At 36.6% G+C, this 68,347-nt stretch overlaps 2 protein-coding genes across 2 annotated transcripts; both read right to left on the reverse strand.

The window, feature by feature from the left end:
* Positions 1-18,755: 18,755 nt before the first annotated feature.
* LOC131691361 (uncharacterized) lies at positions 18,756-45,161 on the reverse strand. Its single transcript, XM_058977684.1, has 7 exons — positions 44,265-45,161; positions 44,048-44,204; positions 43,816-43,981; positions 35,418-35,551; positions 19,379-19,900; positions 19,140-19,315; positions 18,756-19,080 (listed from the first exon to the last, which is right to left on the reverse strand). The coding sequence occupies exons 1-7, from the start codon at positions 44,471-44,473 to the stop codon at positions 18,855-18,857; spliced, it is 1,590 nt and encodes a 529-aa protein (XP_058833667.1). The 5' UTR covers positions 44,474-45,161; the 3' UTR covers positions 18,756-18,854.
* LOC131691362 (probable small nuclear ribonucleoprotein E) lies at positions 35,624-36,212 on the reverse strand. Its single transcript, XM_058977685.1, has 2 exons — positions 36,012-36,212; positions 35,624-35,932 (listed from the first exon to the last, which is right to left on the reverse strand). Exons 1-2 carry the CDS (start codon positions 36,145-36,147, stop codon positions 35,793-35,795), a joined length of 276 nt encoding a protein of 91 aa, XP_058833668.1. The 5' UTR covers positions 36,148-36,212; the 3' UTR covers positions 35,624-35,792.
* Positions 45,162-68,347: the final 23,186 nt, after the last annotated feature.

Consider the following 68,347-nt stretch of genomic DNA (forward strand, 5'->3'; position numbering starts at 1 on the left):
AATGTAAAGAAATGCAATTCAATAACCTTCAGCAGAAAAATTTCAAATGTTCCCATAGACATACACTTAGGCAACCAACTTGTAGAAAAATGCAAAATTGTGCGAGATTTAGGCGTAATCTTAGACTCCAAGCTCACATTTGTTGAACATTATAATACAATAATAAATAAAGCAAATAGTATGCTGGGCTTTATTAAACGTTTCACCTACAATTTTGAAGACCCTTACACAATAAAATCATTATACAATACATATGTCAGGCCAATTTTGGAATATTGCAGCATAGTATGGAACCCATACACTGTCCTGTACGAAGAACGCATCGAATCAATCCAAAAACAATTTATTTTGTACGCGCTTCGTAAACTAAACTGGACATTTCCTCTTCCATCGTATAAAGCACGTTGCATGCTCATTAATATACAAACACTCAAAGAACGCCGTGAATTTGCCATGCTTTACTTTATCAACGACATTATTTCTCAACGTGTACAATCCGCATCATTACTTTCGCAAATAAAATTTTATGTACCTAGCCGTCAACTAAGAACTCGTAATTTATTCCAAGAACAATCTTTTAGGACAAACTATGCTAAAAATAGCCCCATCAATAGAATGATGCGTCATTATAATGAAAATTGTGTAATAATTGACCTTTCCATGTCTAGAAAACAAATCAAATCTGAACTAAACCGTAGAAATAATGTATAGTATATAAGTAAATATTGTAAAACCATTCTATGTAGTCTACTTATGCTTGACGAAAATAAATAAATAAATAAATAAATAAATAAATAAATAAATAAATAAAATTACAATTTTGTATGTCAATTAGTATGAAATTTAAAAACATGTACGAAGTTATTGTTAGAAAAACTTTTTTACCGATTTTTTCTCTTTAGGTTTTTGGTAACAAAATATAAAAAAATTGAAAAAATGGGTTTTTTCGCAATTTAAATTTTTATCATAAATTTTTGTTTTTTTGAAAAATGACACATTTTTTTCAGTGTATATTTTTTCGTACAGAAGTATTCATTCCCTGTAACTTGTTCTCAGATAGTTTTGCTGTATAAAATACAGTAATCGAACAAAAAAATTTTGAAATTCATACACGTAGAAACGTTTACGCCCTTTTGAAAAATTACTCTTGTATCAAAATATTCCAATTGCCAGAGAATATCATGGAGATTCATACAGCGAACACACCTGCAAAGTTTCGTTCGAATCGACGATGGTCATATTTTGCGGTCGGCCGGTTTCTCATGGAATATTTTGTGCACTTATATCCCTATATCTATGAACAACATCATGAGTCAACCTTTGGTTTATTAATAATGTTCATGAAGTTGTGAACTAGTTCACCTACAGAAAATCGATTTAGTAATGACATTTGTATTTGTATTTGTATTTGTATTTGTATGTATTTACACCAACAGGCTCACTGGCCCCAATGGTGGTTTCCTTATGCACTAGTTACATCAAACGATTTATTTACATTCAACAGAGGTTTACAGTTACAACAAACAGAAACAATCTATACATGGTAAAACAGACGAATGGAAAATGTAGATTACAATATGGATATTTTATACAATTAACAAAATTCACATTCTAAACGAACATACGAAATTCAACTACATTATGAGGTCTAACGTTCAGGTCTCCATGTTGTGTTATACTTTTTTAAAAATTCACGATATCGGATGTTATGTGGCCAAGTCGTTGTTTGCAGCGCAAGTGATTTCCATTTTTTATTAAGGCAAACTCGGAACGAAGCATATTCAATGGATTCGCATGACTTCCAAGCAGGCACAAGTTTCCTCACTTCAATTGCGTCACTCGTGCTAAGCCCAAGGCCCTGCGATACTAAAGTGTTAAAATCTGATTCATTGACATGTGGCTCAATATTAGACAGATATAGAGAGAACTCGACATCTGTCTCCAAATAACGGCTCCGGGGTGTAAAACTTGGAGTAATTCGGCTAGCCTCACTCGCTGTGATTTGATTTTTGATAGAAGAAACTGGCGTTGAATGACGATCGCATATTGCCGTCTGAGGAATTAGTTGAAATATACTGTTCTGAATTTTTTCGATTTTGGTTTTCATTGGCGCTATATCCTTTTCCATGCAGGATGATGGACATTCCAACTCCGGTGGATCCAGAGTGAAGAAGTTGTAGTTTTGTAGAAAGCAAAGCCATATCACATTTTTTGTAAAAAAAACCAATGCTTGATTTGTACTTTGGTATAACAAAGATTTAGGTTTAGGCAGTAACTATATCTCGTCACTTTATTTCCGCGGAATAAGCGCACTTTTTGTATATAATTCAACGACAAAGGAGAGCAGAAATAAACAACAACTACCACGGGCGAGTGTTCAACAAGACATGGCGGAAACCAAGGCTGCACTTCACAGAACAAAATCAATTATTTTCACTAATAAAAGCGTTGTGAGTGCGTTACTGAAGGGATATGGAACATAATTACAAAGCACATGATTTTTTATTAATGGTCCTGTTTTCTTACCATAAGTACGTGATTGTTCCAGAATTCATGGCACTTTATTCACGATTTTGGGAACATTTTTTTTCCGTGTAGGTACTCAGGTTCGATCCACTACGGAAAATAATTTCGGGTCAAGTAATGATCGGTCAGGACCCAAGCAGCACTTGCAACATGTAATGGCCGCAGTTTGTTGCATAACCATATGAAACAATGGTTGTGTCTTATACAACTCCTCGCCACACCGTGAGAATTAAAGTCTCCTCAGTATCGGGATGAGTTCTGCAATAACACAAAGTGGCAGGTGACCGACCTAAGCCCATCCAGTGCTGCGCTAAGTTGAATCTCTGGTTGAAATGTTGAGCTACTTGAGATTTTTGGTGTTCCTGGAAGGGCTTAGAACTCTTCGTTTGCTCTCGAATTTCTAGAATCATAGGCATTTTACTTAGGCTTTGGTAACAGGACGTCGGTGTCTTCCATGACGAATCTTGTTCGACATCCATTTTACCAACACCTGGGTTTTTTCAAACGAGTTTATTTATCCACGGCAAAAATGTAGTCACATATCTTTTCTCGATGTATGGTTGGAAGTAGAAACTTCTAACAGCAGCAGATCATTAAGGCACCGTTGTTTTACTCACTTGTGTGTGAAAAACATATCGCTCCAACAATCCTGGCTGAGACCCTTTCAAGGACACCAGAAGATCACGATAGAGCACTGACCAAATACTATAAAAAAATGGATGTTCCATTAAAACTGCATTTTCACTTAAGTTAGGTGGCCCGTTTAATTAGTTTCTACTCTATTAACAAATATCTATTTTGAAAAAAGGAAAATAGAGCGGCGTTGACTCGATAACTCGAGAATGGTCGCAAAGTGACAATTGCGAACCTTTCGATAACATCTTTCTCAAGTCCACACTTTACTGAGAACTATTCTACCTGTCGTATAGCTAAACTTCTAATTTCAGTTCAAAACTCCAACAAGACGATCGTGCATCGTACCATGCAATATAAAACCAAAAGATCCTCCAAAGATGGCAACTGGTTCAGAGCAGCACGCATTACGAGATAGCAGCGATTGCATTCGAATAAATATTTATGAAGATGATGAGCTCCTCGCACATCGAGGTGTTTATAAATATGGGCACGAAAGTTCGAGGTCATTTTAATAGTGACCTTTATGTAGACCTTCCCATCCTCGTTGGCCTCAGTGCTCAATGCAGATTTAAAGCTACGTTTCTTCGCAAGCCGTTTGCATCCAAGTCTCATACATTATTAGCTAGGTTCTCGTTTGCACTTGCCCATGTGAAATTGGTGTGGTCTTCGAAGCCTCGATTCCTATTTTTTACGTACCCTATAGTCACATATCCGGAGCGAATGTGCACTATGGGAGCGCCTACGTGGCACAATTTTGCATTCCACTGTGAAAACGATAATCGTCAGCGATCTGATCGTCTCGCCGGTCTATAAGTAGTTCTTGCTTCGTGGTTATATGGCAGTTGATAAAAAATATTCAAATTGCATCTGCGATTTCAGTCAATGCGGCAAAGAATGAGATTGACTCAGCTGGTAAAGGTATTGAAAACGATCTGCACCTCGTAATGGTCAAGCTGTTGTGAATTATTTATGACCGTTCCCAGGTTAGAATTTTCTCACAGCGATTATTCAGGTTATGTGCATGCTCGATTCAAATTTGTTGGTGACCATTTTGGGAGAAATTAACCTTTTAAGAAACAATTTGTAATTCGATGAATAGAGTATCGTTCCAGACTATATTTGCTTCATTTATGTGAATTGGCAAAGATACGCAACCATATACAATTGCGTCGTACTACTGAGTGGTTTGTGATAATGCAACCACAAGAGACCATATGAATTCGATGTCAAAAAATCTCAAAAAACCAGTATCGTGAATTCCATTAAGCCAACCGTTCGTTCGATGAAAACTAAATAGGCTTTTCTTTCCCAACAGCGACCATTTATCTAATTTCAGGTGAAGCATTTTCTCTTTCTAGGCAGCCTCCGGCAAGGTGCATGCAATGGCCAATCCATTTTGTGCAGACAATGGGTCGCGACTGGCCGGAGGAATGGCTCTCATATCTGGTTAAATCGATATGTATAAGGAAAACATTTCTATTTCGACCCCCGAGAGATAAAGCGGTTCGCGATGGCTCAATGCACTGCACTGGCTGCCTGCATCGTCGTATATCGTATATCCAAGTGAGTCGGATGATATCCGCGATTATCGCCTCGGGGTGCTCATCTTGTGAAAAAGACGAATGCTGCCCCGGTCGGCACGGGCATGGGAGGGTCGAGTTCGGCTGCTACTAAAACGTTTGGAACAAAAGCTTGCCCTTCGTGAGAAAATAGAATCAACCGTAGCGAGACGTTGATAGGATCTTGGGCTAGTGGATTGCGAGCAGTAATTGTGTTAGGAGTGTCAATAAATGGGAATTTCTTTCCAATTTATCCTGTTATGTGAAATTTCATTCAACAAAGTTACCTTGTAGTTGTTTTGATCATTTTGTAATTGTGGCCGTTCTATCAGGCCTGTTAGAGTCATTCATTAACTTTACTGCAATGATTTTTCTAAGGAAATTAGGTGGAAGGAAAATGATGGAAAAAGTGTTTTGAAAAGTACCGTTGCGGTGAACGTGATATCGCAAAAACTGTTCATCCGTTTTTTTATAATTTTTTTGTTTGAATTATTTGTATTCACATTTTCGTGTACTTGAATGGTTCCTTTTTTATCCAAAAACTTCTGATTGATTGTTTAAAATTGTGAACACCACAAAACTCAATTTTTTGGTTACCACGTTTTTTCGCAGGAATTTTTTTTATTGGGAAACCGATCCATTCAAGTACACCACAATACATTTTTCTTCAATAATCTTTTTACTTTTTTGATTTCAGTTGAGCGGTTCGGTTTGGAGAGCGTTCACCGCAATCTTCTGCCAAAAAACTCGCTACTGGGGATGTGCCAAAACTCCGCCAACCTTCAATATTTTTTTAATTCAATTTGTTTTTTCGAACTTCGATAGCACTGCCAACGAGCTGTCTTTTGCTTTTTCAAATAAAATTGAATAGAACGCTTCAAAAAACACGAACTTAGCTCACTTTATCGCCATAACTTTGTATATAACCCCTTAAATTATTACCGATATTTTAGTTACGCGTTTCTCAATCGGCTGATGTATAAATGATTAAAATCCATCTAGTAATAGCGGAGTTATAAGCGTGCAAACCTTACATAGTTCCGTCGTTATATAGGGAAATTTCAGATTTTAGAATGACATCTAGCCCCAGATGGTGGAGTAAGACATTTTCAGTGTCAAAACTATGTTTTCTCCACCAAGGAGAAAACTGCTTTATACCACATTTGCACGTAAATGGCACAAAAACCTATTACTAAATTAGTTATTGGAGAGGTATTTCGAGTTTCTCTCATCAGAATCCGACGCTAACTTAGTGGTAGGACTAAACTACGCACAAATGTGGTTAAAAAAAATTCTCCTAAATTTTGTCCACTTCGGAGAAATTTAGCATAGTGCATACTAATTTGGCTTGCTAAAACCAAACTTCAGTTCACTAATTCTCATCGGCTTAAAACAGAACTTATTTTCTTGCGGAACATCATGCAGGACTAGGGGTGTGTTCAGAAATGTATATTGTTTGCATTTTTTGGAGCTAGCGTTAATCCGGCGCTAGCCTAGTTCTGCCATTAAGTTACACGCAGAAAAAATTAGCATATTTAAACCAAAAATATGTGTTATTGAATCCAATCATTTATTGTTTATCACTTTAACAAACAAACTTATTGGTTTGAAAATATTGTTTTATTAGAACAACAACAAATTTTTGCTTTCAAATAAATACATTTTTAGTATCAATAATTTTCTTTTAATTTCAATAAAATAATTATTGAAAAACGGAACGATAATTTTGTTTTATTGAAACAATAAATAAATTTTATTGAATTCAATAAATAATTTTATTGTCTCCCGACCAATAATTTAATTTATTGAATTTAATGCATAATTTTATTGAACCTACAAATCTTTTTTCTGCGTGTAGTGTTGGATTCTGTTGAGAGGAACTCGAAACGCCTCTCCAATAACTAATTCATTTGCGATTGTTCTGCTTAAAGTGTGAGTCATACTTAATTTGGAAAATGGCCTTCCTGGTCAACTTCGGAACCAGCCGAGGAACGTTTTGGATACGTTTAAGAAATAGTTTGCGGATATCTTTGAAAGGTGTGATCTCCATGTAAAGGACATTCTTCGTGAACAGATTTGAATAACTTTGACTATCGAAAAAGAATGCCACCGAATTGAAATCAACAATGAACGCTGGATTCTCGGCGACTATGCCTAATGTAACGGCCGTTTGCACATTGGTCGATTGTTGATCCATAAAAACCACTGGAACCAACCTTGCTGCTATTATGTGTTTAACAGATTCGATAACTATGTTTTCATTTTATTGAATGGCAGCTGCTGCCAAGCGTCGAATCCACACAGGAATAACCAAATACCTGAAATATTATTAAAATGAACAATTCTTTTAATAATGGGCTCTTTTAAATGCCCGCCTGTTTGTATTTAGAGCAAAGTCGTTTTCTTCGTACCTTGGTTTTGCTTCAACCATCTGGTAGATCATGAAAATGAACGGATTTGGCGTGGTAATCGATATTAGGTTTAATAGCCACGAGGATAGAAACTATTTTATCATTCGTGTTCATGGATCTGGAAGTGACAGCAATTCGTCTTAGAATTTCTTTGATGAATCCCGGAGTAAGCTCAATGTTCTGCTGTCACTTTGAGACCGTTCGTGGGGGTGGCAAATGGTTTAATGTGGCGATAGCTGGCGTATTTAATCTTCGGTGAATTTGCTATTGATTCTAATAGAACAGGATTTTGTTTTACCGAACTCAATATTTTCCAATCATTTGCAATAAATTTACGTTTCAACTCCAACTTTTTCACAATCTCTTTGATTTTGTGATTTTTTGTTGCAGGTGTTTTCTTGCGCCTGCTACACAGCCTTGGCGGCTTCTACGTTGCTTTCTCTCAGTTTCTAATGCAGACTGTAGTCAGAAAACTATTTTTTCTCGTAAAAAGAACGATATTGTGAGATATCAACCATAGAACTATTTAGCGGATTATTGTCTGTAAAAGTTAATTGTTTGATAAAGTTAATGTCGTCTTGAGGCATTAGCAAGTCTTTCCAAACTCTTCACAGAGAATGTTATACTTAGGGTACATACGTCGCGGTGTGGATGCGGGTGGTAAATAGATGTACGGCACCGCAACCCAAAAAAAAATTTAGTCGCATTGTATTTACCGCACCCGCGCTGTATTTACCGCGCAGTAATGCGGGTAAATTAAAATATGACCTATCTGAATGGTAGGAACAGTTTTGGTAATACTTTAATTTATAAGTGAAATTAATACGTTTTGAATTTGGATAAAAATATTTTTTAAATGCTTGATTAACCGCGTATAAAGAAATTCAGATTCTAAAAGACAAAACTTGTTATTAAAAAAATCCATTAGTGAAAAATTGAAAATCTGTTCTCAACTAAGTGCATAAACATATATAACTCACATGTGTAAGTATAAATATTGTGTGGTATGCGCATTATAATTTCATATAACATATTTCATATTTAAATTAGTCACGTTTAGTCTTTTTCTGCCTTTCGTCTATTCGAATACGATCAGGGAATTCTGACAGGTTTTTGGTCGATAAGCTGTTCGAATAAATTCAATTTATAATATCCTGTCTCGCCTTAGTTCTGTTCATATTTCTTACCTAATCGTAGTAAGGAGCGAATACAGAATTCTGCTAGTGAGCTGGCTTTTATGTTAACCTAATTTTAAGAGTAGTGTAATTAGTAATTTTAAAGTAATCTTAGATTAAATTCTTACCGTTTTATGTGTAGAAATAAGGTAGATATTTAGGCACTTTTAAGCACTAGCTTAAATTAGTTTTAAATCTAATTAATTTAATATAATTAATTTAGAATAATATATTTTTAGCAATTGGTTTCATACACTGTTACCTGTCACCTTCAGGCACAGAGAACAGACATATAAGCTAGAACAAACTTTCCCGAAAAACCTGTGTAAACATTTAAATGAAAATACGTTGAAAATCACCAACGCGTACAGGTTCGCATGCGTGAGTCACCATTGTATCCAAGTTTGCATACAAGTCCCGTATAGCGATAGCCGGCCGATCGAAGCGCCGATCAGTGGCAAGTTGCTACCTGGTGTTGTCATTTCAAAGCGACAGTTTAATTTCTTACACAAGTTGAAAACTTTACTTGTATGCCAGTTCTCAGTGCTCCAGGTGAGATCCGTCGTTGACTGAGTGAGTATGCGAGCACAAATCTTGAGCGTTTTTTCAAAACGTCATATCTGCAATGAGTTACTCTCTTTGTTTACTTTCTCTTCTGTTAATAATTCGGTCTCTTTAACATTTATCCCTCAACTCATTGCATAATATGCTAGTTACAAGCACCGCCTTTCGATATGTACTGTAAAATAAGTGAAAAGTGTTATAGTGACACCGTAAAAATCGAAAGAGAAAGTATAAACAGAGAGTAACTCATTGCAGATATGACGTTTTGAAAAAACGCTCAAGAAATGTGTTGGAATATCAAGGTGCGCGCTAGCCGAAAAGAGTCGGGTAACAGCTACGTTATGTTTCTCGTCCTCTTTGAAAACCAACAAATAATTCAGCTAAACGCCAACATTGAACGCGTTATTCACAGAATTTCATCATATGTAACACTATTATTCTAGTATACTTAGCGGCCGGCCGGCCACTTGATTGCCAATAATTAAGCTTTCATCTTCCTCATTTACATCGTCATCGATGTATTCAATATCTTCATATTATTTAGCTTTCCAAGGCTTTGCGTCTATAGTTACTACATTCATAGTTAGGCGGAGACTCTGAGCGCAGCCAATTGAACATTTCAAATGCTGGAACAAAAGAGATTATAACTACTGGAGAGAGCAAAGCGCTACTGTCTCCATGTATTCACGGACTGAAACATGGGGTCCCGCCTAGGGGCAGATCACTTGTGATGCATTTTTAAAAATCAGCGAAATTTAATGCATTTCTTTCCATTAAAATAGAAATTCATAATGTATTTTGTGTTGCGTGTAATGTATTTTACGTTGCGTTTATGACGTCAAAACCCTACAAAAACTTGCCCTACATTCAGCAAAGCGTCGAACAAAGTGGATCAGCGTAGGACGTTTGTTAAACAAACTTTTCTGTGAGGGTGTGCAAAGTTGATGCAAAAATGGAAATTAAATGCATTTTTTTTTTTAATTTGATGCAAATTTGTTTTACATTCTTAGAGTAATCTGGCCCTAGGGTCTCGCTCTAGCATGTTGTATCCCATTACTTTGAAATGGGTGTACCCGGGGCAATAGATGTCAAACTAATGGGCCTAGCATTTGTGAGAGCGAGATGATAAATTTTCAGTGTTAGCAGCGACATGCGACCTCTAGTAGTTATAGGCTCTTTTGCTGGAGCCAATCGAGCATGACGTCACATAATATGTTCTCGTTGGGTGTATTCTGGTTGCAGTTGAAAATCGAAATATTGAACTTGCGCCTTTTGCTTTTTTCTCTATTTGCAGAGTGGGCCACTAATGCGCATCTTGTGTACATGCACTGAGAACTGACATACAAGTAAAGTTTTCAACTTGTGTAAGAAATAAAACTGTCACTTTGAAATGACAGCAGCAAGTAGCAACTTGCCACTTGGCGGCGCTTCGATCGGCCAGCAATCGCTATACGGAACTTGTGTGCAAACTTGGATACAATGGTGACTCATGCATGCGAACCTGTATGCGATGGTGATTTTCAACGTATTTTCATTTAAATGTTTACACAGGTTTTTCGGGAAAGTTTGTTCCAGCTTATATGTCTGTTCTCTGTGGTACATGTTAGAGAATCAACTTGCGCATCATCTACACCAGTTGCGCTTTAGTTGCACAAGGAGAAAAACCGAAAGACGCAAGTTCACTATTTCGATTATCAACTGCAACCAGAATATATGGAAAAGGTATTGTGATTATGGTGATAATCATTTTACTCTTTCCTTGTGTTATCGAGCGTAGAGAAACGAAAATGCACAACACTCTTGTCTGATATATTTGCACAAGTATGAAACCACGTCATATCTTCGAATTCGTTTTGCTATTCGTACATGTAAAATTCTTACTCACAATGTCAACAATGAAACTATTCAGCTACACGCTCATTCAGAACTACTCAAAATTTGAGTTCGGAGCACTCAATTTCAAAAGTCATAGCAATATGTCAAAAAATGGGTATTAATTTGAGTAGAACTAACTCATCTCTTGAGTAATCATTAAATTTTCAAAGTTCTGAGTGAAAAAACTTGTTCTCAAAAAAGTGCAGAGTCATGCGTCGACTTAAACTTAAACAAGAGCTGATCGTTCATAAAACTAGAAGGTAGGTTTCATTGAATTCTCTTGTTTCCAAATCTAACTTCCAGTTGTGTTTTTGCAGTTTCTGCAATTTCTTCAAGATGCCGATCGGCATGAAGTAGATGTAGAGAAAGACCCTCGGATTATATTCATTGTCATCGTAAACGCATGGACAACGGCCTGGAGGATCAGGTAAATGACATTTGAAATAACAATGAATATATTTATAGTTTTATTAAAATGCGGAATGATTATTTTTCGTTTTTGCCTTTTGAGTAAAATGTACTCAAGTTTGACATTTTTATCCCAAACTCAAAACTGAGTAAAAGAGAAAAACTCAATTTTTGACCACGTGCACTTTTAATGAAATTGGGTGGCTGGTAACTCAAATTTGAGTTTTTATGAATGAGCGTGTAGTGCTTGAACATTTGCTCGGGGTGCCAGTGTTTTCTTCCAGAAAGAAGAGCTGCCAGTTTTCCGGCTTTTGTGTCCGCCTAACTATGAATATAGTAACTGTATTTGCATCCTGTTTCTATCAGGAAAAGGAAGCATATGAAATTTACAAAAAAATTGTGATTTTTTTGTAATTTGTCGTTGTATACGCTTTTGATGGATTTGACGAGTGTTTAAAGCACGACGCATAGTGGAACGGAATCAAAAAAACGGACTTTGATATTTGCGACGAAACTATTGGCTATGGCACTTTGATGTCTTCGGAAAATTTCTTTATTTTTAAGTAGTTTAAGATTATGTTGGAAAATTTTGATTTAAGGGGGTATATACGCAGATAACAAAAAAAAAACTTTGCAAGTTGTTGCCAAAATTGATAGTCACGTACAGAAAGTTTGTAGACGAAATGATTTTATGAAACTTTGTTGAAGTAGCGAAATGGCTATCTGTTAAGCGAAAAAAGTTATTGGGTGAAATTAAAGTACACGTTTGAATAGCCCCTTAAAAAGTGTTTTTTATTGTAACATTTTTATTTGATTTTTTTTACAGTTTTTCGATGTTCTATAAAGTTGTAGATGATTTCAAAACACATCTTTTTGCCTTTCTCAATAGAAAGGTATTGCAATTGCTCTGAAAAACGACTTCTCAACGGAGGCCCGGAGGGCCGAGTGACATATACCATTCGATTCAGTTCGTCGAGTTCGGCAAATGTCTGTGTGTGTATGTATGTGTGTGTATGTGCGTATGTGTGTGTATGTGGCCAAAAATGTCACTCATTTTTCTCAGAGATGGCTGAACCGATTTTGACAAACTTAGTCTCAAATGAAAGGTGCTACGTTCCCATAGGCTGCTATTGAATTTCTAATGGATCCGACTTCTGGTTCCGGAATTACAGGGTGATGAGTACTAACTCGCAGAAAATGTCGATTTTAATAAATTCTGCAATGAATGTATAAAGGTGAAAATTTTTCCAAAATATGACCACAACTGCTTAGATTTGTAGTATTAGGTCACTAACATCCATTCAAAGACTATTTGGCCACATTGGTAACCATCAACGGTTCCGGAAGCCCCGGCGGAAGTATCTAAATTCAGATTAACAGTAACATCGGTTTCTCGGAGATAACTAGACCGATTCAACTAAACTTGCTCTCAAATGAAAGGTATTGCGTCCCCGTAAATGGCTATTTAATTTCATCCCGATCCGACTTCCGGTTCCGGAGTTACAGGTTGTGGTGTGCGATCACATAGCAAATTGTGATTCAAACCGATACTCCGATGAAAGCAAAAAAGGTAAAAATTTCGCTAAAATGTCTCTCAAGCAACTTCAATTTGCTATTCTAGGTCACCGGCGGCCAACCAAACTTTCGTTGACTACATTGACCACCATAGACGGTTCCGGAAGTGCCCGGGAAAAGCGGCCATCTTTCAAAATTGACGAACTCACATCAGTTTCCCGGAAATGGCTGGGCCGATTTTCACAAACTGATAGCTATAATATCCCCACAGATGTCTATAAAATTTCGTACGGATCGCTTATATGGTTCCGAAAATATATAGTATAAACCGTCCGGTCACATATGAAATTCCCATAAAAGGTCAAAAAAATTTCAAATGGAGGACCCAATGAAATTTCTGAAATCGAATTCGTATTTTTGATGCCTTTAAAATGCATGAAACGTCGAGATTTTATGTTATCACGAAAAAAAACTTTTTTTATAAAAATATTTTTAGGACTGCCGATTTCGCACCTTTTTTTCAATTTAATATTAATGTGGCTGTTTTTTCTTTTACAAAGTTTTAGAACTCGAATAATGATTTCTATTCTTGTATATAGTTGTCATGTAGTGTATAATAAAAATGTAATATATACATTTGGAAGCTTATAATGAATATAAACAACGCAAAAATTCTCGTGTTCATGTTTGAGAAAGGCACAATTGCACCGCTAGGTGGATTAAAACAGGTTTTTTCGAAATAGACCTACTCGCTATCTCCTCGTTTTTAGGATGTATGCCTGTTTTTTTAAGCTAACTTTAAGGGGCTATGTTTTGTAGAGTAGCAGGTTAGTAGCAGCTAAAGTTATTTTTTTGTTGTTCAGCAAGAAATACCATATTGATACATATCTAAATCATAGGGAGATCTAATGGGATCCTTGGAATAATGTGGGGTAAAATAGACTAGCGTTTCAATAAATTATTTGTAATATGAAGCATAAAAAATAAACTATTACATATTTCGTTGCTTAGAATACTCGGTTATATTAATACCTTTCATCCAATGACGAAGAAGATTTGGCAGGACACTGATGACTTATGAGCATGTTAATAACAAAAAAATTAACTTTGAATGTCGAATTATATGGAATGAACTATAATATTTCAAATGTTTATTCATTTCGCATAATAGTTTTTTTGACCTGATAACCAAGAAGGTTTGGTTCAATTAGGGTTACCAAATGGACTGAGAGTAAATTAAGGACATCCCTGCCACATGTTATGCCAGTTATATCACTTGAGCCAGAATTCTGAAAAAACAGTCGAAATTCTGACTCAATTTCCAGCGGTTGAACTGGGATGTTGTATCTGAATCGAGACAAATTAGAATGATGTAGTGCCAATATCAAACGAAGATACCACTTTGACCAAACCTCATATTGAGCTATCCAACAAATTTTGGTTACTACTGAGTAAAACAAATTTTGGTTGCCATGAGTCGCAGAGAGTATGCATTAACAAAAAAAATCGCTGGAAGGAATTGAAATTCTCTTGGAAAAAAGTTGATCTGAATAATTTAATACAGGGTGCTTCGTGATTGGAGCTTCCATCCCGGGAATTTATTTCCCGGGAATCCCGGGATTTTTGGATTTTCCGGGATTCCCGATTCCCGGGAAATTTTGTTTTCTCATTCCCGGGATTCGGGAATCCCGGGAAAAAAGATTTTTAATTTATTCCATAAGACTTAGATTCTCCAAATGAAATTCTGTAGGAAATATCTTTACCGGCAAACATTTGGAGTGAGTAGTGAATGCAAATTGTGCTTTTCCAACTAATTTACAGATCAATGGACTATAAATCTTTAGGCTCACTGATATGTTTTCGTGATTTTTTTAGGTATATAGTCCACGCCAGACTCAAAACACTGCTAAAGAATGTTGCATTCATTCAAATTTTCATTCAAAAATGGATTAATTTGCCGGCCTTTATACCGAACCATTTCCTTACAGTAGCGTTAGTGATGCGCACGATATATCTGCCACCGATGAACCGATTGATCAAATTTTTAACAATTCTTTTAATAATTTATTTTAATAGTTAGATCTTGAATTAAAGGGCTTGCAATCAAATTAGTAATGGAAATTGCGTTACTTTCTTAAAAAATCGTTGTGTGTTTGTTTCAAAACTTGGGATGGTTTGTAGTGATATCATGCTTAACGCAAACGCTATTTAAAATAAGGAATGTTTCTAGAACGTCTGCAGAAATATCTGTAATTTTTTGGATGTATGAAAAGAAATACATAACGTTGTATCTGTCCAATATCATGCGCATCCAAACTCTTTGAATGCTTTCAAGGATGCAGGCAGGATTTTTGAAGGGATACTATCAAGCAATCCAGATACTTGCCCATAACAGGAAATCGATAATAGGCTTCATCCATCGCTGCACAGTTCGTCCATTATCTGCTTGATTTTGATTCACACTTAATTCGAAATGATGCTGATCCTACTGTGACGGAAGTGGATACCATGTATAAACTTTCCTCTTTTGATCGGAAGTAACTGCACACTACCCTGAAGCAGCTCAATCTTTTCATTCAAAATTACCAAAGAAGGTGCTTTGCATTAAATTGATCACATTCCATCGTATCAGAACAACGAATTCCAATTTTGGACAGTAACTCCAGCAGCTGCGTTTAGTATATCGTCCCAATCGTAATCATAATTACCAAAATTTAGGCTATACATATAGCCAAGTAAAAGTTTTACGTAAACTTATTGACGAGTTATCAAATGATTGAATGATGTGAAGGCCACCAAATCGCCATCTTCTGGCAACTGCTTTAGGGCAGATATACATGCAATCAAACGGGTTTGAAAACTTTTTGAACTTCAATTTATTCTTTTGTTTTCAAGAGAAACATTCACCTTTTTATTTTTCTTCTGTATTCCCGGGATCCCGGGAAATTTATTATTTATTTCCCGAATCCCGGAAAGCCGAAAACCGTCGGGAAATGGAAGCTCTATTCGTGATGACGTTTTTTTTTATCTGGCAAAAAAAAAATTGAAAAATGGAGTAAATCGCGAATTGTTTATTTGTCAATCGAAAGAAGATTTTTTGCCATTTATTGTTTGAAAACAATTTCTTTTAAATGTTGACCATGTTGGCGCTTCAGGTAGTCCATTCGAGTGGTCCAATTTTTGATCACGGATTCGAGTATTTCAAGTGGTATCTGGCTAATTACTCGAGTAATGTTGGTTTCCAATGCTTGGGGATATCACCGCCGCTATGTTTTCTTCACTGCGTGCTGGATGTGGTCGATTTATACGATAACAAGAACTACAACGCTTACTTTTTGGTTGTATGGCGAATAGTTGAGTCAGTTGGCCGATTATGTCGACCATATTATGGTTGGAGTTCACTAAACACATTTCCCACAGATCGCTGATTTTCGAAATATAGTATACAGATGGTGAGGCAGTGTAAGTCTTTCCATTATGAAATGGCAAACAATACTAAACTACAATAGCATGACAGTTTGCAGTTCAGGAGCGGATCCAGAAAAAAATTTCGGAGGGAGTCCAAAATTTCGACTTTGAAATGTTTATTGTACAATACGTAATATGTAATGTCCTCATTCAATTAAAATCGTTCTGGTTATCGAATCTGGTTTGGAATGATTTTGAACTTAGAATGAATTTAAAATAGAAACTATTTTAAAATTTCTCAAGAAGTTAAAAACTTTCGGGGGGGGGGGGTCCGGACCCCCAAGACCCTCCCCCTGGATCCGCCACTGTTGCAGTTAGTACCCGTTAGCTAGAAAATGCCCTGTTAAAAAACGTCATGTTGGACCACCCTATATATGCCAAGGTTTGAAACTAAAACTAAGGATATTTGAAGTAAAATAAGGACGCTTCCCAAAAACCTCGAAAATAAGGACATGCTCTTTAAAATAAGGACGGTTGGTAACCCTAGTTCAATATGTAATATTCGGTGTTGATTGGTTGTGATTAAACCATACGTAAGAAATATATTTGATTTATTATTATTATAAATGTACAAAGAAAATAAATATTTTACATTAAGTAGTGTATTCCCCATGGGTTTTCGGGTAACTCTCTCGAAGATAGTGGCTAAGGTGGACCTTTCCGAGACAACAGAATGCAGGTTTCACAAGACTTTACGAAGGCTTCTGCCTCTTTCGCCATCCCTGGCGACCAGAAAAATTCTCTTAGAATTCGTTTCATATTCACCACGCCTACGTGTCCTCCGTGTGATGACGACATAGCTTTACGCCTTAGATCGGAAGGTAATACGAATCTGTCGTTTTTGAAAATTATGCTTCCGAGGGTGTATAAATGTTTACGTTGGCCCTCTAATCTTCGTAAGGTTCCTGGCCATACATCCGACTTCATCGCTTGGCGTATTTCCTTCATCTCGCTGTCGTTTCGGAGCATGATTCGATATCATCTCAGGTTATTTCTAACACTCAAGCCTCAAGTGCGAACAGCACTACATTTAATTTCCCTGCAACCCGTTCAATCTCAAAGTCAAAAGGTTGTAGGCGTAGCGCCCATGTTTCGGCTCGAGATACCGCTCGTTTTCCCAATCGATGGTGAGTATTAAAAATAAATTCGATTGCCTCTCCCTAGTAACAATTAAGGTTTTATGGTAGTTTTATATCCACTGATAAAACTTAGATTGCACTTGTAGCATGCTATAAAACTTCAATTGTTACTTGGGCTGCAGCGGATCTGATAACAAACGTTCGCCCCAACTAATAAAAGGAAAAGCGTTCTGCCCCCCAAACGACAGCCTACGCTCTTTTTCTCATTTTGGGTTTGGGGATACTTTCGCTTTGTTGTTGTTAAAGCTTTCGATGCAAACGCAATAACGCGGGGTTTCCCGGAGTTGTTCCACTGTATAAGGACAGCACCTAGACCCACGGGTGACGCATTAACATATAGTTCAATCTTATCTGTCAAACCGTAGTAAACAAGGGTTTTGATTTCTTTCAGAGCCGAATTCCTCAAAAAGTCGAATTCCTGTTGCTCTGCCTCCGTACAATAGAACTGATCCGCCGTGGCCAATGCACGTAACCGTACGGCTTTTTCTGCCCGATTCACAATGAATCGATCAGTAAAAGTGACTAGTCCCAGAAAACTCTTCACATCAGAGAAGTTTTGTGAGGGCCTAAAATTCTTAAGAGCTTGCACTTTGTCATCTTCTACCTGCCATCCACCTGATGTCAGCTTAAATCCGACAAATCTTACGACCTGGGAGCCAAAGACACATTTCTCTTGGTTGAGTTTCACATTGTGTTTTTTAAGACGAGCTAAAAGTTTATCCAAGTTAGCATCGTTCTCTTTTTTGTTTCTGCTGAAAACCAGTATGTCGCCCAAATAGTTTACGACGCCGTCACAACCATCGATAATTTTCCGTTGAACAATCTCTTGGAAAATATCCGGAACGTTACACAAGCCCAATGGTAGGTTCCGAAAAACCTTGGAAAAAAGGTAAAAACAAGACTCACGTCAAAACAAAGAATATATTTAGAGGGTGTTTCCATCAAAAATATTTAAAAAAATATGTTCCACTGCAGGACATTACGTCGATGATGAATTTCCGGCTGTCATTACGCAATGTGCTTGCGAAACCTTTGTTGCACACCCTCTCATCCAGCTTACCCAGGGTTTCCAACAGGCTGTAACATCAGCCTGTTACCATCATCATTGGCCTGTCTTCACCTTTTTGTACTCTCGGCATAAGAAGCTTCCCGTTTTCTGCACAGATCATATCTGTGATCAAAGTTTCTTGCCTGATGACCGAAACCTCTCCGTTTGTTTGGAGGTTCTAGGGATCAATCGCAACAAACACACCGACCATCCAGCTTTGATCTTACCGGTCAACATAAGCTGGTTGGCTGCGGCTGGCGATAAACGTATCGCTGTTGTCTGTGTACCTATACATCTTCCTCAAATACTAAATACATTTCGTTTGTATTTTAATACCAAAGATGGATGTGATCAATGTAATGAAAACGACACTATATTATATTAGTAATTATATTGTACAAACAATATGTAATTACTAGTTTTTGGCGAAACATGCTATTCTCCGTATTTCAGTCTTATCAAACTAATAATGCTCCATCGAATAATGCACCCACTGCCTAACCTAACCAAACATATTGCTAGTTGTGATCTCACGGATAACGATCATGCTTCATTTTGATACCGGGTGGGGCAGCTGTCGGGGCTAAAGTAAACACCTCGTAGTCAGCTATCGAGAAGTTGTAATCACCGAAAAGATTTCCAAAGGAAGCATTCGGTCCGTCGTATGAGTGTGGAAAATTGGAGTATGATTCCAGGCTTACGTTGCAATTATTAGAAATCAGTAAATCAGCACCTGCACCGAAGATGGGACCGCAGCTGAAAGTAGATGGGGTTCTGTGAACTTCTTGGTGGTTGAGATGTTTTTAAATACTTACTCTGGATGATAACAAATAGCGTAGGGTTTCTTGATAATGTCGTATTTTGCAGGTGGTTCATTGTTGTGGTTCAGCGCAAAGAGGAAAGCCTTTTCCGAATGTATGTATCCGCCTTTACGATTGGTTTTAGCGAATGCCACGTCTGTGAACCCACCACTAATGGCACCTTGTGTTCCCTTAAAAGCGTATATAAAAAGAAATCAATAGCAATACATACGATCAAAATTGCGTCAACCAACCAAAGCTATTATGAACAGAGGAGCGATTCCGTCGCAATGTCTATGGAATGAGGAAGCAGTGAATCCATTCGTCGAGGCTCGATAAACTAAGCGCCAGGTTTGCTTGTGGACTCCATACCAGCCGTTTAGAGTACCTTGCATATGTATTTTGTCGTTCTTCAAAATGGACGATCCGTGGAACAGGTTGAGCATAAGTCGTGGCTGGAGTCTTTTGTCATGTTCGCCTAGAGGACCCGCGGGAATTGGCACCGCAGCCGCTGGCAGCTTATTCGAGTGAAGTGCTGCCCTGCGGTAACGTTCCAGCGACAGTTCTATCGGCACAGCGCCCGTAGGCTCGACTTCCTCTGCGAACACTTGGCTATCGATCAAAAAAAGCCGCACGTGGGAAATCACAGGTGCCAATTGTTGACAAACTCGCTGTCTCTCTTCCTCGGTCCAGTGAGCGGTGGGCTGTGTGACCCCGGCTTGATTTTTAGCCCAAGCCAGCACGCAGCGCCATACGTCCTCTTCTTCTAGGCCCAGCTAACAGGATTAAATTAGGGGTAAAACGATTAATGCTTATTTGTTAGAAGTTGCAAAACGAAATAGTACAATAAATTAAATATTGATTTAGCCGAATTCAATTGTATTCAGTTAACAAGCTGGCAGGCTGAAACATATTTTGAGTAGTAAACGGGACAGAGAAGGGAAATGTGCGTGCGTGTGTTTCCAAATTATCTGTATGGTGTACAGTCGTGATTCGCTGGTTGGACACTTTATAACTGGACCGCTTTTTAGTTGGACCTCCGCTAGTTGGACCATTGTCCAACTAAAAAGCAGCTGAACGTCAAAATTTCATGTCAAATTGCCTTTGACAATCAATCTAACAATCTTTTGTACTACTAATGTCTTCTTTGGAGAGTTTTTGACACTTGTCAGTCGGCCCAACTAGCGAATTAAATTACTGCTAACTTTGTTTACTAATACTAAAATATAGAGACTGATGTTTTAGGTGGGATTTTTGTGTGACGTGATTAACATTAACAGTAGGTACTACAGCGTAGTAAATACCAGAAATTTTGTATCTTTCCTCAGCTTATTGCCACTTGGTCAACTCTACCCATAAAATCTTGGTCAAGTCTCCCTAACATTGGTTCTTACGGTCAATGTTGTGCAAATTTTAGTAATAACTATTCCAATGTTCCGATTAATGCAAAATCGTTCCACTACTTCATAAGGAATAAGATGTGATATAAGTACTTTCAAAGTAATTATTAGTCTAGTAGGTATGTCCATACAAAGTTTGATAAAAAATTACATCATTTAAGACAAATTTATTATTTACGGAACATTTTCTATAAGGAAAGGATTTTTCATTCCAAACTTTTTAAATTACCTTAAGGGATCGAAACAAGCATAAAAATATTTTTGAAATTTTTTAAGAACCTAATAGAATACGTCATAGCCAAAAATATAATTCTGCGCTTGGTCAAGTCTCCCCATGTTCCCCTACTCAAAAAACAAAGATTTTGAATATTCAGTACAGTCGGGATTCGTTGGTTGGGCCACAGCATTTGTCCAACTAACGAATTTAATTCGCTAGTTGGACCGACTAACAAATATCAAAACTCTCCAAAGAAGACATTAGTAGTGTAAAAGATTGTTAGATTGATTGTCAAAGTCAATTTGACATGAGATTTTGACGTTCAGCTGCTTTTTAGTTGGACAATGGTCCAACTAAAAAGCGGTCCAGTTAAAAAGTGTCCAACCAGCGAATCACGACTGTAGTAGGTCAATCTTCCGTTCGTAGCGCTAGCATCTTCATTATATGACGTTTACTATTCCACAATTTTGGGTGCACTGCACATTTCAACGCTTAGTACACAAAATGCAAAAGTTCGTGATTTGTTTCTACTAAAACAAAAGTTTTGTGAAAAGAAGACTAATCGAGTACATTAAATATGATGCAATCAAAGAGCTTGTGTGCGAACATTATTTTAAGAAATTTATCGATAAAATTTTCAGCATATTGATACAATGTTTTCCAAATACTTTGAGGACACGAACTGCCTTCAGAGGAAAAAGGAATTACAAAGCGTTTCGTATAAACCAGTGGTTTTCAACCTTTTTCGTTCCATACACCCCTTTACGAATATTGGTTCCCATGATATACCCCTTCCTGAAAAATGCTTACCACGCACAGAAAAAAAGTAAGAGTATTCCGTTCTTAGCAAAAAACAACTAACACTTGCTGTTAGATTGAAAGTAAAATTTTTAAACTAATCAAAAATAAATCTAGTATCGAAATAAAACTTCTACATTTAAATAATTGAAAAATAATGTGTGCATAATTACTCTGCCAGAAAAAAATGATCTTCAATTGGATGTAAACCTGTGAAATTCTAGATAAACATGTGAAAAGCGCCTTAGTGCAAATGAGATTCTCGGTTTGTTTGCAGTTTACTATTTTAATTAAACACGTTAAAATACTGGATCTGAGAATTCTGTGCAAATATCTTTTTTTCGGAAATCGGTGACCAAAAAGACATCTTTGCATTCCAAAACAAATTGAACTTTCCAGGTTCCTGATAACTAATTAAGGTCCACCAATAAAGCAGAAAACCCAAATAATCGTCAACGACGCTGTCAAGAAAAGCACAAAAACGAAAAGGTGAAAACCAAAAAAAGAATGGAAACGCTAAAAACTGCATTGTATATTCATTAACCATTGTTCAAATAACGAGAATTTTTACAAACATTTCAAAACCTTCTGAAATAATTGTTTTTAAATTCGTACAATTCGTTTTATTCGTTTACTTTATTTAAATCATTTTTTTTTTCATTTCATTCTATTTACGTATTCTTTATCTTATTCGTTTCATGGATTTTATTCATTCTACTAATTTAATTATTTTAACTATTTTAGTTATTAGCACTTGAAACTTTGTTCATTTCACCTCTAATTGGGTATCAACTTCGCATGTGTTCTCCAAACTAATGAATAATATGTGTAAGAAATGTCTCATCTCACATGCCTCTCAATAAAACATGAAACATGCCTCTCAAAAAAACCAAACCTTTTTCGCTTTTCCCGCACAAAAAGATATTTTGCCCATCAAATCTTATGAACTCTCGGCAACAGAGTATGTTCAATAGACTCATGATAAGAATCAAGTTTCGGTTACGTATTTTACAACATAACTATTATATGGAATCATAAAAATGTTGTACTGCCGCTCTACGCATAAGTGTCTCATGTGTATAGGGAATCCCATATAACATGGCACAATTATGCGTATAGCGGCAGTACATCAGCACTATAAAAAGGTGAATTAAATTTTATTTCCCAAAACGCCAAATTCAATATTCTATAACTTTTCTCACTCTTAATAATTTTTTACGAAAATTCGACAAGTTTTAAGCACAATATGCTGACCTAATGATTTTGAAAATTTCTGAAAAAAAGGATGTTTGATTTTAACAGTGTACCACTAAAAAACGTTAAAATTTTGTCGACACTATTTTGTTTCATAGGCATTCGATATAGTCAAAGTTACAGAACATTACACCTAGCTTTCGTGGGAGTACAATTTAGCTTGACTTTCACACTATTTTTAAGTTACGACAAGCTGCCAAGAACAAACTTTTATTAATATATCTACCGCTCACCAGTATCTTTTTAACCTAATCCCCATTGTTTACTGGGGACTCTAAAATAAAGGTTAATGGAAAATAATGGTCGAATTTAAGAATAGGAGAGGACGGAGTAAACGTTTTACTGAAACTAATAATCATATTTATCTACAATCGATTTTGTATCTCCGTATCTTGAAAATCTGTATAAATTTGTATAACCAAAAGATGGGTGGGTAATGTCTGCGACATAACCGGAGAGATGTAGAATACATAAGGAACACGTTCTTCAAATATGTTGATACTCATTAGGATTTTCGGACAAAAGCTGATTTGGGCGAGGAATATTTCAAATTATTCTTTACAAAAATGATGGTGGTCCTGAAAAGGACCGGTTTTGTTGGCGTTGTTGGCCTTGGTGAGGGAGATGGCTAACGATGAAATTAATTGTTAGCATGAGGAAGTCGCGTAGTACTGGTCAATGGAAGAACAGATAATAATTGATTCCTGAAAATCAATTTTTCTTTATTCATGTAAATTATACATACTTACAAATCTAACAGAAGATTCCTGATCATATTTCTGGATCATTAGTGCGAACATTGTGTAATTTGGTTAAGTACAATGAAAGTTACAAACTTTCCAAACTCGACCTTCTGTTCATTCAGAAATATTGAAATGGGGTGTCGTGGTCACAATAAAAAAAGATGGGTGGGTAATGTCTGTCACATAACCGGAGCGTCGTGATTTCAATTCGAGACGTTAATTTAAATCTAATAATATTCAACAGAATCACGTTTGAATGGGAAATTTTCAAATAATTCTCTATGGTAATAATGGTGGTTCTGAAAAGAACCTTTGGTATCGGCGTTGGTGTTGATGGTGATGCGCTGGATCGTTGGATATTTTTGGCATGATAGTTACGTGCCTGGCGAACTGTTTTGTAGCCTCGAACAAAACGACAAGACTGGCTTCTTCGGGTACCATTACGGCTGAACTTTATAAGCTTAGCTCGACTTTGAAATCCTGCACAATCTCACGAATCAGACACTGGTAGGGCCATTTTGTTTGCTACTAGCACGGAGCTGCACAAAAAATCATTTAATGCAGTTAGTTCACGGGGGCTGCCAAAAAGCTTGAATAGAAGCATGCGACTTCAACGTTTCTCTTAAACGCATGCAACAACACATTCGTTTTGGTAATACTGATAATAACAGTAGAAAGGAATGGAAAAGCAGTGCACGAAACGAGCGAGAGGATAATTTAAATTTTTGTTCCGTGTGCAAGCTACTTCTTTCCACCCAACGTATTATGTTGCTTGTTGAAAATTTGCTACACACCTTAAAATAAAAGTTTCAGTTTAACTCTCACTAGAACACAATTGATTGGTCCTGAAAAGAACCGTTGCTTTTATTGTAATTTACGCCCACTCCCACAAACCGACCAAGTAGGCATCACTGGCTTCATTACGGCTGAGTTTTGTAAGCGTAGCTCGACTTTGAAGTAATACACAACCTTACGAACCAGACGCTGGAATGTTAGCCAGCGGATTAGTTGCTCCGTTGCCCTTTAGTTGGGGCGAAATACTAGCATGGCGACAGTTCCTGATCGGTAGTTGGTTGCGATGGGCCACCAGTAGCTGGGGCACTTTTGCGGACCGTCATCATCGCCAACTGCTTTCCTCCGGTGGACTGGCTGCTTGCTAGTGCTTGAACGAATACGAATGATGAGAAAAACCGACCGACCAATATTCATATATGAAAACACGAGAAAGCACTACTATCGCTCTCCCGCTCGTTTTCGTGCCATTCCTGTGCCTTTCCTTTCCGTTCGGCTACCAATACTAGCATAACCAAAACGAATATTCTGTCTTTCCATCGCCTTCAATCTAGTGGCCAGTGCTAGCAAACTTGCATGTTCAGTTTTTCAATAACAACATTCCAACAATATTTTCAAAGAATGTTGCAGATTTGAAAAGAAGGAAGGAGAAGATTTTCACAAATTTAAATTCTTTTGTTTTATTTGTTAGCGCTGATAAAGGCTATTTAGTTTGCTACTAGCAAGGAGCTGCACAAACAAATCGATTTATGCAGTTAATCAACGGAGGCTGCCAAAAAGTTCGAATAAAAGCATGCGACTAGTGTACTTTGCATGTTCTATATTTTATCAATACTAGAGAGGATCAATAAAATAATTCAAATTGTTATAGCGACATGCAATTGTGGCAACACTGGTCATGAGATGGTGGGGGAACACGCACATTCGTTTTAGTTATGATGGTAGTAGCAGCAGAAAGGAATGGAAAAGCAGTGCACGAAAACGAGCGAGAGAAGATAATTTAAATTCTCTTTCTTTCTTTCCACACATCGTATTTCTTATATTGCTTTCTGAAAATTATTTGTTATACACCATAAAATGTAAATTTCAGTTTAACTCTTATTAGAACACAATTAATTGGTCCTGTAAAGAACCGTTTATTGTTTTATTGCGGGAACATAATTCAGACGCACTCCCCGCGGACACGGTGAGCTAGAAAGCACTATTTTGCATTCTCGAACAAACCGACCAAGTAGGCATCGTTGGCTTCTCGGGGCATCATTACGACTGAGCTTTGTAAGCGTAGCTCGACTTTGCAGTCCTGCACAATCTCACGACCCAGACGCTGGAACGATAGCCTACTCTGTTGCCCTTTAGTTGGGGCGAAATTCTTGCAGGGCGACAGTTCCGATGAGTCACCAGTAGCTGGGGCACTTTTTCCGTCTGTCGCTATTGCCAACTGCTTTCCTTCGGTGGACTGGCTGCTTGCTAGTGCTTGAACGAATACGAATGATGAGAAAAACCGAACGACCAATATTCATATACGAGAAAGCACTACTATCGCTCTCTCGCTCGTTTTCGTGCCATTCCTGCGCCTTTCCTTTCCTTTCGGCTACCAATACTAGCATAACCAAAACGAATATTCTGTCTTTCCATCGCCTTCAATCTAGTGGCCAGTGCTAGCAAACTTGCATGTTCAGTTTTTCAATAACAACATTCAAACAATATTTTCAAAGAATGTTGCAGATTTGAAAAGAAGGAAGGAAAAGATTTTCACAAATTTAAATTCTTTCGTGTTTTTTGTTAGCGCTGATAAAGGCTATTTAGTTTGCTACTAGCAAGGAGCTGCACAAACAAATCGATTTATGCAGTTAATCAACGGAGGCTGCCAAAAAGTTCGAATAAAAGCATGCGACTAGTGTACTTTGCACGTTCTATATTTTATCAATACTAGAGAGGATCAATAAAATAATTCAAATTGTAATAGCGACATGCAATTGTGGCAACACTGGTCATGAGATGGTGGGCGAACACGCACATTCGTTTTAGTTATGATGGTAGTAGCAGCAGAAAGGAATGGAAAAGCAGTGCACGAAAACGAGCGAGAGGATAATTTTAATTCTCTTTCTTTCTTTCCACACATCGTATTTCTTATATTGCTTTCTGAAAATTATTTGTTATACACCATAAAATGTAAATTTCAGTTTAACTCTTATTAGAACACAATTAATTGGTCCTGTAAAGAACCGTTTATTGTTTTATTGCGGGAGCATAATTCAGACGCACTCCCCGCGGACACGGTGAGCTAGAAAGCACTATTTTGCATTCTCGAACAAACCGATCAAGTAGGCATCGTTGGCTTCTCGGGGCATCATTACGACTGAGCTTTGTAAGCGTAGCTCGACTTTGCAGTCCTGCACAATCTCACGACCCAGACGCTGGAACGATAGCCTACTCTGTTGCCCTTTAGTTGGGGCGAAATTCTTGCAGGGCGACAGTTCCTGATCGGGTTGCGATGAGTCACCAGTAGCTGGGGCACTTTTTCCGCCGTCGTCATCGCCGACTGCTTTTCTTCGGTGGACTGGCTGCTTGCTAGTGCTTGAACGAATACGAATGATGAGAAAAACCGACCGACAGATATTTATATAATCGCGCTAATATGCACTACTATCGCTTTCTCCCTCGTTCTCGTGCCGTGCATGAGCCTTTCCTTTCCGTCCGGCTTCTAATGGCCTAACCAAAGGAATATGCCGTCTTTCCCCCACCAAGTGCTCTCGTCAAGCAACCCAATGCGAATAACCATACGAACAAACATGTAATGGACCTATATATAAACTTTTCATTATTTTATTGTTCGGTTGGTCTACCATAACGACGGCTCTGTGCGGGATGGGCTGAAAATTTTCACTTTTCCGAGTCGTTTTCGAAAGATTTTTCAAAACACATTTTTTTGTTATTAGTACATGTTATACATACTTCAAATTTTAATACAGCATAGAGGAACATATTTGCAACAAATTGGCCTAAAAATCAAATCATTCTGTTAAGTATGATAAAAGTTATTAACGTTCAAAATCTGACGCGGCGCCGCAGCCGATATTTTGAAACGGGACCCCTATATTGAAACCTTAAATGTATTCTACATTAAAAAATCTGTATAGGGACCATTCATAAAGTACGTAACGCCCACACATATATCACGAATGGCGCCCACTACAACACTGCTTTAGGCCAATTGTATCGGGCCATGATTCTGAATGTGATATTCATTGTACGATTCAGGTTTATACGGGCATAGGGACTCGCGATCGCGTGTATCATCGCGAAGAGATCGAGCATTTGTACGTTAACGTGTTCGATCGCGTGTGCGTTTGTATGTCGCGTGTGCTAACGTGTATGTAACTTAGCGTGTATAAATTCTATTTTATAACCGTGTGCCTTTCGCATATTCGCGTGCGTTCTTGGATAATCGCGCGCGAACCGTGAATCTAGTACTTTATTTTTGGTGTACAGCTCAGATGCTAAAGAAAGTGAGATCTTCCATATCACTCGAGTTCCCGGTGATGTCGCCATGGAACGTGTTGTCTAGTGAATATGAGCTTTATTTTTTGATTGATACTACTGAATTATTGTGAAAGTTATTAGGACAAAAAGTAATGGTTTCCGGACGTGACCGATTCATGAGCGCGCGAAAACGGACGTTTTGTAGGTTCGCGTTTAAGACAGCATTTGAAACTTCGTAAGTACTAAAACGTTCTCCTTATTACCGGGGTTTTATTATCAATTCAAATTATTAATGTACAAAACTGGATTTTGCATCCGTGTGGCCATTCCTATATACGCGTGCGTTTTTGGATGGTCACGCGGACCATCATTCTGATAGTTGGTTTTCGGTGTACAATTCACATTCTGACAGGGAGTAATAAGTTACCCCATTTCACCAAAGTCCTCGGTCATGCCGCCATGTAACGTGGTGTCCAGTGGATATGCGAACTTTCTTTTTTCAATTGGTTCAATTGAAAGCGTGGACCTAGTCTGCTGATATCAAGGATAGAAACATCCGGAAGTGATCGATTCATGATTGTGCGACGTTTTTAGTTTCACGCTTGATACCGCGTTTGAAAATTTATAGCAGCTGAGACATTGACTTTATCACCGGGATGTTATCATGTTTACGAGATCGCGGGTGTAGGTACCGTGGATGGTCGCGAAGGGCTCAAGTATTTGTATATTAACGTGTTTATCACGTGTATGTGACTTCGCGTGTACAATTTCGATTTTATAATGATGTAGCGTGTATTCATGTTTGATCGCGCGCGAACCGTGAATCTGAAGCTTAATTTTTAGTCTATGATACAGATGGTAGAAGAGAGTCCGCTTCCCCATATCACTAGAGTTCCAGGTCACGTCACCATGGAACGTGTTGTTTAGTGAATATGAGCGTCACTTTTTTAATTGGCTCAACTGAAGACATTAGTCCAGACTACTAGGACCGAGGTAAGACTTCCGAACGTGACCGTTTCATGATCGCGCGAGTGGTGGGTTAATGTTTGAGACCGCGTTGACAAGTTTAAAGGTGCTACGTTTACTTAACCGTTATGTATCCGACGCGGTACCTGGGTACCATTTTAGGTTTCAATTCATGGAATTCGTATGTTTTATCAATAGCTGGAAATTGAAATTTTGTGACATCTTAGAACTTCACTAAGTCAAGCTATTAGGTAAATAATATTGTTGATATAATAAGGGTGTGAGTGAGGAGGGGCTCCTGATTTTTTTACTACGTAACAGGCCGACGTGGGTACCCGGGTACCCACAAAACTTAAATGCCAATAACTAAGGTAATTTTTAACCGATTTTGATACTTTTAAGTGTTTTGGATTCAGGAGCTCATCCACTTTTAGACTTGGTGAAAATAAATATGGTTACTTGATTCGGTTCCCGGGAATCCGGATTTTCGGAAGCTTGTTCCGGTGTTGGGATACTGTTTGTGAATTTCAATGAAATACTAGCAATATGGGTATCAAAATTCTTGGAATTGCATCAGTAGGCTGTATCTCGCGGTTTTGGAACCATTTGGTGATTTGACCCCGGAACGGACATTCCGGAGCAGATTACCGTGGGGCCGTGAGTGGCCATTCCATTCGAATTCCACTTTTCAAATTGCCATAGGGTCCCTTAACAATAAATAACAGACTTTCGAGACAATTTGAAGAGTTTTGATACTCATATTGCTAGGAAATTATTAAAATTTACAAATCATACTCTAGTACTTGAACACTACTCCGGAAAATCCGGATTACCAAGAACCAGATCCGCTCATCCGGTTCTATTTTACAGAATCAAAAAATGACCGAGTTTCTGAATCCAAAACATCTAAAAGTGTCAAAATCTGTTAAAGCAAACCATATTTATGAACATTTCAATTTGTGAGTACCCGGATACCCTCGTTGGCCTGTTAAAGCTGTTAACTACCGGGGTTTTTCATGTAGGCGAAATCGCGGGCGTAAGTATGTGTGGATTATTGCAATTGCATGGTCGCATTTAGATTTCTGTTATCGCAAAGGTCACGATCGTTTGTACCCATATGAGTATAGATAGCGTATAGTAGAGATGCACTAATAAAAGGAATCATTACATGCCAAATCAAGAAAAAAACGCTTTTAATCCACCTAACAGTGTGATGAGACATTTCTTATAACTCTTATCACTCTCTTCGGATATTATATCGTTTGAGAACATTTAGAACTTGATGCTTCGCGATGTTTTTGATAACACATACTACATGGGATTGTGGCAGGACACAGAGAATCGCTCAAATCAGCATAGGACAACATCAGTGCTAGAAATCTCAAACCAAATCAATGGGAGGGCGAAAAAATGGCCCATAAAATAGACATACAAACGAATTATTGCTAATGCTCTGTTAATAAAATATCTAAATTCCTCAATCAATGCATTGTGGTGGGAAAACTGAATTTTCCTAAAGGGGTTATGTATATTGTACTGAGCCAAAAAATCGATTTTTTTTTGAATTTCTGGAAAAAAGAGATACTAGCAGTGACACCATTCAAAGAAAATCAACAGTGAATATTTCCAGACTTGGTTTTATTTCCTATTTAAGAAATATTGTGTTTTTTACATCCTAGATTGCATGATTCAGTGATCGAAACCCAAAACTTCATGAAGTATTTGAAATTATTAAATTAAAATTTGTGTTTGCTATTGAAATTGACAAAATGATAGTATCGCCCCTTTGACGATTGTTTACTTTTTCGGTCCCACCTATCAGCATTGAAGTATCACCCTTACATTTTGTTTACAATACCAATTTTACAATTGGTGGGGGTTTGGTGAAAATCGTGCCATTTGAGCCAATATATTCTGATTCCTGATTGGTGAAAATCGATCTTACTGTCCAAACGGCATAATTCCGAAACCGTAATTTTTGAAGTTTTAAAATTATGCAGAATTAATTTTTCAAAAAATAGTAACAGAGTTCGTGTTTTTAGCGAATTTGTTGAGACTTTATTGTAGTCATGAATATTAACCTGAGAAAATTCACCATAAATACTTCTTGGACGATATACCGTCAAAATTATTTTATCAAATGATGCGCTGTTTAACGTTTGTAAAACTCATCGAAGATACTAACCCTCCGAAATTGGCGGTTTCAAAATGATGTTATCTTGACCTTAAATTACTGTTTTTGAACATTTGACCTATACATAATTGGTCATACAACAAAAATCAAATTCTCATCAAAATCGATCAGAACCTGCTAGAGTCGAATGGAAATCGTAATTTTTCATAAATTTCTCTCTACATTCGGAAAGTGTTATCCTCGATATTAATCATATTACGTTTTCGTCTCAACTCGACGCATTCCCAAAATGAAAACCTGTTTTAATCCACCTAGTGGTGCAATTGTGCTTTTCTCATTTGTCCAGACTACGATTCCATGGCTGGTTATGTTCAATACAATGGTGGAATTAAATATTACATGCTCAGTTCGATTTGCACATACGTACAATGGATCGACAGCCACGATCTTGAGATACTGACCGCCGCTGGTTTCAAGCGATGTTTCAGTATCACATAGTAAGATCCGGGAGGTTCGGGTCCTGCCGAAAATTTTCAACTTGTTAAGAAATTTTAAACTAGTTTTAATTTTAAAGTAGCAACCACTTACTGCATACTCCCTCCGGGCCGGTATGATTGACGATTTTTAGAGTGATTGGATAACCTTTCTATATGAGAAAGGCGAAAATGTCCCAAAAAAATCAATTTTTGTCAAACATTATTTTTTTCGAGTTTACATCAAATCTCGATGTTTCATGCATTATAAAGTCATTTGGCATCAAAAATACAAATTTGATTTTGAAAATTTTTCATTTCAGTTTATATGGGAATTTGCTGTGTGATTGCACTCTTCAACTCGTAACTCCGGAACCGGAAGTCCAATCAATAAAAAAATCAATTGCAGCCGATGGGAAGGTTGTACCTTTCATTTGAGACAAACTTTGTGCAAATCGATCCAGCCATCTCTGATTAACAGAGGTCACATTTTTTTCCACATACACACATACACACACATACATACACACACACATACATACACACACAGACATTTTCCGATCTCGACGAACTGAGTCGATTGGCATATGACACTCGGCCCTCCCGGTCGGGATTAGATTGACAAATTTTAGAGTGAATGAGAAAGGCAAAAACATTTTAGCAAATGTTGAAAGTTATACATTTTTTTGGTGAGCTGTTCTATGTTTCATAGACATTAAATCAATTTTAACTTCGCTTCCTATTAAATAAAGACCCTAATTACAGTACATCTCTACAAAAACGAGCTCAATTTGAAAAGAAATCTGAGGATTATGATTGATTACAGAACTCTGGAATTTTCTATTGGAATGTTTTCAGGCAGGATTTTGATATTGATGCAATTAGACAACTGTGAAATCAAGACCAATAGATCAGTTACATATCAGGACCCCATTTCGACAATTTATCAAAAGTCCTCATGATGTTTACAACAACAGGATATCAATGTACGGATCAGATAATTGTTATTGTAATATTGAATTGAATCAGTCAGCATCAATAAATTTTCAACTTCAATCCAATTTTTTTTGGGTGTGGTGGGGGGGGGGGGGCGTTGTATGGTGTTAAACCCCAAAACCTTCTCTTGGCAACGCCATTGCTTGGAGTTATTTATTTCGCTTTTCATTTTCCGATATGTTTCAGATCGATACGATGGTCATGAGTTAGAAAAATTGCAGTCAGAAGGTTCGCACAAATGAACATTTTTGCACTGATAAGTTATCAAGTTCCTTCCAGACAACTTGGAAGTGTTCGGTGATTATTTCTAGCGGTTGTAGATAGAAAAATGAAATACAAAATTCGTTTTATCGAAATAATGTTTGGCTTATTTCAATGGATTATTACTATATTGAACAATAAATAGGCGACAAAGAGTAATCCACAAACAACAAGCCATAACTTTTAAAGTATTCAAAATAAATATTTGAAGTCTTCAGTAAAGTTATTCGCAAAAGTAAGAGCTACAAATTTGCTGAAGGCATCATTTCGATATAATCACTTCCATGAAAATTTGTGAAAATATCTCACTCATAGGGGGATTAATCAGCAAAAGCACAATACCAAAAGAAAGGGCATATTGCCTCCATTAAATTCTCCGAAGATACTATTGACCTAAAATAAGCCGTTTTGGCGTTAAAAATAGATTACATGTTTTTGGTTATATTTCTGGCAATGGGAAATGATAAAAATCTTTCGTCCGCATTTAATGTTAAATATCTCTTTCGATAATAGTCCGATTTCAACAATCTATAGCTTGTTCGAAAGGTATTCGTTAATGCTATCTAAAAACATATAAATTGTTAATCTATATTGTCAACTTCGGCAAATAATTCCAAGAAACTGCAAAAAACGCCATTTTTACACATTCAAACATTCATATCTTGGAAACTAAACATCAGAATCAAAAACAAATTAATAGCGTTCATACTGTTTTTTAGTTCTTTCATTTAAAATTGGTTTGGATAAGATCGGTTCAGCCATTGCTGAGAAACACGAATGAGAATTTGTCCGTTACATACACACACACACACACAGACACACACACACACACAGACATTGTCCCAAATCGTCGAGCTGAGTCGATTGGTATATAAGACTCGGCCCTCCGGGCCTCGGAAAAAATCTTGAAAGTTTGAGCGAATTCTATACATTTCTTTTATAAGAAATGTAAAAAGATGCAAAGAAATTGATTAGAAGTGTATAAATTAATCGATACTATTTTGGTATACTTCAATAATAGAAATGCAAACTAATAGATGTTCAAAAGAAACAGACTAGTGAAGTAGAATAGAAAAACACATTTAACATGCAGTCAAACTCGTCTAAATGCAGCAAATGTTGTATATTTACCATTAACGACAATTGCATGTTGTTAGACTTTCATCATGCTATGCTGGCCGGGAATGGAATGACTCACGTGCGTCGGTAAGTTCATTGTACCCTAATTTATCCAATTCGACTTTCCCGAATGAATAGAACCAAATGCACAAATTGATCACCAGAATTATTAGCCACTATTCTATCATATACGCCAGTTCTGCATCCATTCCCTGACCCAACTGTCACAAATACTCAGACGAACACATACATAGGTAGACATACGACTAGCACATAACAATTGTGTACTAGTACGAAAAACTACGATTATTACAAAGCGATGACTAATAGGTTTCTGCTTATGTATTCATTAAATTAATTTAATTATTATATGCAGAATGACGAATTCGACCGATAAATGGACACACAATGACTCCCACTGTGAGCCCCGTCCACAAATACCGCCATCAAATTGTGGAACAATAATTGCAAATACGGCACACTGCAAAAGTCAATGCACGTCGACTCGCCAGTCGGTCACATCACCGCGCACAGACCAGTGGTTGAGCGTTGTTATGCGCAGGAGTATGAAGAAACATAGAACATACACAAGGTGCATAAACCCTCTCGGTCTCCTCGATGCACCACTATCGAGGAGCCAGGCAGTTGTTCTTTAGCACTGATGCACGCAATATACCTGATGATGTTTGCAATACCGCCAAACCCCTCAACCATGGGGAGGTCCGTTCCAATAAACAACGAAAGCTGAACAAGCCTTTAACCAGCGAGAATAAGCTGAACAAAAACTGTTTAAGCCATTATCTAGCTAAATTGTTTGTTGGGATATCTGTGATACAGATTCTTGGTCCAAAAATGGCAAGAAAATCTGTATTATATTTGGTAACCCTGCAACTCGGTAACACTATTACAATTAGAGACGAATTCTCCACCATCGCTTAACGTTTGAGCCTGGTTTAAACGTATGTACTGAAAAAACCTAATTTAAACGTTAAGCGAGGGTGAAGAAATCGGGCCTAAGTGCAGTGACACATAAATTTTTGATCACCTTAGGGCCGATTTCTTAACTTTCGCTTAAGGTTGCACAGAGAATGGGCAAAAATCGAAAATGAAAAAAGCAGTTTTTTCCACACCGTGTGTTAGATGTTCATAAAAATCAATCAGCTTATGTAGAATGTTGTTACAGTACTGCCGATTAATTTTTATGAAGATCTAACGCATGGTGTGGATAAAAACTGCTTTTTCAATTTCGATTTTTGCCCGTTCTCTGTTCAACCTTAACTTTTAAACCAGGTTCGCCGGTACGTTTAAATCTGGCTTAAGCCATAAGCGAGGGTGAAGAAATCGACCCTTAATCACGTGAGATTTGTGTCACCTCACCGAAAATGACCTTCAGAATAATCCCCACATATCAGGACATGCCGACCAACTTGACGTACATTCCACGCTGTGGTTTCTTCGACGACTACCGAAATCAAATACCCCCCCCCCCCCCCTTTACACGGATTTTGCGACGAATTTGACTTTCAAACGAATGTCGTTCGATAGAATCTCATTTCCGTTTGATTTTGCTGTCGTTATTGAGGATCATTCGAAAAAATTGTAGTGCAGAAGAAGCAGTTAAAATACAGAATTATTAGTTATTATCAATAAAACTTACATTATCGTACGAAATCACCTGAATTAGGCCCTCCTTCGTGAGATTAAGAAATGCATTCGTTTTGGAACATTCAGACGCATTTTCAGCTATGTAAGTGATGCACTTATCCAGAAAAGGTGGTGCAATCTTTGCTCCTGAAATTAAAATTGTTTGTATAATGAAGACTTCATAATTCGAAAATTTTGATATAAAAAAACACGTTTGCTTTCAATTCACTTTATTTATTTACGCAGATTTCTACCGAATCCCCACACAAACCTACGCCTGCAGCCTTTTATTACGCTAATAAGTGTTTGAATGAAATCAAACCACTGTTCAGTCACTCAAAAATAACTGGAATCTCCAAACAATAGACCTAAAACATCTCCACCACCCTTAGTGGGTCTGGACGTTTTGGATGAGTGTAATATTGTCCCCCTTCAGCATAATCCGTCCTAGCTGGCGTCGGTTCTGTTTCTTGATGTTGTACTCTTCGGACTCGTCCAGAACCAGGTTCATATACTCATCGAAACCGACTGAAAAGCAAATAGATGCATATCAACTTATGAAGATCGAACATTGAGGTTAGATCCGAAAGCCGCAACCCCAACTTACCGATATGTCCTTCTATCCGCAGGTGAGTATTCTCGTACAACCAAACCTGGACGCGGGATCGATTCTGAAGGTAGCGAAAAATCAAGTTGATGGGTTGGACCATCACCTTTTGCACCTTTGAGCCTTTAAACGACATTTTTGCGTTGGTTTTCTCACTAAGAAAATCAGGAAACGTTCCAAAGACGCGACCGAAACAAACAAACAGAGATGCCAGGTACTTTTTTCAAATGTCTGCAACAATAATTTTAAATGTCTGGGAAGAACAAAAAATGTCAGGAAAGCTAGTGTAACCAAAAGCCTTTATATTCAAAAATCTGCAAATATCTGCAACAAAACTAAAAAATCTGCAAATATCTGCAACCAAACTAGAAAATCTGCAAATATCTGCATCATCGAAAAAATCTGCAGCTTATATTAAAAGTCTGCGAATTTGCAGACTTGTCTGCAAACCTGGCATCTCTGCAAACAAATTTGATGCGATTTTATTTTTGACAGTGGAAACAGGGTGGCCAGATAGAATTCCTTAATATCGGTAGGGTCACTAAAAGTTTATCGGTAGGCCGGGTTGTTGTCCCAAAAACGTAGTATTGACATAGAATTGTAAAATACTGACAACAAATGAATGTTGAGTAGGATATATCCAAAATCAATAAAAATCGGTAGTTTTCGGTAGGAATAACGAAATATCGGTAGTTTTGCCTTGGTCGTCTGTGAATCGGTAGGGAAGACCAAAATCGGTAGGACTACCGATAAATCGGTAGATCTGGCCACACTGAGTGGAAAAGAAAAAAGGAGCGAAACTGCGGCGTTCATTGACAACTATTTTTCGCTCGTTATAGCATGTAAGGAGCGAGCGTTTATGGTTTATGGCGCATTTAGCAAATTATTTTTTATAGCACAAATGGTTGGTGTCTGAGGCGCCAGAACCTCTAGCGGCGAATAGCAGAAAATTGGATTTACACTCTAATTAAAATTAACTCTAGTAGGTTCGTCACTCGAATAGTCTAGTTTTAGGCTCCATATCAAAATTACGAATGGGAGTCGTTTTTTCAAATCAGAATACTTTTGAATGTATGGTTTCGGTTCCCTAATTCAACTTAATTTAATACCTCTATTTATCCAAGTTATTCAAACACATTAGTTAAATCAGTGTCTACTATCTCTTCTCAACGCATTAGCTTAAATGATGAATAAGGGTGCGTTGTACTCGAATTTTCACTTCGCTCAAACATGAATATTTCTAGAGAAAATTTTCAATAGGACGTAAGTAACAATGAGAGATTCTCTTTGAGGTCTTTCTCTTCTATTAATTACTCGGCCATTTCAACGTTTACTACTCTACTCTTTGCATAATATTGTAGTAAAAACCGTCGGTTTTCGATATGTACTGGAAAATTAGTACAAAGTGTTGTAATGACGTCGTAATAAACGAATAAGAAAGTAAACAAAGAGAGGCGTCCTATTGAAAATTTTCTCTAGATTTAACATTTTCTTGGCCAGATTTTTCATTGTATTACTTCTTAGGAACGAAACAAAGATGTTGAAAACTATTTAACTACACGCAATTGAGTAAAACATCGACTTGTTGTTTTAATGAAAGCTTAATGAATTATTTTTTTTTGAGAATTTTTTCGTAAAATACTCAATCATGCAACTCGAAAGCGCATTGGTTCACGTAACTGAAACAGTGTGGATGTTTTTCGTTGCACTAGAGAGGATATATCGAAAATACAGTTGATGAATAATAACAATTCTATCGCATGGTTGGCACTTTGCTGAGGCCATTCAAAATTTATATTTATGACGAATATCACGATAATAGGAGAAAACTAGTTGATAGGTTTATAATGTTCTGACGTTGCATCTACCTGTTATATAAAATAAGGGACCAGACAAACGATCAATGGCTTTGTAATGTTTAAAATGCGTTTAAATTTACTCGTACTTTATTTGTATCATGAAATTTATTTAGTATGTATGTATATAAAGTTTACACTTTTCGTATTAGCGCATTTCCCCAAATTTCCCGATTGAAAGGAACGGCCTCGCTCCGTGAAACACCGCGCTTAGCCTATCTATTATAATATCGCAATTTTGCATAACGAAGGGCTGAGTGATAACACATGTAGTTCCAAAAAATAGCCCTGCGTTATGCACCGTTTTGTGCAGTTTGATTATACCAGGTGCAAGTGGTGCCAAATTCACTACGTATAATTCAAAAGTTCTTTTTAAATTACATTGATAAAAATGGTTGATTGTGTGAACTGATAGGATTGACGGCACTAGAAAATAATAACGATTTAGCTAATTTTTAGTGCCAAGAGTCTCAAAAAATGATTTTTGCTATAAATCAAGATTTCGAGGGCATATTAAATAGTTCGAACGTGGTTTTGTATTACATTTGGCCAGATCTACATAATTTACCAGATTACTTTGAAAGCACATTCATTTTTTTTTTTTTATTTTGTGGCACCGTGTAGGGTAACACCCCTATATATTTTTGACCCTGTTAATGTATTTGCACTTTGATATTTCAACCATAGCCAAGAGGAACCGGTGGATATTTTCATATTGTATTTAAATATACAATTGAAATATTTTTTATTGATTCAATTAGTTTGAATGATTTTGTATTATGCATTTTACGTGTTTGAAACGGTTTCTTTGTAATGTTTTATCCAAATTATTGTGGAAGGGTCCGAAATGTAAAAAAATCATGCTGCAAAGAAACGTCATTTTCGAGTAACACAGAACAGTTATTTTGGAGTAGAGTCGTGCATGTATTGCATTAAAAAATATAGGCAAGCATATATTGACGTTAACGTAATTTCACTTCCTATAGGGGTCCAAAATTGATTGGTTACACCAGTTTCAATTTCTCATTTCACGTACCAAAAAAGAAAAGAGTTCGACTGCGTATCTATAACGTCATCTGCGCCGGAAAAGACCAAACACAGTAGGTATATCGCTTATTGACCCAATTGCAATCTTCCAAACCCTACAAATAATCAGACTTAGATTCGCATATTTCCAGCACAAATTCGAATTTCGAAAGGAGCTGTAAATTCTTCTAACACACCTGGTACGGATTTATAAATGGAGTTAGGTACACTTCTAGTGCTGGACTCCGCACGAAAAAAAATTTCCGTTTTTTTTTTGGCCTAACACAATATATTTTTTCCGTTATTTTTCAGTTTTTCATACATAATGTGTTGAATGAAGAACTTAAACATTTTATTCACAAAATAAGTCGATTGTCCGCCATTTCAAAGGGCATTTTTTCGCTTTTGTTTTGGTTTAATTTGACTTTCGAAATTTCTCGCAATGGTGCACGGAAAAAATTGTTACGCAAAACCGTGAATAAAATGCCATTAATTAGGGAAAAATCACGCTTTTGCGTTGCGAAAACGGGATCATGAAAAAAAATCATGTGTTTTGTAATTATGTTCAATTTTCCTTCAGTAAGGCCGTAGAACGCTTTTATTAGTGAGATATTTGGTTTGGATTTGTGAACATCAGTTACGGTCTTCGCCATGTCAGTACTCAATCGATATTCTTCAGGAACATCATTCATACAACCAAAGGTTGACTGATGGTTTTATTCATAATTTAAGAACATTAGTTCACAAAATCAAAACATTCTGAATATTTTCTCGTGAACTATTTCACGAAACTCGGAATTTTATTCATGAATCCGTTCAATTCTCGTGAACTAATTCATTATTCCTAATATATTTGTCACAATCCAATATTCGTGTTCGTGAAATAGTTCACAAAATCATACAAATTAGTGGTATATTAGGTATTGGTGAACTGTTTCATGATTCCGAGTACAATAGTCACGAATAGACTTACCGTTTGTATTCACGAAATCATAAAAATATTCATGTATTCGTGAACTGGTTCATGATTCCTAGTTCAATAGTAACGACTGACTATTCGTGCTCGTGGAATAGTTTACAAAACCATGAAATATTATTCATGTATTCGTGAACTGCTTCATGATACCTAATATAATAGTCACGGTTTACCATTCGTGCTTATGCAATAGTTTACAAAATCATCAATTATCATTCATATATTCGTGAACTGGTGCATGATTCTTAGTACATGATTTACGACCAATTTTGTGTGATGGTGATATTTACAAGATATCCCTAATCATTTTCAATTTCATGCAACATAGTTATGAAATTTTCACGTGAACTATTGCTCAGAATTTGGAGTATTATTCGTGGAATCATTTTTGTTCCGTGCACTTTTCATGAAACGTCCAACTACTAACGACCATTACGAGCAGTAGATATAAGAAAACTCTTTCGACCTCCAACATTGTTATTCATTTGATAAGGTTCAATGTGATGTCAGGGCACAAAATGAAAACTGGACTTAGCACCACAAATCGTGTTTGTGATATAGTGCGCAGAACAAGATACCGCGAATCAGTCAAACTTTTTTGATCCAGTTCATGTTACTCCCACTAAAAAACCGATACTAACCAAAAATAACAGATCGCGATAAGACGAAGAGAAATTACGAATGCCATGATAAAACTACTGATATCATGAACAAGAGTCACATTACTTTACGTATCAAATTCGAAAGTAAGCTCTAGAATAAACGATATCATGATAACGTGAACATGAATTGCGAAAACCGTCACTAAGATCCTGATATCATTAACAAAAATCCCCCTAGTCTGACAGAAAAATCCGGTAGTAAACTCATGAATATAATTGCACGGTAACGTGAAGAGAAATCTCAAAAATCGCGAATAAGCTCCTGAAATCGTGAACATCGTTTGACTGTCGGCTATGTATTCCCAAATCATAAACAAGAATTATAACTAAAACTGAACATGTCCAGGGAACAACAACAGTAACCTAAACAAAGACAAACAGTTTCATGAATACGAGGTTTATTATTCATAATTTCAGTAGCTTGGTCACGGTTTTCGTAAATCGTTCCGTTCACGAAATCATGATCTTTTGCTCACGAATTTACGAACGGATTTTTTCCGTGTGTTGTCCCAAGATAAATTAAGCGATATAATATCGAAAGTGAGAGCTATAAATGTCTAATCACATTGTTAGATGGATTAAAAATGTTTTTACTAGGAAGCTGCTCTCGAAAGCTAGAACTAATCAACATAGGGTAGACGAGCCCTTATTCCTCTCATTAGTCAGGATGTCACACTATTTCGTTGATAACTCGGCTAAATGTCGCAGGATTGCACTTAAATAGGTTTTACTTCAGGAATAGCTCATTGAGGCTACATGGGACCGTTGATGTTTCTACTTCACTTTAATGACGAGTATTTAGTGCTAAAGACTATTCGACGCTCTTTCGCAGATAATTTAAAAATATTCCATCTCATCTGCTCGCTAAATTGAGAATTGTTGATTTCTCCTACAATAGCTTGAAATCTTCGCTGATTGTGGAGTAGTAAGAATCGCGTGTCTATAAAGCAAGATGTAACAGAGGGGCGTGGAGGCTCAGTCTTTGATTGTCCTGGATTTTCATTCGCCTGATGTGAAGGGATATACCCTAAGTATGTATGATATGAGCTTAGGGGTATACCGTAAGTATGTATGTAAGTATGAGCCTTTGTCGCAAATGTCAAGGTGACAAATTTAACAGAAGAAGGTTTTATGCTAAGGCGCCTCTGTCAAAACATAGAGCTTGTCTAGATCAGTTTCCACTTATCTAGTTCAAAACCAAATTTTTTCGAAGCATTTTGCCGAAGATACCAAATCATTTGTATGAATATCCAGATCGTCAAAAGAAGCTTCCTACTCCTCTTTGGGGATGGATAATTTGTTTTTACATATTGCTCATATTGTATGTTTCATGTTATCCCGCAATAAACATCCAAATATTCAACGAATAAACGATAGTTGGTAGCCCTTTCATGCAAGGCAGGAAAGGGCTACCTAAAATGCATTTTTTTTGACGTAGGACTACGTCTTTGTTTTCGATATGGGGGTGCACTCTGCAAATTATACAAAAATGGTATGTAACGAAAAGTGGTCCAATTTTAAACGCATATAATTCAGCCATCTCACGATAAATTTTCAAATTTTTTGGGCAAATCGCCCCGAAATACTTCTAAGAATAGATTCCAATAGATAAACCCAAAGATTTTTGATATCATAGCATTAAAAAATTAAATAATATATAACCTTGTCAAAATATCGCGCATTAACACACAGAAGATAGCGCTTCCCAAGCCCTGTACGACGGTTTGGTGTACCTAGCGCGCAACGCTTCTATGAATGACGTCATCATCGACTATTTAAAGAACGGACTTGGCCAGACACGCTCAGTTCCCTGTTGAACGGCTGGCGAAGCAGATCACTGCGCTGTGTTTTTACAGCCAGTGTAGCTGAGCTAGAAGTCCGTTACACTGGCTGTGGAGGGACGTTACCCTGTGTCGTCCAACAGGCGACCGCTCCAACTGCTTCCTAAATGCCGCTGTAATGTTGCCAGTAAATTTTTGATATGACTAGCACATGTATTTGCTATTTGCGCTTGAAATTAATTAATGTAGTGGTAGTAATAAGCTTCCCATTTTGGTTTAAACACAAGGACTGTTTTTAAAACAGGATTTGATAAATTAGTTTAGCTCATCTAAGCAATTTTATCAATTCTGTGATTTAAAAGGAATTTTACGGAACTTGGTGAATTTGGCCCCACTTGCAACTGGTATAATCAACCTGCACAAAGTGTTGCATAACGCAGGGCTGTTTTTTGGAACAAAATGTGTTATCATTCAGCCCTTCGCTATGCAAAATCACGATATTATGACAGATGGGCTAAGCGCGGCCGTTCCTTTCAATCGGGAAAGGCCGCGTGGAATTTTGGTGAAATGCGCTAATAGTGTCGTGGTGGTACTAGTTGTCTCTTTCGCTCTACCCATCATCATCAGCGTTGACTCATTTTGCATTGTACGCTTGAGTTCAATGTTTGGTGCGAATGTGTTGGTTGGTAGGGGAACTGGCGGTAAAATGAACACGTTAAGCAAAGTCATTATTTTCTAACTAATAAGTGAATGAGATATTACAATCACCTTATGTTTCTTGTTAGACATGTTTTGTACATATCTGGTAAAAATAATTCGTCATAAACACATTTTTTTCAAACATGATTCTTGATTTCTAAACATGTCCAAAAATAAGACATGTTTATAGCAAGTGGGTAAAATGAACATGTGGCGGTGGTAAAATGAACAGCTTTTGGTGACCTGCAAAATGTCCTGCATGTATGCAATGCGCGTTGGAAAGCATTTTCCGATCAATGCTAATACCCAACAAATCATGAGCTTTGCCTACACACAGGGCATTTTGCAGGCAAAAAAAATTGTCACGGAAGAATTGAATTTTCATGACGTAATATTTACCATTTTACAATCCTGTGGCATCGAAAACACATCTACAATCTTGGGGTTATCCATGGGTGTTTGAACTTTTAGGATCTGTTTGAGAGCAACAAGAAAGCTTGTCCTATACATGAGATGTGATTATATTGTCTAAAATTTGATTTTTCTTCACCGGTCCGGGTGTTTTTTCCCACACACTAAATATTTTACATTAAGTAGTATAGTCCTACGTCTACAGTTCGTGCAACCCCATAGGGCTGCCCCTTGTAGTTTTTCAAATTAAATGCAAATTCGTAGGTAAATCACTCTACGAATGTATAACGAAATTATAACAAACAGAAAGATTTTCGTCGGGAAGGTCACTAAGAACCAAGGTCGGACAAGAACTGTAGGTTCTGACAATATACCTTCTAACGAAATGCTCACCTGCAGGTTTTTCTTGTATCTCCATAACTGCCGCCAAAAATGTACAGGCATTGGCTACGGACATGGCAGTTTTAACGTGCTCTTCGCAAGCTATTTTTAATTCTTCGACACCTAGATCCTGAGCCAGTATCATCATTTCAAACACTTTTGAGTCCTGAAGCATAATCTGAAAAAAAAAAACAAAATCTTCGTAAATCAAACCTACATTAAAGGTTGAAGTTGAGTTGCATACCTTAGCAGTATAAACGTAGAGTATAAATTGGCGAAAAATATCCGCTTCAATATGCGGCAACCGGATGGTGGTTGGAGTTCCTGGCACAGACGGAACTACCGAGCTACCAGGGATTCGGCAAATCTCTCCACGTTTTTGCGTTTGAAATGATTTGCATCTTAAAATGAGGTACAGTTCTGGTCAAACAATTTATTAAATTCAATTTGTTTTGTCTTACCTCGCCATCAAGATGATCCGATGGGCATAGATTCGATCCTCGTTTGTTCCGAGAATAAACAGCACGTCCGCTGTGTCCTTATCTTCTGACAGCTTCTGCAGATCGTCCAGGAGCTGCGGCAGTCCGGCCAGCACTTTATCACAGATCACAGACTGCGCACGGCTTCCCATCTTTTCTGTATCGCTGTGATAACTGATTTCGTATTTCATTCAAACTGGCTTTTTGTTTCGGATTCTTGAAATTAAAAACCGACTGATTTCGACTTGTTTTTCACGGGTGTACGCTAGATCATTCCTTTCGTAAACAAACACACCATTGATCGCGGAACTATATCACCGACAACGATTCACGTTTCTATGTTTTGAATACTAATGTTACGCAACACGCGCAATAAACGTGCTGTATCAAAACAAAAACAACACGTGCTTATGCGCCACCACTACACACAGTTCGTACACCTTTCTAAGATTATGTTGGTGCAGGTGGATCAACTCTTTTTCACTCACTTACACCAGATCAAGGTAAGCTAATAAAAATAATGATCCTCGCTTCATGGAAGCGAAAAAGTTTCTATCTTAAATTCATTCAAAATGATTAACTTTAGAAGATTTTGTTGAAAACTTCACAACCATTCCATTACGCGCTTTACCATGCACAAACTGATGCAAACTTTCAGTACTTTAGCTTCAAAACTTACCCAAAACAAGCGAAAGATCGCTGGAGTTATGCTAAGGCTCTGTGCAATCTCCTGACAACTCTCCATTTGGGAAACCGGCGGCTGGCAGCACAATCTTCTTCCTCTGCGGGATTCTATACCTGTTGCTTTGTGTCTACTACTACATGGTTAAATAAATACCTGGCCGTTTCTTCAGGTTTCTGTTTTGATCGGTCAATTCAGTGGAATTTGGCCAACAAACGAACCGATGGCGTCGTTTGTTTTGAATGATCAAAGTTGTGTGTGAGGGAAGCTCACAGATTGAAACAGATTGAACGATTTTGAGCTTGAATAAGCTTAAAAACATTCATTATTGAGATATCTATGTGGGCCGTTTTTTCCTTATGTAGGGTAGAGCTGTGTTCATACAGAAGCAATGGGACAGTAGAAAATAACTGAATAAACAGCAATGAACGATTCAATCTGAAATTCTGGTAATTTATTTTGTATTAATATACAACAATATACTCGCGAAAAACCTTATTTTAATTATATTGACATCAGGCGCATAACAATGTTATAAATTATAACAATTCTTTATAGATCACACAAAAATTACTTTCTATAGACAAAGGAACACTGCAGTGGGTTTTACTACCGGATACGGAAATTTCTATTGGCTCAAATTGCTCATCACTACGTCTAAGGTCAATTGGAAATGATAAAAACAAGAAACTTCTACGCAAATTATTTAATGAATGCATTGACCTGGAACATTCTTTCACCATATACTTTCCGGCGATAGGCTACACGATAAAGGCAGACAAGAAAGCCTCCGTCAGCATTGGTTCCCAGTCATTTTAAAATTCAATAACCCAACTTTCACGAAGCGTGTCACGAACAAGTATTAACTTTTCTCGAACTTTTTCCCAGTTCTTATTAATTAATACCGTTTTCATTGTCCCGGACCTTTCCCTCGGTCTGCTGGCGAGTCAAATATTTTAGGAAGAGGTGCTGTTGAAACTCCAAAATACCCCTTTTCACCAGTTAGTCACGGAATATATTTAGCTCTGCTGTTTCTAGGGGTGCGTTATTGGCAGTTGTCGCTCTAGTCGCCCAACGCTGCCTGATGGTATATCAATGAGTTCACTGACACGAAAAACGGAAATCCTTGCCAATCGGCGGAAAACTTTAACCGGCATCTGGATGTGGTTACTGGCAAGGCTCAAAGAGTGGAAATTCAATTTGCAGCCAAATAAACAGGGGACCGACAAAAGTTTTTTTCCGACTGTGCTGGAGTTCATCTAGTATGGTGATAATAAAAGTAATGTAGGATGTCGATTGGCTATGGTTGTATGCTTATGGAGTGATCGGGAATGAACTTCCTGCGATTAGAAGGTAATACAGTAAAAATCATCCGTTACATCTTACCTATGTACATTAGGCATATAAATTGTCCGTACAGTGATAGGCTTATTAAGCAGATGCTAACAAAACGCATATGTTTTTACATTTCCTATAAAAAATGTATCGAATTCACTCAAACCTTCAAGATTTTCCCGAGGGCCGAGTTTTATATACCAGTTGACTCAGCTTGACGATTTCGGACAATGTTTATGGGTCTGTGTATGTATGTATATGGCATACTTTCATTCGTGTTTCTCCGCAATGGATGAACCGATCTTATCCAAACTAATTTCAAATGCATGGCCCAGCTCTCAGATAGAACTATGACTTTGTTTTCGATTCTGATGTTTAGTTTCCAAGATACAGATAATTGTGCATGTTTTTTGCATTTTTTAGATTAACTGTCAAGAATGACTACACACCGATAGAATATATTCGTAAATCGCTACAAATTAGTTTCGTGCAGACAATTTTCATAAAATATACGTATTTTTCGTACATATGATGAATTATTCGTAGTTTTATTGAAACACTTTTATTTTTAATTGCGAATTTTTCTTAAAAACCACGAAACAATTTTCGTTGCCTTATTACGAATCAGGTTCATTACGCAATGGAATTGTTCGCTGTTATATACGAAAGTTTTTATAATATTTCGAGCACCATTCGTCAAACCGTCAACGCCAAAAGAGCTTCAATAGAGGTAAAATATGGTGTTAATTAAAAAAATCGGTACTGTCAATCATCGACCCAAAAAGATCGAATGTGACTAACGAAATCGTTCGTAATATACACAAACGTTTATTAAAATAAACGAAACATATCGTTTCATTCATCAAAAATATTGTCGTTATCAACGATAACATTAGTGGAATGTACACTAAATAATTAAAATACGAAAACTTCCGTTTACCATTCAGTTCATGAAATATACGAAACCTACTATTTACAATGCACGAAAATATTTCGTTGCAGGAAACGACGAATAAACTCTATTGAATGGGTGCGCGACGTTCTGCATAAATACTTTAGGCATAAGTACGTTAGGCATACATACGTTAGGCATAATGGACGATTGGCATAATGTACGTTAGGCGTAATGGACGATAGGCATAATTTACAAAAATATAAAAATAATCGCAAGGCTTTTGTTAGAGTCAGGATAAGAAAAAATGACATTTTGCTATACCATACCTTCAAATAACTTTAGCGAGAGACTTTTACATAGACTGAAGAGTAGAGTGACAGGAAAAATGCGGTCACAGGTGGAACTAAAATTTTCTAACCAAAACATAACTCGTATTATTTACTATAATTCTTCTAAACATACTATTCAGCTAAATCTGACCATTCTTTCGCAAAAATGTGTAGTTCGCGTGATTCGAGTACTGATACACAACCATGCACTGCTAGGTCCCATGCAAAACTGACTCAGACATCACTTCGTTAAAAGTTTAATAACTTCTTTTAACAAAGCCGGATTTACTAGCAGTCTTGGACAAAGTTGTAGACAATTAAATTATCTTTCTTATTTTCACTTACAGTGATAATACGATGCATACAATGCCACCTAGCGGCGAAAATACGAACTAGTGAGTTTTCTCCATGTAAATTGTTGAAAAATCCCATACAAACTTCAGGCACGTTGGTCCGGTAGTTAGACTTGTCCGATTTGCTTCAAATTTGGTGCAAGTACTCCTGGTGCACTAGGAATCGTCTCAGGGGTGGGAGGATTGAGTTTTCAAAAAATCATCATTTTTCTGGGTAGTCTACTGAAGAGTCTATGTAAATAATAATCTGACACTTTTGATTTCGCTGTTCCTTGGATTTTTTTTTTAATTTTTGTATCGCAGTGATGCTGTCAGACTCAGCCTAAACACAAGCGTCTCAGCCAGAACACCAAGGACAGATATTCAAATAAAATTGGTTCAATGGGTCGGTAAAAAACAATTTAAAATTATTTCATTTTGCTAAAATTTGAAGCTCGCGCAGTTTTTGTTATAAATCAAATATTAGTTGTCTACTTTTCATGTGCTAAACCAGAAGTAGAAATATTTTATGCAGTACTCACCAAATTGATTAAAAAATGAAAATTATTGTCTTGAATCACTGACGCATTTAAACATACTAGTTCTTCTAATACATTTTTTTCCAAAGCACTAATAATATGGGAGATATTTAACCCTTGCAAGTGTAGAGTTTTTTTTTCTATTTTTTGTAGACGAGATAAGGAAAATATTCCTTCAGTTTCAATACAAGCAAATTTCTAGCCTTTTAGATATATTACGAATTCAGCTGCATCCAAATATTTAAAAAGCAAAATGATGAACAGACATTAAGTTTTGCATCCAATGGAAACTGGCAGCGTTATGTACAGGATCAACATTAGGCTACGGATTCTACGTTTGTGGCGATACCTTTTTCGTTTCGGAAACTCATCACAGTACAGGAATAAACTCTCTCTCTCTCTCTCTCTCTCTCTCTCTCTCTCTCTCTCTCACACACACACACACACACACACACACACACACATCAAAGAGTTTCCGTGGTTTTATTTGTGATGGCCTCGAGAATACAATCATTGTGCTTAAGAATATGGGAGATAATCAATATAGAACCCGCAATATTCGTATATTCGTTGAATGAATACTAAAATGCATCATTCTTTCTTTCATGAGCTGCTCTTCAAGGTTATATATTTTCTTCTTGGACAATTACACCTTGCATGGATGAAGAACTCATTTAAGGTAATCCCAACTTTTTTAGCATTCATAGGGTTCAAGGAAAACAAAAACCCCGCTTTGAAAGATGCTTCTTTCGCCGCGCTGGAAGCTTCCGGTGCTCAACACAATTCTCCTAGAAAATTTTCAATATTCTATATGCTAGGAAAAGATAGCCGAAGACGGTCCAAATTGATACGCTTTATCAGTTTTTAATAATAATGGAAAATAATGACGATATATCAAAATTTCATTTATCAACGCCAACTGTAAATATCTCTGGTGGTACTGCTCCAGCAGAGTTATATCAGACTAATAGCAATAACTTCAGTTCTAAGTTCTAATAGTCGCAGTTATTTGTTTATTTATTTGTTTGTGAGTAAATTCTGCCTAAATCAATAGTTTTAGCCGTTTAAAAACGTTGTTGTATTCAAACAACATGGGCATGAAGGGGTTGATGTGCTTTATTCATACCTTAATACAAAATAGACTGATTTTAAACAAGAGTATTTAGCCTATTTTCGGGATGTGCAATTTGTTCATTCGTTCATTCGATGTGCATTTGTTCTGCATCTCTTATTTGAGTGAAGACTTTTTGAGGTATATACAATAGAATAAAATGTTGATCGAGTTTTATCAGCTTCCAGAGTAATTTAAAAAATTTCTAACATTTGCGCTCTTACCACCCGAGGCTGTCACCACCAAAAAGTTATTTCCTTAAATGATACTTCAATATGATAATTTATGCCTAACGTCCATTATGCCAATTTATGCCTAATGTCCATTATGCCTAACGTACGTATGCCAAACGTCCGTATGCCTAACGTAGTTATGCCTAATGGGGTACACCCCTATTGAATGATATATTTCATTATAATTACGAATTTATATTTTCAATGCATAGACAAACTTTCTGCTTTTCGCCAGAAAGATTGTACATATGAATACCTTTCCAATGAGCTATGGATTGTTATAATCGATTTAATATCCAAAGAGTCATTTAAAATTGAATGCGGACGAAAGATTTTTATCATTTATTCATTTATGGCAAGCGTCGTTTAGTAAACTTCGAGAAAAACAGATTTTACAGTTTGAGTTTGAATAACTTATGAGTGGTAGAATTAAATCAGAGAAGACAATTGATGCTTCTAACTATTTTGTATTATTCCGTAAATTTTTACTAAAAATGTATACAAAAGTCGCACCCACAAATGACATAAGTTTTTTTATGACAAATTTTGTATGGCGTGTTCAAATTAAATAACTCATAACCCGTTAGCCGTAGCTATACCTTTCCGTCAACAAAATTACGCCATATTCCGTTCAACTAGTTGAAGTGTTTTCTATCCTTTTAAAATTTTGTAGATACCCAGTTTTGAAGAAAAACTAATGTAAAACACCAAAAATTGCACTATTTACTAAGTTTGAATGGCTCTGCGGCTACTGCAAAAATCTAATACAGTTCAGGAGCACTTCAACAGGCATGAATTTAAAATTTTACTTCAAATCGGGCCATTTTAAAATAAAATTGAAAGTCGCCATCATCAGGGAGCGTTTTAGCAAATTGACTCCGAAGAAGAAAGTGGTTCTAATACCCTAACCTTTCATTTAAGAAGTGAGCTTGATGACATTTTTAACATTAAATTTTTGGAACACCCAATTGATCAACAGTAGAAACGAGTAGGAAAAAATTGGGGAGTCGATCAAATTGTCTGTATGTATGTGAATGTATTTTCTAATCTCACTCACTTTTCTCAGAGATGGCTTGACCAAATTGCTCAAACTTAGTTTTAAATGAACGGTATAACGCTTCCAAAGCTGATATTGATTTTTTGCCGTTCGAACTTCTGGTTCGGTTTCAGGAGTTGAAGAGTGCGGTCATACAGCAACTTGCCATATAAACTGGTACCACTAGTTGTCCAAATGGTGTACTACATATTAAAATGGGTCCAACGTTACTTGAATTTGCGGGTCTAGATCACTAATGACCATTCAAAGCACGCCATCTATGACGGTTCTTGATGCCCCCGGGTACTTTCCTGGCAACCCTTTTTACAGCGAATTCTTGACCGAGTTTTACAAACTTGATTTAAATGATAGAAACAATGGACTGCTGGTGAATTTCATTCATATCGGCCCTTTTGTTTCGGAGTTATAGTTTGGTTACTGCGGTCACATAGGAATTTTCCATACCGGTACAATCGTATTATTTCAAAGGTTATAAATCCGGTGAAATGGACATCACATTACTTCTATGTGCAAGTCTTGAGTACTGATGGCCAATCAAAGATTCTTTAAATACATTGTCGACTATCGACAGTTCCGTAACTCTCGGGTTCTGGACGTATTCACGTCGTTTCTTCGGAGATGACTGTACCGATTTGATGCGATTGTGTGTTGCATCCACTATCCCCCATCATCCCTTCGCTCACTGCATCACCCATCAGTGTTAGATTCTGATGCGACGAAGTCGAAACGCAAATTCAATAACTAATTTGAATTGTGATGTTTTGAAGTAGAATACTTCTAACGTTTCAATATAGTAGTATGCACAATTAATAAAATAGCGGATTTACTGGATTTTATGAAAGTAGTAACTATCTGATCCATGATTGATCGGTACAATTTGCTCAAAAAGCAAGCGTTGCTGGGACTGCCTCTTTTTCATTGAATGAACTGCGACGCGTATAAAAAGGGAACAAGAAAAATTCGTTAGTTTGTGTTCTGACGTTGTAAGCGTAGCAGCTGCTGTGTTTCATGTCAGCTCGCATTCTCCGATGGTAGGTAATAGATACCATGACTGCCGCCAGGCGCTGATAGCATTTCATTCTAATCATGAAATGACGAGCCAGTTTTACGCATATACGGAAGATACAATGATGACACACCACAGAAAAAGCAGAAAGCTCTTTTTTTGCAGAGCTGAATAAATGAGGTGGTTTAGTGCAAGAACCGCGCACTCTTCTTTAAATTATATGTGGCGTCAGGTACGCGTACAGATAAATTCACCACGGCGCGCGTTCCAGAGGGTATCGTGGTGAATTTATCTGTGTGTTTCCTCTGGCAAGTCGTAGTGCATGCTGGTTGTTTCGTTGTGTAAAGGAGGTGGTGTAGGCTTATTGGATGCTGATATTTTGATTTTCTGTTGATGATTTGATACGAGTTTCTAATACCCTAACCTTTCATTTAAGAAGTGAGCTTGATGACATTTTTAACATTAAATTTTTGGAACACCCAATTGATCAACAGTAGAAACGAGTAGGAAAAAATTGGGGAGTCGATCAAATTGTCTGTATGTATGTGAATGTATTTTCTAATCTCACTCACTTTTCTCAGAGATGGCTTGACCAAATTGCTCAAACTTAGTTTTAAATGAACGGTATAACGCTTCCAAAGCTGATATTGATTTTTTGCCGTTCGAACTTCTGGTTCGGTTTCAGGAGTTGAAGAGTGCGGTCATACAGCAACTTGCCATATAAACTGGTACCACTAGTTGTCCAAATGGTGTACTACATATTAAAATGGGTCCAACGTTACTTGAATTTGCGGGTCTAGATCACTAATGACCATTCAAAGCACGCCATCTATGACGGTTCTTGATGCCCCCGGGTACTTTCCTGGCAACCCTTTTTACAGCGAATTCTTGACCGAGTTTTACAAACTTGATTTAAATGATAGAAACAATGGACTGCTGGTGAATTTCATTCATATCGGCCCTTTTGTTTCGGAGTTATAGTTTGGTTACTGCGGTCACATAGGAATTTTCCATACCGGTACAATCGTATTATTTCAAAGGTTATAAATCCGGTGAAATGGACATCACATTACTTCTATGTGCAAGTCTTGAGTACTGATGGCCAATCAAAGATTCTTTAAATACATTGTCGACTATCGACAGTTCCGTAACTCTCGGGTTCTGGACGTATTCACGTCGTTTCTTCGGAGATGACTGTACCGATTTGATGCGATTGTGTGTTGCATCCACTATCCCCCATCATCCCTTCGCTCACTGCATCACCCATCAGTGTTAGATTCTGATGCGACGAAGTCGAAACGCAAATTCAATAACTAATTTGAATTGTGATGTTTTGAAGTAGAATACTTCTAACGTTTCAATATAGTAGTATGCACAATTAATAAAATAGCGGATTTACTGGATTTTATGAAAGTAGTAACTATCTGATCCATGATTGATCGGTACAATTTGCTCAAAAAGCAAGCGTTGCTGGGACTGCCTCTTTTTCATTGAATGAACTGCGACGCGTATAAAAAGGGAACAAGAAAAATTCGTTAGTTTGTGTTCTGACGTTGTAAGCGTAGCAGCTGCTGTGTTTCATGTCAGCTCGCATTCTCCGATGGTAGGTAATAGATACCATGACTGCCGCCAGGCGCTGATAGCATTTCATTCTAATCATGAAATGACGAGCCAGTTTTACGCATATACGGAAGATACAATGATGACACACCACAGAAAAAGCAGAAAGCTCTTTTTTTGCAGAGCTGAATAAATGAGGTGGTTTAGTGCAAGAACCGCGCACTCTTCTTTAAATTATATGTGGCGTCAGGTACGCGTACAGATAAATTCACCACGGCGCGCGTTCCAGAGGGTATCGTGGTGAATTTATCTGTGTGTTTCCTCTGGCAAGTCGTAGTGCATGCTGGTTGTTTCGTTGTGTAAAGGAGGTGGTGTAGGCTTATTGGATGCTGATATTTTGATTTTCTGTTGATGATTTGATACGAGTTTTTTCGGAAAGCTTATTTACGAGTTTACAGAGCATTTTTACACTACCAAGGAAACTTCCGTAAAACAGATTATTTGTATCCACATTAAGTCCGGCATCTTTTATGTGACGCAATGTGAAAACTCCATTCTAAGATACCTGCTTGGTTAAGGTTCAAGCATATTATCCACTATCCATATATATAAAAGTCAATGTTTGTATGTAGGTGATTTATGAACTCCCAAACGGCTTGACCGATTGCCGTAAAAATTTATACGTAGTAGACATTTGTTATGGGGCGTGTTTATGTGCTATTGGTTGGAAATTATCTGCCTGCCAGATGGCGCTTTGGAACAAATTGTGTTTTACTACTATTTCGTTGAAAGTCGCAAAACGCGCGATGGGTATTAGCTAGTTATTTATGAAAAGATGAGGTAAAACGCGCCTCCTAAGGAAATATCATCACAGCATCATAGAACCTTAATTGGGAGAATTTAATAAATATCATTCAACCAACATTTCCCCCTGTAATCGCAATCATAACAATTTGAAAAATGTTCAAAATTTTCACAACAGCAACGGGACAGAAAGCTTGTTGGACTAACACGTAATTTTGTTTTTTGTCGAGATTTCACAAAAGTGTAGCTTTAAATCGTCTTAGGTTGCGCAATTATTGGGTTTTCAAAACAATTGTTCTGTTTTGTTTTAGATTAGAAAGATTGGTAATGTCAACGACATTACCGATATGAAGTAGGGGAGAGAGGGTAACAGTGGATCAGCAGGAACTATGAAACATTCGCAATAAAATCATAATGCATGATCAGAATCGTCTCATTCTCTCATATTTCACGATTTCTAATTCTTTATACGTGTTGCTATATTTTGGAAGAGATCTGATAACTGTATCTCCTTTAATGGATATTTGTTTGTTTTGTGATAGCCAGAGTAAATTTGCAATAAAAAACATTATTTCACCTTTATGAGTTACCATTCATTGAATAAATGTTTAGTCTATTGCTATTTATAGCAAATTTTATGCTCAACATTTGCCGCGAACAAAGTTTTTTGGTAACTTCTCATGGTTCTGTGTAATTTCACAATTTTCATGAATAGACCCATTGGGTAACTGTGGAACGATGGCGTATGGGGAACAGTGATTTTTTTTTGTTTTTGTGGTCTGTCTCAAAATGTGATTGGGTTCCGATTTTCCACAGTAAATACTACTCATATAGTGTAAAATTAGTAAATTTGGGCAAGTTTTGTAGAAATTGTCTCTTATTTCAGGATTGCAGCTAATATGCATGTATGGTGGTTCGATGTTACGTGATGATATAGTGGATTCTTTCGTAAACAAACGATTTTCGCCTCAATATGACTTTAATTCAAAGCGTTAGGATCATTCTTCGTCAAAACAAAAGAATAAAATTTATAAGTAGAATATTCAACTATAGACGACATCGTGTTTCATAGTTCCTACCCATGGGGCACACTGATACATTTTACCACCGACTGTTTATTATCCAAAAAATGCTAATTCCCGTGAATTTTACCAGATGGAAAAAATATATGTATTAGTTAACAACAGAGTGGCACTATGTATCACTTTTGGTTACACAAATAACAAGTATTATCATCAAAATTAAATTATAGAAAAAATGTGTTTCATTGTTACCCTCTCTCCCCTAGCATACATTTTAAGTTGTTAATACGAATGCTGCAATTTTTACTAATTTACCATATGAGGATAAATATGTTGGAATATTTTAGGTTTCGGTGTACGTGTACCGATACCATTAGAAACCATTAGAATTAACGATATAGCTGGTTTTAATATAACCTATCAGAAGATAGTCAAAATTTTAGCATTCGCATTCACATCCTAAAGTGCATTTTACTTCACTCCGGTTATGTCTCTGACATTACCCACCCATCTTTTTATGCATTAAAAACAGCTTAATCTATGTTTTGCCGATTAAGAATAAGAACCAGTTCGAATACGATCAAGCAAGCTATTAACTCTGCAACGGTTTCGCGACTTTTTCTATACGTAAATGGTTTTGTGGGGTACATTCGTGCCCCAGGACTAAAATCGTTCTAATACGTCTAATTTTTATTGAATTTATAATTAAATTGGATAGCTTTATTCTAAAATCATTCGCAAAGCAGCCTGTATTCGTGTTTTGTCTATTATATTATGTAATATTTCATTTTTATAAAGAAAGTCTTTAAAATACGTCAAAATTAAATTTGCTTTAAAATTGCTATAACTCCGGTAGTTTTTAACCGATTTTGACCATCTATACGGCACTGTGAAGATTATTTAATGGCCTTTTGAATAGTAAATAAATCAAAAACCAGCCAAAAAAAGTTTATTTATTCCGATACATTTTTGAACACCAAAGTCCAATACAAACAGTAAGCATACAGCAAAATGCAGTAACGGAGATAAAACAGGAAGGCGATGACGGGACAGGTAGAGCCAGTGCATTGTACGTGTATGTAAAGTATGTGTATTACAGATCCTGGGCTTCAGAAGATGACGAATTCAGTGGTCAATGGTACATATTATATAAAAATCACATCAGTGACGTAGCCAAACATTTGTTTTGGGGAGGGGTTGGGGGTTATTTTGACGAAAATCGTTGATTTTTCGAAAATGCTTCAATATACTGTAGAACGAAATTGTGATGAATTGGTATCGAAGTCGAAGTGCTTGGCTAATATCTCGTATAAATTTGCGCTGGACAGCTTCAATCATTTCACTCCGCATTGCATAATAAGGGCACCAGACAATGTTTGCAAATATCAACTGCGAGCGCACCAGTGAGCAATATAAAGCCTTGAAACACAGAGGATCTCGGAATTCGCTGGAAATTTTAAACATAAAACTCAGCAATCGATTCACATTGTCAATAGTCGCTGATAAGTGATTGGTATAAGTAAGCCTTTCATCAAGAATAACGCCTAGGTCCTTTACGTGGTTGCAGCTGAGTTCCAGCAATATTGTAGTTGAAATTAAGCATGTCTCTTGTACTATGAAAACTGATGACAAAACATTTCGCAACCTAAGAATCAACATATTTCTTTGACACCAGTTGTAAAATGTATCGATGAGACACTGTAACTCACGGTAATCGGCTTTATTCCTAATGACAAGAAATGTTTTCAAGTCATCAGCGAAAAACAGTTTTCCTCCATGCATTAGATAATTGACTCGACTCTCAGCGAAGTGATTCCCCGGTAGTTCTCGATGTTGCTTTTGTCACCTTTCTTGTGTACCGGAAACATGACTGAAGACTTCCAAGCATCGGGAAATTTTTGCTGCTGAAGTGACACATTGAAAAGGTGCGTCGCTAGAATATCGGAACATTTTTTCAAAACAGCTGAAGGCATAACACTTAATCCAGGAGCATAAGTCGATTTCGTTTTTTGTATTGCAGAGAGAGCCGATTATTCTGAAATGGTGAATACATCCATATCCACCGCACCACCGTTGTTGAGCTCGATGGCAGATGGCGCACCAGTTGTAAAGACATTCGAGAAGTAGCTGGCAAATAGGGAGCATTTTGTCGCTGTCGTAGTCTCTACTTCGCCATTGTAGACCATCCTAGATGGAAGACCCTTTTCTTTCCCCAGAAGCCCTTCGGATTTCGTCGTAAGTTTTGTTGGATGCGGTTTATACATCCTTTGCACAGCAATTTATTGTAACTGCGGTACTCATTACTGGCTATCGCGAAAAAAACGCTTGAGAATAGAGCATCATCGATTTATGTAGGCACGTAGAGCTTTGGCACGGATGCGTTTCAGATTTCGAAGCATTGCGTTCGACCAAATAAATATAATACAATCATCAAACCAAGTTTCCGACAGAATGTAAAGCTTATGAAATTTTACACAAATTTCCCGCTTACTATGTAGGTATCGATATTTTGCTCATGAAAAAATATAATCAATTTTCCGAATTATGCACACATGACAAAACACTAACGGTTAGGGTCCCAGGTTGGTAAATGCTAAATTCTCGTTTTCATGCGGCTCCAAAGATAGCGTGGGGTACATTTGTACCCCAGTGCAACGTTCTAGGGTTGAATTTAATATGTCCAAACACATTTCGGAATGTGTGTTATTCTTTTTATTCATATAGGACACCTGCAACAATCAGACAAGTTTTGTTCAATTTCGACGAACGGATAATCCCCTTCCGGAAGAACACCACTGCTGGGGTGACGTTCATTGCTGGATGGATTTTGGTACCGAGCCAAAATTAATTACGTTTTCTCGATGATTGTTGATTCGGGATTCGGAAACCAGCGTCCGTTCGGTACAGGACTGCCAATCCGCCAGTGAAGATGCTTGATTTGGCTTGCTATCCGTCGTTCGATGAGAATGAGCATAATACCTCCTGATTAGGATAGGAATCGGGGATGGTTTGATTTCATTTTCCCGCTTTCATTCCATCTAATGATACCGCCTGATTGATTCGATAAACAATATATGAAATATTGAGAGGCTAAGCTGAAGGGTGCTTCGAGTAATTGAAAATGTTATCAATAGAAAAAGGGTGTCGGAATCAGAAATCAAAATACAACGGTCAAATCGTAATGAGTGAAGGGGTACCAAAATTGCTTTCGAAGCTCGCTAATGTCCTTAACAGAATCACCTCTCATCCATATTCAAAATAGCGACCACGAACCGGAACTCGCCACGTGCTGATTAATCCAAATTGTTGCATGTGCAATATGGTACTGTTTGAGTGATATTAGAATGATTGTCTGTTTCAGTCGAATGTATTATCACAATAATTAGATGAAGGGGCGGGCATAGCGTCTGTAAATCGATTGTCTTGTACGCAGCTCACCTGGGTTCGATTCCCAACCCCGCACATAGGGTGAGAGTTTTCCAAAGAGATTTCTCTCTCTATATATATAATTAGGTAAACTACAAGTTTCCCAAAGTTTTATTGTTACTTCAAATATTTTTTTCCATTTTTATTTCTAATGTTTCCCATTTCTACTGCTACAGATTTGAAATGTCTGGCTAATAGTTTAACAGGTTTTTTAATTCAATATTTAGATTGACCTTGAATATTTGGTGCTGATTCTCATCTTTTCTAAAACTTTTCAATTATGCACCACCAAGGATTGTGCCGAATTGCGCCATTTAGAAATTCATTTAATGTTACTGCGAAGTGCAGTCGTTACTCCAAATCTTTGGCAATTTCAAGTGCTCATCTCAGTTTTGCATTTTAAACTATTCTAAATGTTTTGTATTCTAAGCTATTCTCAATTTAATTCACCTTTTTTTCCCTAAATACAGTAATTACAAATCATATTCGCAACATCGTTAAATTTATATAATTAATCTGTATAAAATAGCTCTTCAAATTTTACAACTGCTTCAATTTATAAAAAGTACTCCCGCCCGTCGTCCTCAAACTATGCTCCCATTTTATTTGTGTCAGTGTAAATGCATCAATCAGTCATTTTAACGTTTATTTTTTGTTTCATTCATACTTCGCACTACATGCAAAAATAGTTCTATGCAATTGATTCCACACGCACTACTTGGGATTTGTTTTCCTCCAGCTGTCACGCCCAAACAGTTCAGTCTGTCAGGTTTTAGACGTTCGTATGGTCAACGCCATCCTTGTCGGACTAATGACAGGACGAACTTGTCTATCAGAGCTGTCAGGATTCTAAACAAAAAAATTACTAATCTATACCCATCATATTCATGTACGTAATTCGAGCGCAGTTGTTTGGTTGTGATTACAAATTGGTCGTTTGACCCGGAAACCTGCGAAGTTTCTGAAGTGAGTTTGAGCTTTGATATTTGACGCGTTTAGGCCATGTCGTACTTTGAGGCAGACTTTTGTCTGTTCGGCGCATTCAAGCGTTGCTATAATGCGGAGTGGGCCAAGCAAACAATTTCGGCAACACTGTGTCTTGCTAAAATCGTGATTCATTAGCTCTTGTAATCAACCGGAAATTTACAGTGAATAATACAATAATTAATACAATAATTATTCGCGAATCAGTTGTGAAACGGTGGATAAAGTGCAGTAGATCACTAAAATTATGCAAATACGTGAATGTGTGCCATGAAAGCCAATCTTTGGTTCGAGTCAAGTTGCTTTTATCTCTCAAGACGACAAAGCTCGTGTGAATGTCGGAATCACCGCAGGAAACAAGCAGGGCCCCCAACTCATGCATATGATGCACAAAATGATCCTTCCGGATCACGATTGAGTTGTAGCTGCTCGTCACAAGCTTATCCCAAGCGTGTATGCTGAGATTTTCATCAATGAATCTACTCCTAACGGTGACTCAAAATGTATTACATACTCTGGACCAGCCTTTGTTCGAAGTTATAAAGCATTCTTTTTCAAACGCTTCAACTCACCCCTTTGATTTTCACCGCTTGTTGAAGCTTTCGAAATTTGACGAAGTTCTCAAAGGTATTAAATAAAACAATTCAATTTTTATACATAGGAATAGTAACAAACAATTTATTTAACAGTGAATGGTGCCGTCCAACCCATCCTGGTATTGTCAGTTGATGGTGGTCCCGACGAAAATCCTCGTTATCCAAAGGTTATAGCCCATGCCATCGATCATTTCAACGAATTTGTTCTGGATGGGTTCTATATTTTTATAAATGATCCCGGTCTCTCCACTTACAATCGCGGATGGCGCCATTGAGCCACGAACTGTTGGGATTGATACTACCATATGACCATTTCGGTAGTCACCTCGATGATAATGACAAAACTGTGAACGCGGAGCTTGATAAGAAGAACTTCGGGTATGCTGGTCAAGCGTTGGCCGCAATTTGGAGCGCAGTTACTATTGACGGTTTTGCAGTAATATCCATATATATATATATAAACAACAATGGGATGAAGGACCTTTCTTTTAGCGAATAGCAATGGCACGCAAAACACGTTCGGGAATGTCACACACTTCAATGGAAATCATATTAAATAGTATTCATTCAGATCGTGAAGTGCAATGATACGGACGTGTTTAAACTACTTCGAAGTTAAGTTTTTTCGAATTCATCTCATCAGTAACTAGCACCATCTGGGTATCTAGTTAGACGATGTATCTCAACTAGTACCCAAATTGCCATTAGTTAGACAAAAAAAACAATCCAAACAGTTCACACGACATATGTGTACGCCTAAAGAAACTGACTTGTCCCGAGTGATGTCCCTGGAAGCAAATATAGAAGCTCTGGTTTGCTAGCGAGAAAGCGAAACCGAACCCTTGTCTTTTGGTTCAAGAGCCAAACGCCTGTTATTATGTAATAAATTCACAAAAAGAAAAATTGGATTAAACCATTTTGTGCATTAACAGCACAAGACCCAACTTCTCACCAGCAAACCAGAGCTTCTATATTTCTATACCGTTTATTCAAAACGTAATATCTAACAAATGTAAACAAACTGAGTTTATTATGCCAAATAAAAGCTAAGCATTGACTCATTATCGTCCACAAATAATAGAGAAAAATGGTAACTCTTTATATGTTAATTTAATCTTAAGTCAAAATGTCACATATAGTATACCAAAGCTTTGCTAATATTTTGTAGATGTGATGTTTTGCGTTGTGATGTTTCTCCAAGTCGACTGTAGTTAGTATGTTTTTCCAATGTCAAACCTCATATCTACAATCTCGGTTGCAATACAGCACATGAAATATATCACAACTACAAGCCCGTCTCTCTAAACGTCACAGTAAAATGTACCATCTACAAATGGTGTGGCCAAGACCACATATGTAAAAGAGCATAATAGCAAAAGTGATCGGCAAAATGTAATAAAATAATAGTTATCAATTATCTCCCTATTATCTTCGCGAAAAACACGTAATATGCTTATACGATACTGCAATGAGTGAATGCAGAGGTGATAGTAGAATTAATAGCCTTCTGTGTGCTTTAATTGTTAAATAAATTTGAAAGTTGCAAGGAAATGTTTGCACGCGATTTTCTCCGCTTGACGTTTCTGTTAGATATGATGTAATGAAAAAAACGCTCTAGATTTGTTTAGCGGGACATCACTCGGGACAATTCAGTTGCTTTAGGCGTACACATATGGTCGGTGTTAAGTCAGACCGGACTAAGTCGCAAAATATTAAAAAGTGAGATAATAATAGCACTGGATAAAAAAAATTTTCGGCTATATTCCACTTTTACCAGAATTGTAGTATGTTACAATAAGCATGAATTATTGGAAAAAGTATTTTCGAATTATAATGTAAAGGATGCTGCGATTCAAACTTTAAACTTGTTTTTCTCGAAATCAATATAATGTCACTTAGTCCGGTCTGACATAACACCGACCATATGTCGTGTGAACTGTTTGGATTGTTTTTTTGTCTAACTAATGGCAATTTGGGAAGCAGTTTAGATACATTGTCTAAATAGATATCCAGATGGTGCTACGAGATGACGAGATGAATTCGAAACACAATAAAGCAAAGTTTGGTCTTGAGCCCTTAAGGGGTCCTCTTATATAATTGTGCAAAAAGTACCTAATGATTGATGCTTTTTTTGAAAAAGCGAAATGACGGACATGTGCGCTATTCAGCAAAATGTTTATTAAGGTTTCATCTATAAAGTCAAAATTTTCGAGTGAATGGTGTCAAAAATGATATCCGAAATGGTGACATTCTCGAATCGAGATTTTTTCAAATCTGCTGGTCTTCTCGTTTTTGAACCATTAAATGTAGTTTTCAAGATCGCCGCCATTTTTGACACCCTACACTCGAAAATTTTGATTTTGTAGATGAAACCTTAATAAACATTTTGCAGAATAGCGCACATGTCTAAGTTATTTTACTTCTTTTAAAAAAATATCAAACGTTAGGTACTTTTTGCACAATTATATAAGAAGAGCCCCTTAATGCACAAAATGGTTTAATCATATTTTTCCTTTTGGGAATTTATTGCACACTCCTTCCAGCACCATATCCAATTCAGTGGGTTTGCGGAAGACTGAAAGTTATTGAGTCGGATGATTTGAACACTAGTATAGAAATCACACCGTCTCTTTTACGCCAGTTTATAAACAAAAACCAACTTAATCCACCTTGCAGTGAGATGAGACATTTCTTACACATTTCACTTTTGGATCGTTCATTAGTTTGCAATTTATAGCCTTGCACAATTAAAACCTCGAATGAACTGAATTAATCATACAAACCAAAAAATAATGAAATTTAAATGACAATGAATGTAAACATACAAAGCTTTTAATTTACAAAAATTTAATTGAAAATTAAGTTGTATTAGATGCACTCAATGGGAGCTTCAAAAAGCATATGATTTTACACTTTCGTTCGTGTGATACTACATGACATTTATTTTACAGCAATATTGGATTAAAAATATATTTAGGTGCATTGGTTTGCCGTTTAATGAAATTGTAATTTTCAATCAACGTGTAAAATTATAATAAAATTCGTATAAAAACAAAAGGTTTTCAAATCCATAAAATGAATACAATGATTAATATAAATCAAATTAATAAAATACATAAATCAAATTAGATTAGCTAATATAATGAAAAATTAGGCAATATTTAAGACGGAGCCGGTGGTTAAGTGGTAAGCGTGACCGCCACTCATCCCAGTTGGTCTGGGTTCAATTTCAACCGAGCTCGTTAAGATTTTTCTGAGGTGAAAAAATCTGTGGTCACGTCTTCCTTCGGAAGGGAAGACAAGCCGTTGATCCCCGGTCCATGAGTTGATGGATTGATATCTAGTACAGATAAGTGGAGTCACGTCCCTGGCATCGGTAAAGAAGATGTAGAATCCGGCTTGTATACTCACTTACAAATATCTCCTCCTCCCGTGATACTTGTGGAGTGTGCAGTAGTATATACGGCCTCTAGCAAAAGCAGATTGTCGCACAAGCTCAAGCTCAAGCTCGAATGAAAAATTTGGCAATATTTAAAAATAGTTATAAAATTAATAGCATAAATTAAATTGACTTCAAACTAACAAATTGAATAAAATAAACAAAATTAAATTAATCAAACAAATCAAATGAAGCAAATGAAGAAAATGAAGAAAATGAAGCAAATGAAGCAAATGAATCAGATGAATCAAATTGATCGAATAAATTTAATGAATCCAGCGAACATAGTCAATCAAATAAATGAAAAGCATAAAATGAATAAAATGATTGGCATGAATAAAAAGAATAAAAATTATAAAATAAAAAATAAATTAATTGAATAAAGTAAATAAATAAAACAAATGAATCAAACAAACAAAACGATAGAATTGATAAAATGATTTTCAAAATGAGGAGACCGAATAACATGTATGAACTGGAATAAACAGTTCTTGACGGCGTCGTTTAAGATTATCCGATGTTTCTACTTTATTGATGGACCTTAATTAGTTATCAGGAACCTGGAACGCTCAATTTGATTTGGAATTCAAAGTTGTCTTTTTGGTCATATATTCCCGAAAAAAAGATTTTTGTAAAGAATATGTAAATACGCGCAATTCGAAAAAGTAAAGTGAGACAATGTCACATGTGCCTTAAAGGGAGAGAGAGCGACAGAGGGAGAATGTGATTCGTGAATGAGACAGCCCTAGTAACAATTGAGGTTTTATGATAGTTTTATAGGCACTCATAAAGCCTAGATTGCACTTGTAGTGTGCTATAAAACTTCAATTGTTACTTGGGAGGTAGATATTTAAAGATTTTCATTTGCATTGAAGTAAATAGTGATAAGCTATGCTATGTCGATAGCACACAGCCGTTCAGTTTATTATAATGCAGTCTCTTTCCAGTCATCCTTATAGCTTGCATATTGTTTCGTTCGGGATTCACGTTCAGGAAATATGGATAAATGAGTCCTTTACAAACCAATACTATGAAAAAGAAATGGTTCAACTTTTCAGGATAAGTATTTGTTGGAAACGCAAGTGGTCATTGAAAGTGTCACTGGACATAAAAATTGCTTTTGATGGATGGACATGCTTGAAATTACAAGTCTTAATTTTCTGCGAATAAATATGTTTCTAGTTACATGAAAAGGAAACCTTCGGGTTCATTTGTTGCTACACAGTAATGTGTATGGCAAAAATTTAGTCAGATCAAGCGTGTACTGAATTATCCAACGCCTCTCTACTAATTGTGACTGCCATCAATTATATTGTACTCAGTATAGAGAAAAAATGGACAACGATACGTTAGAAGAAACATTGTACTTGAATCCCGCATTGAGGGTGGGCTCTTTGGGAGACTTCTTCTCCCGGTTCTAATTCGTGGATTATTTGGGCTTTGATCCGTTATTCTTCTTATAGTTCATTCCAATACAATGAATATATATATATATATATATATATATATATATATATATATATATATATATATATATATATATATATATATATATATATATATATATATATATATATATATATATATATATATATATATATATATATATATATATATATATATATATATATATATATATATATATATATATATATATATATATATATATATATATATATATATATATATATATATATATATATATATATATATATATATATATATATATATATATATATATATATATATATATATATATATATATATATATATATATATATATTCAATAATATCTTCACAAAAAAAGGTGTTCTTACTTTTCACATGACATATTTGAGCATATTTCATTCAAAATTCACTAGAGATACGAAGAGTGTAAATAACGAATATGGAATGCCTCTTTTCAAAATTTTTATCTTCAAACATCCATTTTACCCAGATAAGTTTATTATTTTTCTAGATAACCATGATTTTCCTTAATTATAGTGTATATAAAAGCTCTGAATAGAACTGAATTAAATTGGAGTGGATGTAGTTTTCGATTTTTAATCGCCTGCCAATATGATACTCCTTTCATATTGAGGATGTGAACATTTGAAAATAGTTATAGTTTTCTCATAATACAAACATTTTGCAAATTTTCTCACGACTACAAACATTTTATTTACCAAGTACGGTGTAATATTAAACTTGTTTCGAGAGTGGATCTATTTCACACTAAAATGCAAAAAACTATTTACAGGGTAACGGCAGACAAAAAAATAGTGTTGTCTTCTTAAACCTCCACAATTACATCGCACAAATGATTGGACATTAATAAATATTTCAGATTAGCAGAAGCTCTTTTCGCACAACTTAGTAATGGATAGAGAAATAGATGTGAGTCGTCGCAGTTATCACGAACACGATGGAAGAAAGAGACAGAGAGTATGAAAGTGAGAGAGTGAGTAAGAGTGAGAGAGAGGGGGGCGTGTTAGAAATGGCAAATTATGGTTAGTACTGTGTTCTTATATTTATAGGTATATTATGCGATATATTTATTTCTTTACACCTGTATAACCTAAAATTTGCAAAAGAAGTTTTTGCTAGAAATTTGGGATTCAAAAATACAGTTGCTCTCGATGATGCTACGAGTATAACTATATGAGAAATCTTTTATCTAACTACTAGGGGACGATACATAAATGACGTAGCATTTTTTAACACCCGGCGTGAGTGATTTTTAACACCCCCCTCTCCCATCGTAGGATTTCGTCACAAACCTCTACATACCCCCCCTAGTAATTACGTAGCTTAACGGTAATTCTCCCCCCCCCCCATGTCCCGTAAAATTAAAAAAAAATAAAAACTATGTTAGTTATTCTCCTTTAATACAGCTACGTAGCATGACATGACCCCCTACCCCCCTGTCGTCACACATCATCACAAAATACAAAACTCCCCCCTCCCCCATACAATGCTATATATGTCATTTATGGATGATCCCTAGGTGGATGATGATCTATGAATTAATATGCCCTCCAATATCTACCTCACGGTTGAACGCAACGCCTAATCCAAGGGTTAAATACGTGAACGCTAGAAAAAATTTCACTTTTAAGTCAACTCACACATTATTTTGTCTTTGAAGAAAACTTATTATATTAATTTTTGAGAAATAGTTTATACAATGAAGACCCGTTTTTATCAGCCCCTTGGTGAAATTTAGGCTGATAAATCCGGGACATTGATAAAATCGGGACATATATTTTTTCTCTCTTTTTAAGAAACCGATGCTCTTAAAATATTCTTCTTTAGTCCCTAGATATAGCCTCATAACCTTTCCTGATTATTTAGCATAAACTTTCCTTAAGGAGGTCTGACATCAAAGTTTAAAAAAATGATCTCTAAGATAAGAAAAATATGCTCAAGAAAGGATTTGTTCAAATTCAATTTGGTTCGTCTACTAGAATCCATCAAACTACCAACTATCAATTTTCATATGAAACTGATAAAATCGGGTCAAAAAGCTGATAAAATCGGGGGTAGATAAAATCGGGTCTTCACTGTATATTATTGAGGTAATTCACAAAATGTTTTAGTAATCAAATTACTTGCATCACGTTGATGTATTTCCATAACCCGATATTCAAAATCGGTTTAGTTTAGCCCCTAAAACACCAGTAAAGCAATACTCTGTATTAAACGGTCTCATTTTTAGTTAGTGGAAATTGGGAAGTGAGTAATAAAACTACAAAATGTTCAATATCTACGCCGTTCGTAGACGGATTTTAACAATCTATAGCTTGTTAGAAAGGTATTTTCATAAGCTTTCTATTTTTATGTTTTGCGCGACGTGGTTGCTTTGTTCGAAAGTTATTTGCTTAAAAGACGTTTTGTTTTGACAAAATCACCCAGATCTCAGAAAGTAAACAACATATTGAAAAACAAAAATAATAGTGTCAAACTGTCACGTTGGGCCTTTCATTTGAACTAGTTTCATTGAAATCGGTTCAGCCATTGCTGAGATAATTTCATGACATTATTGTACATGCTACATATACACTAGACCTCTCCAAATTTTGAAAAAGTTTTGAAATATACATGGGTCAGCTCAAATTTTTGTTCTAGGTGTGAATTTAAGAACTTTCGCCAAAAATGGCCTTATTTGGACATGATTTAGAGGTGTCTCCAATCAAAAATCGTGTTTTTGCTATGTTTCCATAGGAAGATCACTTACACTCTGATTTGATAAGCTCTACACGTCCACATATCATCAAAGGTTGTTCCTTACACGTATCTTAACATGTTTTAACAGGTGAACATAGCTCTAATCGCAATAGAAAATTTGTTAACTTGATTTTTATATAGAGAAGAATACCAAAACCAAGAAAAAATACTACTAATTTTCCTTGGTTTTGATATACTTTTCTATATGAAAATCCAGTTAACAAATTTTCTACGCCTAGAACAAAAATTTTAGCTGACCCATGTATATTTCAAAACTTTTTCAAAATGTGGAGAGGTCTAATATACACATACATACATACATACAGACATTGTCCCAATTTGTCGAGCTGAGTCGATTGGTATATGAGACTCGGCCCTCCGGGCCTTGGAAAAAGTTTTCAAAGTTTGAGCGAATCCTATACATTTCTTTTGTAAGGAATGTAAAAGCCAATTGGTGAAGGTTTTCCTGATCCGCTACCATATGATGCGTACTGTCTTTCAGTATG

This window comes from Topomyia yanbarensis, chromosome 3 (genome assembly GCF_030247195.1).
Source record: "Topomyia yanbarensis strain Yona2022 chromosome 3, ASM3024719v1, whole genome shotgun sequence".
Lineage (NCBI taxonomy): Eukaryota > Metazoa > Arthropoda > Insecta > Diptera > Culicidae > Topomyia > Topomyia yanbarensis.

Coding starts and splice junctions, on each gene's coding strand:
- LOC131691362 (XM_058977685.1), bottom strand. CDS start 36,147: ATGTCGTTTAAAGGCTCAAAGGTGCAAAAGGTGATGGTCCAACCCATC. Junction 35,933..36,011: donor GCGGATAGAAGGACATATCG/GTAAGTTGGGGT, acceptor TTTGCTTTTCAG/TCGGTTTCGATGAGTATATG.
- LOC131691361 (XM_058977684.1), bottom strand. CDS start 44,473: ATGAAATACGAAATCAGTTATCACAGCGATACAGAAAAGATGGGAAGC. Junction 44,205..44,264: donor CGGATCATCTTGATGGCGAG/GTAAGACAAAAC, acceptor CCTCATTTTAAG/ATGCAAATCATTTCAAACGC. Junction 43,982..44,047: donor TCTACGTTTATACTGCTAAG/GTATGCAACTCA, acceptor TTTTTTTTTCAG/ATTATGCTTCAGGACTCAAA.